The 72,089-nt window shown below is 33.2% G+C and overlaps 2 protein-coding genes across 2 annotated transcripts; both read right to left on the reverse strand.

Annotated features, from left to right (window-relative positions):
• Positions 1-22,668: 22,668 nt before the first annotated feature.
• LOTGIDRAFT_80064 (hypothetical protein) lies at positions 22,669-22,857 on the reverse strand (the record flags this gene model as incomplete). Its single annotated transcript, XM_009048517.1, has 1 exon — positions 22,669-22,857. A coding segment is annotated over one exon (189 nt), but the record flags the coding sequence as incomplete, so codon positions are not given.
• A 6,713-nt stretch (positions 22,858-29,570) lies between these two features.
• Positions 29,571-59,250, reverse strand: LOTGIDRAFT_237933 (hypothetical protein; the record flags this gene model as incomplete). The annotated part of the gene is made up of 21 exons (XM_009048518.1): positions 29,571-29,728; positions 30,118-30,201; positions 30,460-30,507; positions 30,653-30,801; positions 31,336-31,392; positions 31,820-31,907; positions 32,832-32,897; positions 33,485-33,633; positions 34,133-34,173; positions 34,641-34,741; positions 35,177-35,410; positions 35,849-35,977; positions 36,774-36,874; positions 37,466-37,587; positions 37,857-37,945; positions 38,212-38,352; positions 38,914-39,063; positions 40,570-40,668; positions 45,387-45,483; positions 45,759-45,847; positions 59,242-59,250. 21 exons carry the CDS (start codon positions 59,248-59,250, stop codon positions 29,606-29,608), a joined length of 2,166 nt encoding a protein of 721 aa, XP_009046766.1. The 3' UTR covers positions 29,571-29,605.
• Between the last annotated feature and the right edge of the window lie 12,839 nt (positions 59,251-72,089).

Consider the following 72,089-nt stretch of genomic DNA (forward strand, 5'->3'; position numbering starts at 1 on the left):
ACCTGCGTCATTATACACGACACCTGAACACCAATGGTCCTTCCCTACTGATCACAATTTTTATTCTTTGGCCGCTAACTTCTATCTATTAGATTTGCTTACCTGACTATGAATGCCATTGTCCACACGAAAGATATCTATGGTCTCCATATGGTTAAATTATGTCGTAGCAAAACCCTATGCAGAACTGGGGATATCCTTAAAAGAGGTTACGAAAATCATACCCATTTCAATATCACTTGCATACGCCTCCGTCTCATATGCCCACAATTATAAGAATTTTTTGGATTAAAGGCTATGGTTTATAATGATATTTTTGTCTGGTCGTTTCAGGTCAGGGTGCTCGATAGCGGTATTTACTATTGAGTTAATACACCATGGTTGGGATACCATCCCTGTTGAGGTTAGTACCCTGTTATATCCTCGCTTGAAATTGACACCTATGATTTATCAAGAGTGTACGAGTAATATGACATGTTACCTTTGATAGTTATTACAGATATTGTGATAAGTCATGTCCTGAAATGCCCACTGTCTAACCTTCTATTAGGGATTTTTCGCTTAATTGTAAGGAACTAAACAATAGATTCTGATTCTGTAAAGATAGTGTACAGATAGTTTTGAAAAAACTTCAGTAGGCACGCGAGTAAAACATTGTTTTTTTAGGTGTTGTTCTGATATTTCTAAACTTTATAGAAATTATATATATAACATACCGTTTTAATTAAATGAATAATACAATTAATTAAAAGAAATTAACTCTTTTTTTGTTTTTCCAGGGTTCCAAGTACAGTAGCTCGTCTTCAGCTATGGACAACAACGTCAGATATGGTGTGCATCCTAGGGTTTTGGAGGTAGTTCACAAGGAGCAAAATTTGGGTGGGGGTTGGTTTGCGCGTGGATTAGTTGCGGCAGCCTGTGGGCTACCTTGTTAGGGCCCCCTAGGTTGCACTGGCTTAGCTGCCATATCATGTCCACCCAGCCTCTCTTGGAACAAATAGAGGTAAGTCATTATTCATTTTTAATCGCAATAGTTAGAAACTTGTTGACTTCAACCTAATCTCTGATTTATAAAAGGTATACTAGTCTTCTTCATATAGAACCCATGATGGTGTCCGTCAATTATCTACTCATTTTAACAGCAATTGTTTTAAAAGGTTTAATTAAAAGTACTAAGTGTATAGATTGCAGCTAGTTTTGGTGCTGGGTCTCATAATGACTCAATATTTTTAGTTGAAACCTTGTTATTACGTTGACAACATATTTCTCTACGATTGGGCGTTTATTTTTGCTTAAAGTTTTTTAACACCTACCAAAAAGCATAACGAAAGTTTTCGTAAAACTTTTTTTTTTGTTAAAAGCTAGTTTTCAGATAAGTTATGGAGCAATTCTCTAGATTTGGTGCAGTTTTTAAACGTAAAGGGACATTCCGATTTTTTTGTGTATCGAAATGTTTTTGCTAAAATTTGTGAAACCTATACACCAAAATCAAGATGTGCCCTTTGACGTATCTGAAAGTTTAACTAAAAAAATCCTGCTTTTAATTTTTAAACGCCAAAACTATTAAAAACATTACGTAAGGTTTTTAAGTTCGTTAACGATGGGTTCCCTTATTTTCATAAATGAAAATGCTAATATTTATATGAATAAAAAGTAGAGATGTTCTAATGACTTGGAAAAATACCAGTTTATCTCACATGTCCATAATTAATTCATAATTAGATCAATAAAGGTCAGACTTTTTTTTTTGTTTATCCAGACTGTACTTACATGGACATTTATGATTGGTTAAACTCTTATGCAATAAGAACATAATGATATGATTAAGAATACATGATAATTCATTAAATTAAATTAATTAATCAAATAGTTTGCCTCATTTGACAGTAAAAAATAAGGATACCCTTCTTTAGATTGCTTGCTTTTAGATAATAACTGTATGGATTTGAGTACTCACTGTAGAAACATATGTCTCTTACGCAAAGGTTTAAAGTAATAATATCGAGCCATGATACAGCCAAAATCCCCAAATTTTTATGCCTTTCCTCTGTCTCAAATACTGGGTTAAAGTCAACAAGTTTCAGACTAATAGTCAAGAAGTATCAAGATCATATTTGGAAATTGATAAAACAATTCTGTTTTCAGATTTGCTTCAATAAGTTGAAAAGTAAAAAAAATTACTATTCTTCATTATGGTTTACTTAATTGTTTCGTGATCTAACAACATTTATAAAAAGAGTTTAACTGTTTCAACAAAAATATGCTTTTTGGATGAAATAATTATGTATGATATTATTATAATTTTAGGTGTTAACAAATCGAGCTTCATTATAGAGGAATAAAGTGCATATGGTGTGGCATGGAAGCTCATCACGTAAGTTTCATATCATATTATAACCACGCATTTATGGCCTGTTAGTGCATTTCTTGCATAATCTTGACCTTTGGTTCAGATATGATGGTGACTCAGAGTGCAACAGATTTTGCAAGTTAAAGATTCTCTGACAGTTGAAAATCGAACATGTAGGCTAATAATAATTTCTATGAAAAATTGCCTTCATTGCACACTGTCTACCCTCATTAGCACAGTTAACCAACACGAATAGTCCAAGAATACTTTAAACTCGTACTCATAAATCAACACCCAATTTCCTGTCTATTTCTACTCTAAAACTGGTTTTGACAACACTGTAACCCAACCCAGTTGCACAGTAACATCAAGGTGTCTTTACTATTAGTTTGGAGTGGGATATTATGCAAATGCATCAAAAAGCATATTATATAGCATTTTCTTGTAATCCATGTTACTGTTTTTAGTGTTCAAACAATTAGTGATTTTTTTGTCTTTAAACGGTTACTTAATTTTTGATTTTAAACAGTTACTGATTTGTTAGTGTTCAAACAGATACTGATTGTCAAACTGCGATTGTTGGGCGTATATTATAGTCACCCCTTCGGTTCGTCCGTTCACATTTGGCTTGTGTTCACTCTACGGGATAAAATTATTTAGATATTCTTTTGATTTTGTGGATGAATGTTATTATGAAGATTTTTGTGTTGATCTAATGTTTTTTCACCGAAATATCGTGTTCGACTTAGCGTATTCACTTTTTTAACTATATTGTGCAACTCGTGCTCAGTGTACAATTCCATATGGATTGTTTTGATATTTATTTTGTGGGTTAATATCATTATGAAGATAATCCTTTAGCTACATTTAGGGGTAGAGATCAAATTAAATAACGGTCACAATTTTATGGTATACTACTCCTTAGTTTTATTACACACGACGTTTCAACAATCTACATTGTCATCTTCACCTGAAGATGCATTCAAATAATAGGTAATAATCGATTAGACCTTGTTCATGTTTGAAATAGATGATATTTTAATGAACTGTTTTGATGCTTTGCTTTGACTTATAAATATCAAGACAACTTGAAAATTCCTTATTAAGGTACTAAAGATTTTGTTATCATTTCTGACAGCTGTTAGTGGTCTAGCTTTCTAATCAGTTCTGATATTTGAAACAGACTGTATTAGGTTTTGTTGAAACTTGGCTGGTGTAATTTGCTTCTGTATGGGCAATACTGTTTGATGGTTGGTTTTTGTAACAGTAACAAATTGCAAAATTTGTCTTTTTCCATTTTCAGGTTAGAAAGGGTAAATCGTCTGGTAATTTACCTACCCTCAATAGCACTGCCACAATAGGAGTGTTCTGAGGTCATGGCCTGTATGACTCTACAGATCCCCCTAAGTACAGATGAAGAACAGAAGAAGCGGGCGCGCCTAAAGAAGAAGAACAGATGAAGAACAGATGAAGATTACAGATGAAGAGGAAATTCAAGCGATGCCTCCACCCATTTATAGTAAGTTGATCTTGAGTTTAAAATTCTAAGGATAGTTTGTAGCTTAGACACCATTTGCTCAAACAAATAATCATGGGTTCTAATTTGGCACCATTAAGATGTCAATAAAATCGGTGTAAACGAAATGTATCTGAATGGGCTAATGAAGACATGCAGCGCAGTGATGTGGGACAATTTGCATGGCCAATGGCATTATCCTACTCTTTTCTAGTTCCAACTGTAGTACACGTGGCCTCATTTTGTTTCCGTTTTCGAAAACTGGACATTGAAAAATCCCAACGTACATTAAAAAATATAAGTTTCGATAATTTTGCACTTTTGATCGCATTTTCTTTCGAGGAATTGATGATGAAAATAAGACATCTGTAAAATTCAATCTTTTTGTACCAATACATTCATTACTCTTCTTACATCTTTTTGTTTCAAACATACAAACAACAGGCATTTTCAACTATATACAACTATAATACTAGAAATCTAGGTTGTGTGACAGATAAGTGATAGGCTGAAAACTTACATCAAATGCAAGAGGCAAAGGGTGATATGGCTTTTAAATAGCATTTAAAGATATTATGCCAACTATGTCGTCTTTTTATATGGGCTAAAACAAAGAAAATTCCATTTTTCTTCATATACATTAGTTTTTTCCAAAACAACTATCTCTATTATACTATTTCAGTCAATAAACGCTTAAATCTTATATTACTAGGTCTAATTACTAGGTTGATATATAAAATAATTAGCTAAAATAATTGTATGGTTTAAAAAATGCCGCCTCTTTGGTATTCCAAAGACCTTTACTGCTGTGGTGATTTGAAGTGGAATAAGCTGATTATTAAATAGTTGGGATAGGAAATTCCAGAGAACTTTAGAAATATTACAATATAAATATATATCTTCAATGGTTTCTATATCATTACTAAAAAAATTACATAGTCAGCTATTTTCAAAACCTATATTAAAGTTGGTAAAAATGATTCTATGTAAGAATTTAAATTCAAAATCTCTGACTTTAGTATTGTAGACTACAGATTTTATTTTTCTAAATAACAGTTTAAATTCTTCTTCTGTTAAACTTTTACCAAGCATTTGTTCCCAGTATTCTATACCGTGTGGTTTTATAAACCGCTTTTTGATTAGTATATCATATATATTTTTAAATTCCATTGTTATATAAATATATCAAATATGGGATTATTTCCTATTTTCACATGTTTATTATTGCAAGTTATTTGATTAGGTAATTCATCGATATTTTCTATATACAGTACATACCATAAATAAATAAATAAATCTGAATAAAAAGCACTATTTATATATATATATATTATCTGAAAAGTTACATCCTGGAAGTATTAAATCATTGTACTTAGACATGATATATTTGTGTGGAATCAACCAAGTTTTAGATAATAAAATCTTCTTAATCCAAAAGATACATTTGCTTTTTAAAAAATCTTCAGCATTTAACATTTTAAGTCCACCCTTATCAAAGTCTTGTATAATACATTCCCGTTTGATTTCATCAGAACCGTTCCATAAGAATTTAAATGATAATTTGTTTAGGTATTAAGTACGTAATTTGGGAGAAATGTTGCTGAAGCAGAATACGAGATTTTAGACATAATAAAAGGTTTAATAATTTAAATTTTTCCTGACAAATTAAGGTTATGCTTACTCCAATAAGCCATTGTACTTTTCAGTTCAGGTATTTTATCAATATAGTTCATTTGAATCATAATATTACTGTGTATAGAAAATACTATTCCTAGAATCTTAATATATATTTTGATTAAAGCCATTTTTTTATTCATATTGGGATTTATTGCTTCTGTTTTCTTATAATTAATTTTCAAAGCAGACACCAAGTAAAAAAGTTTCAAAACCTCTAGTAAATGAGAAAAATTGCCTCCAGAGCATCAGCATAATTGATAACTTTGATTCTTCACTAAGTTTGATACCGTTGATGTTTACATCATTTCGTATTGCTTGCAACAAAATTTCAATAGCTAAATTAAACATTTTTTTTCAATTTTTCATTGTTCGGAATTTTCTTCATTTCAATGACAATCATAGACTGGAATTATATTTTGGAATCAAGATTTTGAATCATATAAAAGGATGGCAAAATTTGTGTCTGAAATCTTAGTGTTTGGACAATAAGAATTTCAATGCTATTTTCAAGTTGATATTCCAAATTGACATACATGTAATTCAGAAACTGCCACAGTCACTCAGTTGTAATATGGAATCTCTGAAAGGGGATGATTATAAAACTTAGGTATGCCTTGTCTGACTAGCTGCACATGCCACAATAATCATTACAGTAGAGCTCTGAATACATAAAATTGTGGGATTTTGACACGAAACCCTAAAACTAAAAGTTGATTTAAACAATATTTGTAACTGCATAAAATTATATCAAATACTATACATTTACATAACGATTCGGAAACATGGGGAAGCTGATGTACACCCGTTTCCATATAACTCAGGAACAAATTATGCTTTTAGATAAAATTGAAAAGTAACAAATAAAATCCACACACTTGGCAAAGTATAGTATACAATTTAGTAAAATTTATTATGTTTGAGAAAGAGTATGTTTAAGAATGTATATTGCCATCATAAACTCAGTTTGATAGGTTTACAAATTTGGGCAATCTTATCCGTATACAATAGCACAGGGAATCTTGATTTATATTATCCCAATTTATGTTTTGTCTCAAGAAATAAATCAGCTTCCAAATCAAACATTTAAAAGAGTGTCAAAGGTCAATGTAGTGTGACTTGTAAATATACATTTAGTCCAAGAGACTTGAATAGGAAATGGAGCTACGATGGCTCAGTGAGTTACACGCTTACTCTCTTATCCGAAATTTTAGGGTTCAATCCAGACATAGTGGAGATGATCTTTTCGGATTCTTCAACCTGTTTACCCCTGTAAGACATGCTGGTCGGAAACGCTGACACGTAAAAAGCGCCAATTCGTTTTTAAACTGAGGCCTCATGTATAAAGGCCAGTTTACATGACTTGGACTTGGACCCGCGGATTTACTGTCCAGGGTTGACTCCAAAGTCAACTCTGTTCTTGTTTACACGAGGACAGTCTGCTAGGTCGCAATTTCAGTGAAGCCAGGGCAACTAATGACGAATTGGAGTTCGACCCTAGTGAAGACTGGAGTCGGCAACTCCAGTGCGCCCCCGGATTCAACTCGGAGTTTTCGACGTGTGAACAACTGCCTACCCTTGGTGGACCCGGGGATTTTACTCTCGTGTAAATGACTTTTTGTACATTCAATATCTATTGACACCATAACTGCTAAGCTAATGACACTATCTTGGCAAAATTTCCCTTCTAGCACATTGCATGATGGTCTCGTCTTCATTAGTCCAATCAGTAGAATAGAACGAAAGACTCCATTTATTTCATTTTCATTGACATGTTTCTTGCTTTTGGTTCTTTTTAGCCGTCAGCGGGATCTCGATAGCTGTCTTTACTATTGAGTTTGACATACACCACTCACAGATAGATGACCAACAAAGCACGGTCAGTATATAGTTTTAATCAAATTCCCAGTTCATTTAGTGTTCTCTAAGTGTTGATAGATTGAAAATTTGAAATTATGAAAAAAGCTTAGATATTATCAGCAGCTTTAATAACATAATAAAATGAATGTTTAGAATCACAGACGTGTTGCTGAATATTGATAGAACAAATAACTTACAATTACAGGAAATCTAATTTGCTTATAAATTTGGCCAAATTATTTGGATTTCAAAATGTTTACACCACTGACCGTTGTTGTCAATTGCCATGGCTTTAACAATTAAATAAAATTAGATCTCTTTAAATATCATTATCTACTTTACAACTGTTTTTCTTGCAGGGTTCCAAGAAAAAAAATGGCTGGTCTTTAGCTATACAAAAGGACATTCGACTGTGAGGTCAATCATTACATAGGTTATGGTGGAGCACAAATGTCCTAAAGGCGAATCTTGGAACAAAGCTAGGTATTGATAACTGAATTGATTTTATCCTAGCAAACATTGACTTTCGAATTAGAAAGAACATGGTATGCCTTAGTTTATTTGATGTGATTTTTGATGAACAGTTTATGACCAGGCCTGATACATAGCCACTTTGTCAAACGTTATGCTTACGTTTGAAGCATTCTCAAATTTGTGCATAATGTTAAGTTATTTATGATTTTAGGTGTATACAGATAGAGCTTTACCATATGGAAATAAAGTGCTTATGGTGTGGCACAGAAGCTCGCAAGGCAAGTTGACTTTAATACATAAAGCTATTCTGATATCTCACCAATTAGACTCCTTGTTTTTGAAAATTGGTATCCTTGGTCTAGCAGTGGATAAGATTTTTAGAACTTAACGTAACACAGTAAACTGTTTGAACAGTTGAAAAAATTGTATGAATATCTCCCCATTCAAGTAAAAATGAAAAGTTAAGTAATTTGATAGTATTTAATTTGATTTTGGATCTATTATCAGGTTAGAAAGGGTAAATCGTCTGGTAATTTACCTCCCCGCCATAGCACTGCCACAATAGGAGTGTTCTGAGATCATGGCCTATATGACTCTACAGAACTCCTATTCACAGATGAAGAGGAACAGATGAAGGACAGATGAAGAGGAACAGATGAAGGACAGATGAAGAGGAACAGATGAAGGACAGATGAAGAGGAACAGATGAAGGACAGATGAAGAGGAACAGATGAAGTGGCTGCGGCGATTCCTCCACCCATTTTTTGTAAGCTTTCTTTTGAGTTTTTTTCAAAAGGATAGTACCATAAATATTAGACTTTTAGGCATGTGGATTCTCTGAAAGAAACGTCGAGTTTACGAATTCAGTGGCATTCTGGATGCCAAGATGTCAATAATCTATAAAAACGTTTCCAAACATGGATAGATAAACTGATACTTTGACTAAGTGCAATTCTCAACCATGTTCCAGCTCAATAGGGATTTTTACAACAGTGGCAAAATTAGTCTCCTATTCTTTACGATAAAAACTGTTTAGGAATGCACATATACAACACGAGACTTGATAGACTATTTCACTTTTTCAATGTTTGTTTCAAGAAGTATATTAGCAAACAATCAGGCAGTGACAAGAGTAAAATGCTGTGGCATCAAAAGATCAATGTTGCCGGACTCCTAGAAAATTGATAAAGCACAAAAAATTGCTGCTGGCTTAAATTGAAATAAAAATGTTAATTGCTTTTCATGTTCCTTTTTAGCCGTCAGCGGGAACTCGATAGCTGTCTTTACTATTGAGTTTGACATACACCACTCAAAGATAGATGACCATCAAAGTACGGTCAGTATATCTTTCTAATCAAATTCTCTGTTCATTGGGTTATATTTACTTTTAAATGAAAACCTTCAACAATTTCAAAATATTTTTTTCCGATAAGAGTAAAGATGTTTTCAAAACTAAGCGTTTGCAATAGTGACATCATAAAATCCTTTGTCGTTGTGAACCACAGATGAACAAAAATGAAATGAATGGAGTTTTACGTCCTACTTTTCTGCACCATGTCGGCTAATGAAGACGGGCAACGCCATGTAGGGTGCAATGAAGGAAATTTTGCCAGAACAGCGGCATTAGCCTGCTCTTTTTCGATTTCCAACTGTCGAGGGATCTTTAACGTGTACAGCCTGTAGCTCATGGGGCCTCGGTTTATTGCCCCATCCGAACGACTAGACGCTTTTTCCATGTCAGCCCCTCTGAATCACTGACAGAGGAAACCGGGTTGAAAAATTCCGAAGGTATTATCTCGATCTATGCCGGGATTGAACTCTGGACCTTCAGGTTAGCGAGCAAGCGTCTAACTCACTGAGCCACCGCGGTTCCCGAACCACAGATGTGTTTGAACATTGCCATGTTGTCTGATAGTACAAATAACTTATGACTTAAGATTGCAATTACAGAAAATCTAATTTGCTTATAAATTTGTCCAAAATATTTGGATTTAAAAATGTTTGCACAAAATACCGTTGTGATCAATTGCGATGGCTTTGACAATCAGATAATCAGATCCCATTAAATACCATAATTTACTTTATTACTGTTGTTCCATTACATTGCAGGGTTCCAAGAAACACAATAGCTGGTCTTTAGCTATACAATAGAAGGGCATTCGACTGGGAGGTCAATCATTACATAGGTTATGGTGGAGCACAAATGTCCTAGAAGCGAATCTTGGAACAAAGCTAGGTATTGATAACTGAATTATTTCTGAGAAATTTGATATATTGATAGTTCCCTACCAAATATTGCCTTTCGAATTGGAGAGAAAATGGCATGCCTTAGTTTATTGGTGATATTTTTGATGTGATTTTCGATGAACAGTTTTTGACCAAGCCTAATACATAACTACTTTGTCAAACTTTATGCTTATGTTTATAGTATTCTCAGATTTGTGCATATTGTTAAGTTATTTATAATTTCAGGTGTATACAGATAGAGCCTCATCATATTGAAATAAAGTGCTTATGGTGTGGCGCAGAAGCTCACAAGGCAAGTCGACTTTATTACTTAAAAGCTATTCTTATATCTCACCATTTAGAATCCTTGTTTTTGAAAGTCTTGATGATCACCTGGTATCCTTGGTCTAGCAGTGGATAAGGTTTTCAGAACTTAATGTAACTCAGTAAAGTGTTTGAACAGTTGAAAAAATTGTATGAATATCTCTCCATTCAAGTAATAATTGAATTAAATAATCATTTGATAGTATTTTATTTCTGTTTTGTTACAGAATGACAAATTTAATGAATTTGATTTTGGGTCTATTATCAGGTTAGAAAGGGTTAATCGTCTGGTAATTTACCTGCCCGCAATAGCACTGCCACAATAGGAGTGTTCTGAGATCATGGCCTGTATGACTCTACAGAACTCCTATTCACAGATGAAGAGGGACAGATGAAGAGGAACAGATGAAGGACAGATGAAGAGGAACAGATGAAGAACAGATGAAGAGGAACAGATGAAGAACAGATGAAGAGGAACAGATGAAGTGGCTGCGGCGATTCCTCCACCCATTTTTTGTAAGCTTACTTTTGGGTTTTTTTTCAAAAGGATAGTACCATAAATATTAGACTTTTAGGCATGTGGATTCTCTGAAAGAAACGTCGAGTTTACGAATTCAGTGGCATTCTGGATTTCAAAATGTCAATAATCCATAAAACATTTCCAAACATGGATAGATAAACTGATATTTTGACTAAGTGCATTTCTCAACCATGTTCCAGCTCAATAGTGATTTTTACAACAGTGGCAAAATTAGTCTTCTAACCTTTACGATAAAAAAACTCTTTAGGAATGCACATATACAACAAGTAGCACTAAGAGACTTGATAGATTATTTCACTCTTTCAATGTTTGTTTCAAGAAGTATATTAGCAAACAATCAGGCAGTGACAAGAGTAAAGTGCTGTGGTATCAAAAGATCAATGTTGCCTGATTCCTAGAAAATTGATAAAACACAAAAAATTGCTGCTGGCTTTAATTGAAATAAAAATATTAATTGCTTTTCATTTTCCTTTTTAGCCGTCAGCGGGAACTCGACAGCTGTCTTTGCTATTGGGTTTGACATACACTATTCACAGATAGATGACCATCAAAGCACGGTCAGTATATATTTCTAATCAAATTTTCTGTTCATTGGGTTATATTAACTTTTAAATAAAAACCATTAACAATTTCAAAATATTTTTTCCGATGTTAAGAGTAAAGAGGTGTTCAAAACTCAGCGTTTGCAATAGTGATATCATAAAGTCCTTCATCATAGTGAGCCACAGATGTGTCTGAATATTGCCATGTTGTCTGATAGTACAAATAACTTAAATATAAGATTGCAATTACAGAAAATCTAATTTGCTTAAAAATTTGGCCAAAATATTTGGATTTCAAAACGTTTGCACCAAAGACCGTTGTGAGCAATTGCCATGGCTTTGACAATCAGATAATTAAATCCCTTTATATACTATATTTACTTAACTACAGTTTTTCTTGCAGGGTTCCAAGAACCAAAATAGCTGGCCTGTAGCTATACAATAGAAGGGCATTCGACTGGGAGGTCAATCATTACATAGGCTATGGTGGAGCACAAATGTCCATAAAAGCGAATCTTGGAACAAAGCTAGGTATTGATAACTGAATTATTTCTGAGAAATTTGATACATTGATTTTGTCCTTCCAAACATTGGCTTTCAAATTGGACAGAACATGGTATGACTTAGTTTATGACTTTCTGCTTACGTTTGAAGCATTCTCAGATTTGTGCGTATTGTTAAGTTATTTATATTTTCAGGTGTATACAGATAGAGGTTCACCATATGGAAATAAAGTGCTTATGGCGTGGCGCAGAGGCTCGCAAGGCATGTATTACATAAAGCTATTTTGATATCTAACCATTTAGACGTCTTGCATTGAAACTCATGATATGTCACCTGGTATCCTTGGCTTAGCAAACCTGGTATCCTTGGCTAAGCAAACTTATCTCAGTAAACTGTTTGAACAGTTGAAAACGTTGTTTTAATTCTTCTCCCTTCAAGCAAAATTGAAAAGTTGAACATTTTGATAGTATTTTATTTCCGGTTCTTACAATGACAAGTAAAATGAATATTAGTTTGGGTATATTTTCAGGTTAGAAAGGGTAAATCGTCTGGTAATTTACCTACCCGCAATAGCACTGCCACAATAGGACTGTTCTGAGGTCATGGCCTGTATGACTCTACAGAACTCCTATTCACAGATGAAGAACAGATGCAGGACGCCTACAGTACAGATGAAGAACGCATGATGAGGAACAGATGGAACGAAACCAATGAAGAGCCGCAGGTATGTTTCAGAGGAAACGTAGTCATCTAAATATTTTTTATACAATTGGATTAAACTATTGACTATTCATGGCTTTTTTCCAAATAATATCTAGATTTTCTATAATTATTTTAAACGTATCGAGGAAAGTGGCAAAAATTTAACATTCTTAAATTTTTCTTCCATTCGCATATCAGCAATGACAGTATTATAGAAAGCTTTTGTGTTTGGCGAAAGATTTGAGCTGCGGCTCATTAACATGAATTTTCATTTCTAATTTCAGAAGAAGAGCACAGAAGAAGATGGATTTTCGGCATTGATTTTGCGTTTCTGCATTGGTTTGGTGTTTCTGCATTGATTTTGTGTTTGGTATTTCTGCATTGATTTGATGTTTCTGCATTGATTTGATGTTTCTGCATTGATTTGGTGTTTCTGCATTGATTTGGTGTTTCTGCATTGATTTGGTGTTTGTGGTTTCTGCATTGATTTGGTGTTTGTGGTTTCTGCATTAATTTGGTGTTTGTGGTTTCTGCATTGATTTGGTGTTTGTGGTTTCTTCATTGATTTGGTTGTTTGTGGTTTCTGCATTTATTTGGTTGTTTGAATTTCTGTTTTGTTTTTGAGTGATTTTCTGTTATATGGTTTGCTTTTTTTGCTTGGATTTATGATTTTTGGCTTGGAGTTCGGATTTTTGTTTTGGATTTTTGTTTTTTTGTTTTTTTGGTTCAGTGTTGTTATCTGTGAACACCTGTGGAAGTTGAGGTCGAAGTTGTTGTATTGGGTCAAAGTTCAAGATGGTAGTTGAGGTCAAAGTTCAAGTTATTGTATTGGGTCAAAGTTCAAGATGGTAGTTGAGGTCAAAGTTCAAGATGGTAGTTGAGGTCAAAGGTCACATAAATTAAGAATATAAGCTGGTTACACAAATGTACTGGCTTCATTGTGTTTCTGCATTGATTTGGTGTTTTTGCATGGATTTTGTGTTTTTGTATTGATTTGGTTGTTTGAATTTCTGCTTTTTGTTTTTTAGTGATTTTCTGTGATATGGTTTGCTTTTTTTTGCTTGGATTTAGGATTTTTGGCTTGGATTTCGGATTTTTGTATTGAATTTTTGTTTTTGGTTCAGTGTTATCTGTGAACACCTGTGGACATTGAGGTCGAAGTTGTTGTAATGGGGTCAAAGTTCAAGATGGTAGTTGAGGTCAAAGGTCACATAAGCAATTTTAGGATATTTACCTTTTTGCCAGGCTTTCTACTTTATTTTCTAATATCATTATGATTGTCTGTTTGCATTTCGATACGAGTCGGGGATGTAATAATTTGCTTTTTATATCAGATATTGGTATTTTTATTGCGATAAGTTTGAAGAATTTGGAAGACAGAAGATAGTGGTGTATGATGTTGTTTTTGTATGGTCAATAAGGATGAAGAAGATAAGTTTGATTCTTAAAATATCAGGTAGTTCCTCCCAAATGTCTTAACATAAAATACTTGCCTACTTCTGATACCATTAGACTCGATGATTAGCCTGTTTTGTTTTGTTTTTTTTTTGGATAAAATTATAGTTTTGCCTTCAGGAAATCATTAGCCTAAAATTGCTGAAAAGAAAAGAAAGACGACTTTGGTTTACAAGGATAACATCTGAGGTCACAATTAAGGATTCTTTCTACCAGCTGGTTCTTCGCCAAACCTCTTGACATTGATCTTTCCCGGATTATCTTTACCCTTTTACAGCTGGATCGACTGGAATTGCATATGCCGTCATGATAAGAACCAACGCTCTAACCGACTGTGCTATAGAACCTCACAAGCACAAGCTATGAAACAGTTTCTTGGCGACTCTTGATGAATTTCATTTCTTTTTATTTCAGATATTTGTAATATGTATAGAACTGTTTTCACAGTTTTAGGGTAGGCAGGGAGTAATCCCGCAGGGAGATCATCGCCCCTGTCCTGCCGAGATGGGTTGAGATGTTGGATTGGTTATGAAAGGGCATATTACTATTCAAACCTTCTCAATGATTATTGCACATGATATGTATACAAGATTAGATTTGGCTATTATTTGTCAAGGCAAGCTTTTCACACATGTTAAAGACAGCTGGAATAGGAGCTGAATAATGTCGTTGACCTGGCAAAATGTATCATACGGCATAACGGCTTGTACATTATTATGACTTAAATCACTTCACGGTTTGTCTTAGACCCTTAATTGTCACCATTCATGTAATTACATCACTGCATTTTTTTTATGTTTTTTAATCAGTGTACATTTCCAAGCCCCTTGTTTGGAATCATTATGGAATTGTCTATTACCATTTTTTTATGAATTACTAAAAAGGTTAAAACACTATTTATTTTTCAATTATTATTAGAATATCAAAATAATTCATAACTCTCAATTGCCATTATCATTATATGTTAACATTATCATTATATGTTAATATTATTCTATTATTACTATTATTATCATTAATATTATTATTATTATTATTATCATTGATATTAAAATACTTTATTATATTTATCGTGATTAAAATATCAAAATAATTATTAATGTTGTTTTTGTTTTTGTAAATTTTGTGTAAATTATCAAAAGAATTGCGTAATAAAGTTTATACGTGCTACTTTTGTGTTTCGTCATTATTGCAGTTAGAATATGCAAACGCACATGCTATTTCTGTGTGGCAGCCACTTTCCAATATGATCAAAGTCTTGAAGTGGCAAATTGAAATAAGAGACCGAACATATCTCAATCTCATTAATATAGAAATCAAGAAATTTGCGTTTTTCTCAAATGGCAACTTGAATGAATAATTCACAGAAAAATGTGAAACAAAAAACAAAATAATATGAATTTAGATATTGCGAGATGTTATTTCGTGCATTGGAATCTTTTTTATTGTGCTATGTGGAACCAAATATTGGCTACCAACAATGAAAACAGCAACTCCTTCAAATCCCCAGAGTAGGCCAAAATCGACAAATTTTGAGCCAAATTTCTTCTGTTTTTTTCTCGCTTAAATCGATTTGGTGGTCCGAATTTTGAATAAAAGTTGTTTCCTTCCTTTGGCGACGAACTAGAGAACAAATGTTTAAAATAACATGTTAGATATACACTTTATAGGAGAAAGATAATATTTGAGAATCAAATGTTGAAAAGAAATGCTTTACAATGCTGTCTAAATGCCAAACCATATAAAGAAGGATAATAAAATCGAAAGAAAACGACAAACATCGCAGAGTAAGCATATTGGGGCGTGGTAATTAGGTCACAGGAAATTCGGTCACCGGAACTTTGGTCACAGTAAAAAGGTCACACGGTAATTTGGTCACAGTAATAAGGTCACATGGTAATTTGGTCACAGTAATAAGGTCACACGGTAATTTGGTCACAGTAATAAGGTCACATGGTAATTTGGTCACAGTAATAAGGTCACACGGTAATTTGGTCACAGTAATAAGGTCACATGGTAATTTGGTCACAGTAAAAAAGTCACACGGTAATTTGGTCACAGTAAAAAGGTCACACGGTAATTTGGTCACAGTTAAAGGGTCACATGGTAATTTGGTCACAGTAATGCGGTCACACGGTAATTTGGTCACAGTAATAAGGTCACGCGGTATTTGGTCACAGTAATATGGACACACAGTGATCTGGTCAAGGCAAAACTAGTAAAATGAAATGACTGGTAACTGGTGTAGTGATATTTATTTCATAATACATAATATAGTGTTCTGCTTGGCCTCTGCCAGAGATGGGCAGACCTTGTGGGGCCCTGAACGGTCGAACAGTATTTGGTATACCTGTCAATCTGCAGCTATATAGTTATTGCTGATACAACCCGCAACCGGTCTGCCTTTTAAGCTTGCAAGCCATACCACCGTTTAACTTTTGCCGACTCTCGCCATTCAAAATTACAGAATTCTCACTCACTGAATGCAGTCTGTGAAATCATCCAGTATTGACTTCAGCAATGAAGTTGATTTAATATGTATTTTATATATAATCTCCACTACTCATAAATTTCCGTGCCTGTACCAATAACGTGAACGTTTCAAAGCAGATTCTTTTCGATTTTCGGGTGGGGGTAGGGTGAGATGCTTCGCACGTATCTCACCTATCTGAAGGGCGCCCATCTCACCTTACCCGAAAATTGAAAAACGCTCAGGTCATTGGGACAGGCGTGGAAATTTACGAGCAACGGTGCTAATATATACGAGCGGACGCCCACAAGGCTATACGCCCACCAGCAGCAAATCTCATCGCGGCTTTCGCCTTTTAAATAGCATCACTACTTCCATGTAGCTAATATACACATGTAAACTAGGTTTCAATCGAATCAGAAAAAAAAATTTGAATTTAAAATCAATTTCAATAAATTTTGTGCTAAGTCGGGGGCCATAACTCGGAAGAGGTCAACGAAATCGGACATACATCAGTGGGTATTGAAATGCTACCAATATACACAAGCATACCAAGTTTAAGTCAAATCCGATAAGAATTGTAGTTTCTATCTTCTTAAAAAGCCAATTTTAACGCATTTTGCGCAAAGTCTAGGGCAATAACTCGGAACGCGTTCGATTAGTCGGACAGACTTTAGCGGGTATCAAGATGATACCAAGCATACCAAGTTTCAATCAATTCCGATAAAAATTGTAGTCTCTGTACTCTATATAAGTAAATTTTAATGAATTTTACGCAAGGGCAATAACTCCCGAAGCCTTCACGGGAACTGAAAATCGAAAGAAATCGAGATCTCATCAATACAGACATACATATCAAGTTTCATTCAAATCGGATAAAAATTGTAGTCCCCACCGTGTTCACAAGCCAAATTTAACGCGTTTTGAGCGCGTCAAGGGCAATAACTCAGAAACCGTCGGCCGGAAAATGCTGAATATCGAAAGGAACCGAGATCTCATGGATATACATACACATACCAAGTTTCATCAAAATTCGATAAAAACTCTAGCCTCTAACGTGTTCACAAGCAAATTGTGGACGAACCGACGGACGGACGACGGACGGACGACAGGGGCAACGACAATATGTATAGAAATAATAAATGACGCCGAGTGAAGCGAGGCGCGAAAAACTTTTGGGAAAATTCAATTAAATTCGGAGATTTAAAACGAGCCCTAAATTTTCCTCATGGTCAAAATGAACCGACAGAATAGATTGACCTTGATAAGAGGTACGAGTGGTTCCCAGAGGCGGAGCGGGTAATTTTAAAGTAGGGAATCTGTATGGGTTTAGTTTGAGGGTCTCCCCCCGCCCCCTCCTCTGGCTACGCCACTGTGCACAATTGTTGTATGGGGGCTACAGAGCTTATTTATTGTCCGATTCTCTGGGTTTTTTATGTTATTATATGTCATTTGTCCACTTTTATTACAATTTAAAGGAGCAATGTCTAAGAAAACCAGGCCATAAATGGGCTAAAACTAACAATAGGCCTAAATGAATAAGGCAAATTGATCTAAAGACTAGTTCATTAAACAATCGAGACAATGCCACTATAAATTTAGGTCACATAGGCCTAACCGTTTATTATTTCAGTCTCAAACGCCACTTGATCGATATGAGGACCAGAAATACAATTCTGCGGAAATATGAATTCCACATTCAGTGGTAAATTCGAAAACGTAGTCAAGATTGCAGCCTGTGTGATGAAAACGTGCTTTTCAATTTGCGAATATCAAGTCTCAAATGTCTTGTCGGACTGTGTCGGAGTGTCGGAGGATTCATGACACCGCATCTAGACAGAGCAATTAGTCCAAAGAACCCCCATGGGACGAAGAGACGAACATAGTGACTTCTAAGGTCATTGGAGGTCAAGGTCAAAGTCACGAACCTACTTAAGTTGTGACATTGCCCGTCCTCCAACATTTATTGAATCTTGTTATCAACTACAAGCGGTTGATGTGAGTAAGATGACCAACACCACTGAAAATGGGTAATTTTACTGTGACCAAATTACTATGTGACAGTATTACTGTGACTAAATTACCGTGTGACCTTTTTACTGTGACCAAATTTCCGGTGACCGATTTACCTGCGACCTAATTTCCTTACATTCAGAATATTACTTCCAGAATAAAATACGGAGCCCCTAAGGCGCAATTTTCCGTACTTGAATTACTTATTTCGTTTAAACGAAATACATTTTTTTATTTCGTTTAAACGAAATACTATCAAGTATTCAACAAAATACTATCAAGTATTTCGTTGAATCGAAATAGGTTATTCGATTAAACGAAATAATTATTTTATTATTATATATTATGTTATTTCGTTTAAACAAATTAATTATTTCGTTTAAACGAATTAATTATTTCGTTAAAACGAATGTTTTATAAAAGTACGGGAAAATTGCGCCTAATTTACTATAATCTGGTGCCTGTGGTTCCAACTTCCAATTTTTTTCACTTCAGACTTCCGATTTCCGTTTTGTTTTCTGCTTCCTTTCCACTTTCTCTTCAGACTTTTGCGACTTCGTAGATTATGTTTATTTTTTCATCTGGAGAGGAATACTGATCTATATCGCTGGGGATTCAAATATTCAATCAAATGCAAGATTCATCCATCGGACAGTATGTTTATAAATGTAACCGAATAACCCAAAACTATCTCTTTAAATTTGTCGGCAACTCTATTCTAACATTGTTCTAATAACATCCTGTCGATCTCTTTGATGTATTGGACAATATCTATTTTTAGAATCACTGAGTTCTGTTTTCTTGTCACAAGGTAAAATATAGTCAGATCTGTCTGCATCAATGAGAGAGTTAGGACGGGAAAAGGAAAGTGCCGTGTTTTCCTTATTTGGTTTCTTGGTCAACTCTGAAATATTCAGATCATGCTGTCGATTCCATGTAAATTATAAATGTCTAAATAAAGTGTATCTCTATACGTCTGTTACTGTTTCTGTGTGGAGTCAGGTGTCCACCAAAACTGGCTCGCTCACAATTGGTAGTGCGCTGATGGGGTTACGACACCAAAACTGTTGGATAATATACAATTTTTGGATTGTGTTTTGTGAACAATTTGGAACATTTCATAGTAATTAGTTGAGATCTTTTCCATTATTTTAGACATATACAAGTCGTGTTCTGATTTAGTCCTGCTGGCCATGAGTCTATCAAAAATCAGAAATTTTTTAGAAAAACCTTTACCTGTCAGAGTTGAGAATCAAGATTGTGTACCGATATTATTATCAGACAGTAAAGGCAGATATTTACAAAACCAGTTTAAAAGAGACGATTTGATTAATCTAAAAATTTGAATCTGCTAGTGGTAGGAAAACTAAGCAAGGAATTGACTATTTGGAAGAAAAAAAAACCTAATTGCGTTCGAGAATATTCTTCAGTTATTATTTATGTGTGGTTAGGAACTTGTGACATTGCTGACAAAGTAGATAATTTGCTTGAGAAAGTCGTGCTGATCCTGTTGCAATTATTTTGTCCCAATATAGTCGTGCTGTTAATATAGTAAACAATTCATTAATGGTACAAATTGAAACATCAATGTCCTTTTTATACGCCCACATGAATTGGGGGATGTATATTGCCGTCACCGATGTCCGTCCGTCCGTCCACAATTGCTCGTAAGCACTCTTGAAGGCACAATTCTTGACGCATTTTGATGAAACTTGGTGTGAATGTTCCTAATCACCCAAGGATGAACCCTATTGAAAATCAGAAGAATTGAAAAATATTCAGTATGAGTTATTATTCAGTCTCGCGCTGAAGATTGAATATTTGCCTTCTAGAGTTTTTACGAGCTAAAAATTGAACACGTTTTCAAGAACAAGAGCAATAATTCATACTCAATATTATTCAGATTTGCGCTAAAGAGTTCAAAAGGTTGAATATTTCATACTGATGATTGTTACTGTACTGCTAAATATTGTTATTCAAAATCAAAGCTGCCAGCGGGCGTATATTACCTTGCCTGGCAAGCTATCTCTTAATTGATACTGAAGCTCAAATTTCATCAATCGTTCAATCTTTCTACGAGACACACTTGAAAGAATCTACTGATTTTCATAAAAGTTCTTATTTGACACTTCGTGCTGCTAATGGACTTGAAATACCATGCATTGGAATTATTAAAGCTGATCTCCGGATATTAAAGTGATACTACGTCTTAGAATTAACATAAATTTGAAGAATTTTAAACTTGGCGAATAAGAGCATATATTCATCAGTAGATATACCTGGTGTCATACATAACATAACAGGATCCTTATATAATCCGATAAATTCAAAAAACTTTGTAATTATCCACAAATATGCAATCAACTAGTTGCTGTGTAAATTTCAGCATCCTATCTCAAGTGGTTTGGCCGTGGTGAAGCTTCAAAATCTGGATTTTCAAAAAAGGCAAAATTGGCAAATTTCAACAGGTAGCTACCTGTGGTACCAAAATCCATTTTTGGGTCGAATTTTTTGGGTCTCGGAAATCGATGTAACCCGGTTTTTTGGACTGGGTGCTTCTCTAGCTCTCCCCCAATGTGCATAAAAGCTACCTGTGGGAATACCAGTCATCTCGTTGACGTAACAGAGTTAACCAACAAAAATTTGTCGCCGAGTTGACATGTCACCGAGTTAACCGAATACCAAATGGTAGGAACCAGCAAGTTTCTGTCTAAGGACCAGCTTTTTTGACTACATGTAGCCCGTATACTTCAGGAAATAGGAATTCTGAGCATTACAGACAGCACTGTCGCGTACTGAGCGTTTTGCTATATGTAATGTAAAGCTATGTTCTGTTGGGGTTGGGGTGGGCGTCGACTCAGGAATTTTCTTTTTGACATATGCTCTCCTGCATTCCGTAAGTCATTTGGAATGGAAGATTTAAAGAGTTGCAGTCTTTAGTAAATGCTATTTCACTCATTTATATATTGCTGGTTGGTTAGTTTGATTATAATACTTAGGTACATTTTTTTGTTAATTTTGAATTTATTCTAGGGTTTGGGGTTCGTGGACATGGTACAACCAATCCCTATGGTAGTTGAGCCTCTGATGATGAAGTCTTTTCCCTAATGCTATAATATCCATATATTTGATGTTAAACAATCGCTGTAACATAATGTTAATATCATTCATACTTGCAAGTATTATAGTGAACGTCATGCATGAAATTGTATACCATTCATATTTTGCTTAACATAAAATGGGGTGCAATTTGGGGTACAAATCAATTTTCTAGGATTGCAAATGACCCCCCCTCCTTCACTGTCGCCGCAACTGGTAATCTTTAACCACCGAATCCAGCTTCATTAGCCCACATGGTGCAGAAAATAGGATGTAAAACTCCATTTCATTTGCAACCACGGGTTGTTAAGACAAAAAAAGATCTGAGGGGGCACTGGACAATTGCTATTTATTTTCCAGTGGGAATGGCTGGAGCCGCAATACTGGTAAATCTTCAACCTATGCCATGATAGAACAACGGAACCTTTATGTTAGCGAGCTGCCTCTGGCGTCTGACTAGCAATTCTGGCAAGGATGCTTGTTCTATTAAAAAAAATGAGCAATATTCTTATACTGTACCCCTAGAAAATGACAATTTTTCTGGGTTTTTTTTCTAATTTATTGCACCTTAATAGTAGGCCATAAAACAGGATCTTCTGTCGGTTTATATTTCGTGTGGAAAGGTAATATAAAGTTTAAAACCCAGTAATGCCCGAACACAGAATGAAGCCTTTCTTGAAATGTTCTCGTATCTCGGATATTAATTCCATGATCAAACTCGAAACTTGTCTTACTGTAGAATATAAGTTTAATATGAGTCACAAAATGGGTACCACTCAAAACAGTAAAGAGCAAAAGTCCCCACATTAAAAACATGAGAAATGCCACAAAATAAAACTGGTATCCTAATACAGCTCTTATCAGCGACACAGGAGGTACGATGTCTTCATAGTTTATTAATGGAGAAATGTCGTAGTAAAAATACGGAATCATATGAATGGTGGAATACACGGTTCCTGCAAATGTCCAGAATAGAAACACCATGAAATGTCTTTGATTATGAATGCCAACACACGCCCTGGCAAAAAAACAATGGTGATCCCGTTTTAACACACATTTATTGCACAAAGAACAGTGATGACAACGCGGAGGTCGAAGACGTTGACAAGTCAGACAAGGCACCCACGACCAATACGGATATTCTGAACGACTTACACATCCGTCAACTTCCGAAAATGAAGATGCGACGTACACTTTGAATCCGGTATTATTACTTTGGCCATTTTCTTGTAATGGTAAGGAACAGTTGGAACTTACGTCCGATTCGTGACTTTCGGTTGGTTTGGTACCATGTAAGTTAGGTTGGTAGCTGCTGTCCACAAAATGAATACACAACCAGTTGACCATCACTTCCAGAAACATAAAACATCCAAAAATCGTATTTATTTGAAGTAACGCCGGGCTGAATTTATAAATAGATGGCAAGGCATCAAAAATACCCCAATATGCAACGCCGAATATCACAATTAGATACCAAATGGGAGCCCATCGATTTAATATTGCCGGAGTTAACCTAAATCCCTGGCTCTTCTTAATGGAGTAATGCTTCTGTAACTTCTCTTTTAAACTAATGTTATTTCTATTCCTGAGGTCCATTTTCACTGTCCCGCACTTACGGGACACGTATCCTCTTGAAGATAATAAACTCCAGGTTAATCGTCCATTAGGTCTTCACAATTCAATACTCGTGTTTTAATAGACTACTCATTATAGTATTATTAACTGTATGAAATCTGAAAGGCAATCTTGTTAAAACATGTTGTTGTTGGTTACCAGGTAAACAATAAGAGAAAAAGCTCGCTCGTGTATTATCGGATTACCCAGTCATTGTGAATATGTTTAATTTACTGGTGATTTATTAATTGTATTTTAATATACTGCGAAATTGTTGAAAAGGGGTGCATGATAATCTCTCTTTTGTTGGGTTGATAAAGAGTTTCATTAACAAGCGCACTTGCCACTTAAAAATATGACATCGACATAATATGGTTGGTTTGCGTTTTTTTAGAATCAGTAGATGGAGCCGCAGAATTGTTTATGGGAAGGAAAACTCTATGATAAGTTATTTACACATTTTGCCCCTCTAGAAAAATGGTTTGAACCCCCAATATTGTATCCCCACCTTATATTTGACAAATTTAAAAAATGATTTTCAATTCAATTTTTCGTAAATGTTTTTGGGAGGTTTGCGACCCCAACAGAGTTGCCGCATTTTGAATTCAATCTCAATAGCTGTTCCCCATTGAGTCAGTCTGTCCCCTATTTGTAACACCAGTCTCGACAGATCGGCGCCGTCCCTGAAAGGGGCGAACTGGGAAAGAGACGAAGCGGGAATAGGGGTAAAATCGAAAGTGGCAGAACGGGACAGATGCGAAAGAAAAAAATTAAGCCAAATTTAATGATTTGAATATTTATAGCAAACCATGTATGTCACAAAAATTTAAATGAATTTCAAATGTCATCACTTATGCAGACTTTGAATGTCAAATGCCATCATGTATGCAGATTTTGAATTTCAAATGTCATCACTTATGCAGACTATGAATTTCAAATGCCATCACTTATGCAGACTTTTAATTTCAAATATCATCACGTATGCAGACTTTGAATTTCAAATACCATCACTTATGCAGATTTTGAATTTCAAATATCATCACTTATGCAGACTTTGAATGTCAAATGTCATCACGTATGCAGATTTTGAATTTCAAATGTCATCACTTATGCAGACTTTGAATTTCAAATGCCATCACTTATGCAGACTTTGAATTTCAAATATCATCACATATGCAGACTTTGAATTTCAAATGCCATCACTTATGCAGACTTTGAATGTCAAATGTCATCACTTATGCAGACTTTGAATTTCAAATGTCATCACTTATGCAGATTTTGAATTTCAAATGTCATCACGTATGCAGATTTTGAATTGCAAATATCATCACTTATACAGACTATGAATTTCAAATGCCATCACTTATGCAGACTTTTAATTTCAAATATCATCACGTATGCAGAGTTTGAATTTCAAATGCCATCACTTATGCAGACTATGAATTTCAAATATCATCACTTATGCAGACTTTGAATGTCAAATGTCATCACGTATGCAGATTTTGAATTTCAAATGTCATCACTTATGCAGACTATGAATTTCAAATGCCATCACTTATGCAGACTTTGAATTTCAAATGCCATCACGTATGCAGACTTTGAATTTCAAATATCATCACTTATGCAGACTTTGAATTTCAAATGCCATCACTTATGCGGACTTTGAATGTCAAATGTCATCACGTATGCAGACTATGAATTTCAAATATCATCACTTATGCAGATTTTGAATGTCAAATGTCATCACGTATGCAGACTTTGAATTTCAAATATCATCACTTATCCAGATTTTGAATTTTAAATGTCATCACGTATGCAGATTTTGAATTTTAAATGTCATCATTTATGCAGACTATGAATTTCAAATGCCATCAATTATGCAGACTTTGAATTTCAAATATCATCACTTATGCAGACTTTGAATTTCAAATGCCATCACTTATGCAGACTATGAATTTCAAATATCATCACTTATGCAGACTTTGAATGTCAAATGTCATCACGTATGCAGATTTTGAATTTCAAATGTCATCACGTATGCAGACTTTGAATTTCAAATGTCATCACTTATGCAGATTTTGAATGTCAAATGTCATCACGTATGCAGATTTTGAATTTCAAATGTCATCACTTATGCAGACTATGAATTTCAAATGTCATCACGTATGCAGATTTTGAATTTCAAATGTCATCACTTATGCAGACTATGAATTTCAAATGCCATCACTTATGCAGACTTTGAATTTCAAATGCCATCACTTATGCAGACTTTGAATGTCAAATGTCATCACTTATGCAGATTTTGAATTTCAAATGTCATCACGTATGCAGACTTTGAATTTCAAATGTCATCACTTATGCAGATTTTGAATGTCAAATGTCATCACTTATGCAGACTTTGAATGTCAAATGTCATCACGCATGCAGATTTTGAATTTCAAATGTCATCACTTATGCAGATTTTGAATTTCAAATGTCATCACTTATGCAGACTTTGAATGTCAAATGTCATCACTTATGCAGACTTTGAATTTCAAATATCATCACGTATGCAGACTTTGAATTTCAAATATCATCACTTATGCAGATTTTGAATGTCAAATGTCATCACTTATGCAGACTTTGAATTTCAAATATCATTACTTATGCAGATTTTGAATGTCAAATGTCATCACGTATGCAGACTTTGAATTTCAAATATCATCACTTATGCATATTTTGAATGTCAAATGTCATCACGTATGCAGACTTTGAATGTCAAATGCCATCACGTATGCAGATTTTGAATTTCAAATGTCATCACTTATGCAGACTATGAATTTCAAATGCCATCACTTATGCAGACTTTGAGTGTCAAATATCATCACGTATGCAGACTTTGAATTCCAAATGCCATCACTTATGCAGACTTTGAATGTCAAATATCACTAATGCAGACTTTGAATTTCAAATGTCATCACGTATGCAGATTTTGAATTTCAAATGTCATCACTTATGCAGACTATGAATTTCAAATGCCATCACTTATGCAGACTTTGAATGTCAAATATCATCACTTATGCAGACTTTGAATGTCAAATGTCATCACTTATGCAGATTTTGAATTTCAAATGTCATCACGTATGCAGACTTTGAATTTCAAATGTCATCACTTATGCAGATTTTGAATGTCAAATGTCATCACTTATGCAGACTTTGAATTTCAAATGCCATCACTTATGCAGACTATGAATTTCAAATATCATCACTTATGCAGCCTTTGAATGTCAAATGTCATCACGTATGCAGATTTTGAATTTCAAATGTCATCATTTATGCAGACTATGAATTTCAAATGCCATCAATTATGCAGACTTTGAATTTCAAATACCATCACGTATGCAGACTTTGAATTTCAAATGCCATCACTTATGCAGACTATGAATTTCAAATATCATCACTTATGAAGACTTTGAATGTCAAATGTCATCACGTATGCAGATTTTGAATTTCAAATGTCATCACGTATGCAGACTTTGAATTTCAAATGTCATCACTTATGCAGGTTTTGAATGTCAAATGTCATCACGTATGCAGATTTTGAATTTCAAATGTCATCACTTATGCAGACTATGAATTTCAAATGTCATCACGTATGCAGATTTTGAATTTCAAATGTCATCACTTATGCAGACTATGAATTTCAAATGCCATCACGTATGCAGACTTTGAATTTCAAATGCCATCACTTATGCAGACTTTGAATGTCAAATGTCATCACTTATGCAGATTTTGAATTTCAAATGTCATCACGTATGCAGACTTTGAATTTCAAATGTCATCACTTATGCAGATTTTGAATGTCAAATGTCATCACTTATGCAGACTTTGAATTTCAAATGCCATCACTTATGCAGACTTTGAATGTCAAATGTCATCACGTATGCAGACTTTGAATTTCAAATGTCATCACGTATGCAGACTTTGAATTTCAAATGTCATCACTTATGCAGATTTTGAATGTCAAATGTCATCACGTATGCAGACTTTGAATTTCAAATGTCATCACTTATGCAGATTTTGAATTTCAAATGTCATCACTTATGCAGACTTTGAATGTCAAATATCATCGCTTATGCAGACTTTGAATGTCAAATGTCATCACTTATGCAGATTTTGAATTTCAAATGTCATCACGTATGCAGACTTTGAATTTCAAATGTCATCACTTATGCAGATTTTGAATGTCAAATGTCATCACATATGCAGATTTTGAATGTCAAATGTCATCACTTATGCAGACTCTGAATGTCAAATGTCATCACTTACGCAGACTTTGAATGTCAAAGAATTTTAATTCTAAAATTCATTACAATTTATTACAATATACACAGATATTCAAAATAACAGTAGCACATCATGCAAAATACAGAGCAAATAAATCAAGGTGGATAAATCGATTTGCCATGCAAATCAAAATCAAAAGCAATGCAAATTTATATATTGAAAAGGTCCCTTATCCATAACAATGATGTAATAAATATATATACAAAATTTTATGAATAAATGAATGATGCTAATAATAATACATAACCTTTAAGGGATAGAGTCATTTAAATTTCTCCTAAATCTGTTAGAGTCATTGGAATTTTAGTAAAGATTAAGCCTAGGGTCATTTCCACTTATGCTTTTTAAAATTGCAGATGACCTTTAAAAAGACAGATTCGCCATCTATTTGACTGATTGCTCCTTAGTCAGTGTGAATTATCTGTTATATTTTTCGTATATTTCTATTACTTCTAAAGACTATTTACATACATTCAAGACCCAAAACAACCACCGAAAATGGCTGTTCTTTTAATGTAAATAACATGAAGCTGAAATTTGGGCAAATGTTTTGATAACCATATCCCTTGAAGTAAGCTATAATCAACTAGTCTATGACATCAACTAATAAAATATATAATATACAATAATGACTATGTTTCAAAAAATTATTTTATAGCAAATAGAGGTACTTGCCACAGTGTAACATACACATCCCCAGTGCCATTTTATGAGTTAAAAAATGCGCATTATACACGCAAATATACGGTATGACTTGTGCAAGTTTAAGTTGTGTCATAGCATTTCATACAGAAATTGGGTTATGGAAAATCATTATTAGACAAAAATCAGATTTGTCTGCTTTGTTCTTTGTGTTTATGATGTGGTTTTTCAAAAAAGCTTTTGAGAATTAGTTACCTCTTTTTACCCAGATCTTTTTTCAAAATGAAATTAAGGTAGGGAAGTTTACAATTGAATAAATGTACAAAAATTGAAGCATGCATTTTTTGAAGACGGCATAAAATTGTTATCTTTATTCATTTCAAAAAAGTTATTACATAAAAGAGTACATAGAAATGAATTTCAAATGTCATCACTTATGCAGACTGTGTCATTCTTCAAATTTTAATTCTAAATACTTAACAATGATTGTACTTGGAGTAATATTCCATACAATTTAATACAATACACACAGTAACACAAAAATAACAATAGCACATCATACAAAATACACATAAGAAACTACTTACGTATGGAAATAACACAACACACAACGTAGTTCATAGTCATTTTGAATCTCTTCCTAGACCTAATAAGTCCAATTTTCTCAAAAATTATAATATTTCAACAAAGTTTTCAAATCACATTTAAAGCCATGTCTAAAGCTTTAATATTGATTTGAAGGCTTTACTGCAATATTGTAACCTTTATCGAAATTCGACTTATTAAAGTGATACTATTTCTAAGAATGAACATAAAATTTAAGATCTCGAAATGGGCAATATGAGAATATATACATTAGTTAACTTACCTGTGTCATAAAGTTATAACAGAATTCCTGTAAAGTCTAGAAGATTGGAAAATCCAAAAAACTAAGTAATTATTGAAAAATGCTTAATCTTGATATTAAGCGTTTTTCAATAGTTAAGTATGGATACTTGCTAAGTTTTTTTGATTTATCGGATTATATAAGGATCCTGTTATGTTATTTATGACACCAGGTATATCTACTGGCTCTTAATCGCCAAGTTTAAAATTCTTAAATTCTAAGACGTAGCATTCCTTTAAGTAGCGGTAGAGATTTAAAATGGTTGTGAACTACGTTCGTGTGTGTTATTACCATATAAGAAACATACGTTGTTTCGTATGACAAAATACATTGCAAATAAATTAATGTGGATTTAAAATATTTGTGGTCATTCGTGGTACAATAAGTTTATTGTTTTTGAGATTTCAAATAATCTTGATATTTCTTATCTTGAGCATCATATAGTTTGGTGAGTTTCTTTAGAGCTGATTTACTAAGTGGTTCTCCTGCTTTGTCATGAGTTGGCATTCCCTGATAATAAAAAATATGGTAAAAGTAAATAATTAGACAATCTGATTTTATTTTTTTTATATAGCCACTTTAGTTAGGGTCTAACGACAGCCCTCAGGAACTTAAATTAACCTTTCGACCTAACTCCATGACGTCTGCTTTAAACAATCAAATTTCTACCCTCTCCAGTGCTAGTATTTTGTGACACGTCTTTATTAGGTTAAGTCGAACGGGCTGTCTTTAGACCCTTACTGGAGTGACTATATCAAAAATTACACAAGGTTGTTTCTATGGGTTGTACACTCGCCATTCAAGATCTGACAGAAGACAAGTTTTTTGTCATTGCAGATACAGCCTTGTAGCCTGATTTGAAATTATGAGAATGACAGAACAAAAAAATGTGCACATACCTTTTCATCAAAAGCAGAATATTTATCAATTTCATGTAGAAATAATTGTGATGGTGGAATAGATTTCTGTTTGTCTTTCTCAGCCTTGAACAAAAGACAAGTTGAATAAAACAACGTTAAACAGGGCTCAGAGAATACTTTCCAAAAAAAGTAGATGTTGATACAATTAAAAACAATGGAGAAGGGAATAAAAAGGTAAAATTTTAATGTGACGTAACTGAATTCGTACAGTGATGCTAGTAGTTCGAACGAACCAATTAGGCACAACCCAACAGATGTTTGAAAAATTTCTAAAAAAAAAACAAAAAGTTTATGTTCAATAATAGTAGAATAGTATAATACCTGTGCAGCAGCCTTCTTTTCTTTCTCTAATCTTTTTAATTCTTCTGCCTAAATCAAATGCAATAAGTTGGATTTTGATTGATTATAAGAGCTTAAAATCGAGTTATTTAACTGTACAGGCACACGAACGATTTTTGACAATGACCAGTCATGTTAAGAGTTTCACCGATTGGCTGCAGTCCTAGATATTTACCTTTAAAATTTCCTCTCGTTCTTTACGTAAGGTTTCTTTATCGACTAATTTAATCACAGGTTGTCTCCCTTCTTTATCTTCTAATCTGACACCCAACTCTGGCAACACTACATCTCGTACATCATCACATAGTTTTAATATTTCATTAACTGAAAAACATAGATCCATATAAGATAATTCAATTTTTATCTACATAGTACATATTGATCTGGCAACACTACATTTATTATATCATTGCATTGTTTAAATATCTCCAAACTGAAATACATGAATCTAAATCCCCCATAAAATTGTATAACTTTTATCTTTCATTCACTCATATAAATTATCATACATAATACATATTGATCTGGCAACACTACATCTATAATATAAATGGAAATTCTTTAACTGAAATACATGTTTCAGCCTAGAAATATTGATCTGGCAACACTACATATTACATAATTGCATTGTGTTAAAATTTCTTAAATTGAAATACATGCTTTAACATAGCACATAGAGCAATATAGCATGACCTCTTCAAGAATTTAGGTACACCTTGTGTTCCAGTACATCAAGTGACATATCACAGAAATTCCAAGCTACACAATGGGAATGCAATACATTAGAAAAAAGACTGGATACAATATCTACATCATCCCAAAAAAGTGATAGGAAATATCCTTGGTCTTTATACATACCTGTCATTGAACCTTTATCTTTAATTCCATCACTACAAGCTTTTAACATGTCTTTTCCTGAAAATGGATTTTCAAAAATTAAAACTTCTCTCAATTTGACAAAAACCTAGTAGGTACTGAAGTCAACAAATCTATCATTGGAAAGAAAGAAGCGAAAATAGAACAGTCCTTGTTAAAAGAGGATAACTAGATCCTTTTGCCAGTTGACTGGATGAAAAGAGATTTTGATTCAACATTATAATCATAAAGGTCATGGTTTGCCATTTTGGAGGGTTGATTTGGGTCTTGAATATATGTAAATAAGTACTAGAAAATTTCAGTTTCTATATATGGCAGAGTCACACATGGACTTGAAAGCTCAAATTTTGATAGTGAGCTATAAACACTATCACTGATTAGCTTAGCTAAAAAAAATCGCCTCTGAAAATAAGGTACAACTGGTCATACAGATGGTGAACACTCCCTTTAACACCAATGTTCTAACCTTGTGAGACAGCAGATCTAGCCGACTGTCTGACTTTCTCTCTAAAATCTCCCATAGCTGTTAAATATGGCATGACCATCTCCTCAATCTAGAATCAAAGCATATGATATAATTTAATGAGTAGTAAAAATTAGTCAATCAAAATCAAGAATTTCAAAATTTGGAGTAAAGGTAGTATAGTAGTAGACTCCTATAGAGAAGTACCATCAGGTGTTTCCAAAAGTGTAAGCATGGTCTGCTTTGAGCACGAAACCCGCCACTACTACAATAGTAGGCTCTTTATACAAAAAATTTCACAAATCCTGAATTCACAGTCATAAGTTGTCCGGAGAAGTAATGAATGCATTTCAAATCAGATGTTTTTGAGATGGTCTACTAAGCTAGTAAATTAACAATGAACAAATAACTTTTATCCTAATATTTTTAGTCCACATTGTAATCTAAATAGTTTTCTACTAAAGACCCATCCCAAAGATGTTAAATTTTTAACCAATCAAAGCATGTCATGTGAAACCCGCTTCTTGATAAAATAAGGAATGTTGGGAAAGGGAAACCCAAAGAGACTGTCATATTGCTCTACATGAAGTTTTGATATCCCACAATTCCTTATTTTATCAAGAAATGAATTTTACATGACACACTGTCATTGGTTAAAAATACTAGCTTAGAGACGGACCTTTGGATTGAACTTGTTAGATTACCATGGAGATTTAACATATCAGAAAACATAAAAGATACAAAATTGTAAAATAATTTCAATTAGACTGCAACTTACAGAGATTTTAGTCTATTTAAATGTTCAAGTATCGTTGGCTGCATGTTATTGCCATTGTTCAAAAGAAACATTACGCGTGCTGGTTTGTCATGTGACTTTTATCTCATATGACAACAATGAAAAACAGATAATGAAACAATGTTTTGCTGACAAAATCCTGTTATTTGCATTAAACTAAACAATTAACAGTCAAAATTTAAATTTCAAATAGCAAATTCAAAAAAGCTGTTAACTTACATTTGTTGTCAGATCAGAGCCTTGTGGAAATCCTACAGATTCATCATCTTCTATTGTACCAAATACCTACATGTATAAATAGTGTTGAGTTAATAAATCGTCCAATGCAATATATACCACTTCAATCATTGATAATCCTTTTCTAAAAACTTGGCAGAGAAGTTGCTTGAAGATCTACCCAATTTCTAATTTGAAGATGAATTTCTATGCGAAGGGATGGACTGTTTTGCATTCTGTAAGAGTGTTTTTTTAGTTACATCAAACAATGGTGGTCGTGGATTCAATTCAAGGGCAACAGCGTCCTTAGTCCTGTTGGAACCATTTTTCTTCTTATATTTTCAGATTTTGAAGAATATGGACTTTCATTTCATATATTGAAATTATATTATATTATTCAAACTAACTGTACAAACAATACTCTCACTAGAGGTTAAGCATGCATGCCTGTGCCTGTGCTTTCGTAACATTACATAACTGCATGTTACAACCTCAAATTCCTAGTCATGTAGAAGGGTCGGAGAAAATTTTTTAAAGTAGGAAGCAGGAGAATCTAACTAAAGAAATTTTGAAAGTGAAAGTAGAATAAATTTTTTATTTGTTATGTTGTCATACTCCCCTTTAAATATACCCCTGCTTAGAGCATTTCCACTCACCTTTAATATTTCAGTAATGTAGGAAGCAATATAGAATATTACTCGTCTATTTGGTCTGGACTTGTCATTATCTTTTTTATTAAGATAAACATGGGTTACAGATATCAGATCTTTTATCAATTTTAAAGCAGTCTTAGTGTCTACTGAATCTGAAAAAAAAAATGTTTTCATTTTCTTGAATAATAGTGAAATGGGCAGAAGTTTAAAGATGGGTATCCTTATTCTTTTAGTGTCAAATTAAGCAAACTATTTAAATAATTGGTGTTTCTAATAAATTATCATGTATTCTTAATCATATCATTATGTTCTTATTGCATATAATTACGAGTTTTAACCAATCATAAATCATAAATGCCCATGTATGTACAGTCTGGATAAACAAAAAGATACTTTTTGACCTTTCTTGATTGGGTACTCATTGGGATTATGCTGGTAATTCTCTTATAATTTAGCTAATTATGAATTAATTATGGACATATATTATGAGACAAGCTGGTATTTTTCCAAGTCATTAGAACACCTCTACTTTCTATTCATATAAGTATTAGTATTTTCATTTTCAGAAATGAAAATGAGGGAACCCATCTTTAAATTACACTTACAGAAAGCAACTTGTTTCAAAAGAATAAATTTTACAGCACAACTTACCACAAAGAGCTTCATGAACTGCAGCTTTTGTTTCTAAATACCTACAAATAAACAAGAGCACCTTATTATAAACAAAACCATTCTTGGTATCTGAACTTTTTAAAACTCTTGCCCAAAAATGAGGCTTGTAAATCTATACTTAATTCTAACTTGACATAATAAGTAGTTCATGAGAAGTATACTGTATATAATTTAGGCTCTGAACAAAAATTCCATCTATGAAAGGAGGTTTTCTATACTATTTATTCGTGCTAAATAACATCTAAGGGCCTTTGAAATAATGAGATCTTAAAAATTTGGTAAAGTGGAATTGCCAAACCATAAACGTCTAACTGAAAAATTAAAATTGTGTAGATCAACGCTAACAGTGACAAAACACATAAAAAGTTGGAAAACTTATTTACAATCCCCTTAAATCAAAAACTCAGGATACATTACTAGCTCAGTTGATTAATACACAATGATTGATCAAAAGGTTGTCTTACGATAAAGAAAAATTTGCCCTTACTTTTTGTTCAATTCTACTTCATCTTGAGTCCATTTGTCAAATCCCTCAACACCTACACTTGGTGTATTTCTTAAAACATCTTTCACATTGAAGAAAAATTCCTAAATAGAAAAAAACCAAAATCAATTCACTCACACAACTGTAGTCTGAAGCTTAATATACAAAAAAGGAGTTACCTGCCCTCAAGTGTGTCGGTATTGATACCGTCATAGGTTTGCAAGCTTTTATTTCTTTCTGGTAACAAAATTATTCATTTGGAACACAAAAAGTACACCAAATTTCTTCAGATCTTTCAAAAATTGGTCAATGGCTTGTATTAGCCCGAGTTGAATTGTCAAAAAGTCAGATTTTCTTGCAAAATTCAAAAATGGGAAAGTTTGATGCTGTGCTCTTCAAGTCAAATAAAAGGTCCTAGAAAGCATTGGCCAGGGTATCGATTGTTTTTTTGGAGGAGTAGCCTATTGTAAGCTTGGAGCCAATTCTTTTGGGGAGAAGCTTATTGGAAGCTTTGTGGATTCTAAATATAATTTCCTTACATTAACAGTTTTCTCATATTGGACTGCCATCTCCATAGTTGGTTTACCATAATCTAATGTGTCCTTCCAGGAATGTAATAAATAGAGGAATCGTATTTGTCTGGAAGTGTAGGTCTGAAGAGCATCTTGGATGGTAATGAAGTTCTTCAAAGATTTGGACATCTTACATCCTTCTATAGTCAAGTGACCGGTGTGAAGAAAATATCGCACCCAATTATCATTATCATAATAGGCCTGAAATATTAAAGGTCACACATTATGAAACAAACTAAAATGACCAACTCAAATCAACAAAATTTAAGTATCATTTGATAAAATTGCTAAGGATTTCATATCTCTTTGCACCAGCCATGTCGTTCACAGGGGCTCGGCCCCAGCAAAAATTCAGTTTTTTCAGTTCAGCAGAGATTGACTAATTTGCAATGTCTTTGTACATGTAAAAATCATCAGAAATGAGTTCTCTGAGCTCTTCATTTTTCAAATTTTCATGGAGGGGGACACATAGACTACCAGATTATAGAACTCCTAGTGCTTCGAGTCAACAGGCCCTACCTGCAACAGCTGAGCACAAAATCTGAGCCCCTGCATCAATTCACTCCTGGGGGTTGCTTTGCACATTCATTTGCAAATCAAATTTTACTGATTATCATATCAAAAATTAAATTATCATACCTCTGATTGTGCTATTTCATTATCATGATGTGGAAATTTTAAATCACATCCACCACTATGTATATCCATTGATTGTCCTAATATACAACTGGCCATTACAGAACATTCTAAATGCCATCCTGGTCGACCCTGTTTATAATAAATATACAATATAAAGAAGCTCGATACAAAGTTTTAAAGGAATTGTAAAAAAAAGGTTTTCTAAATCTTGCAAAAGTTTTCAGTCAGATGTATGTGATTCTTGGAATTCCAATAAAACTAAATGTTTTATAACGTCACCATCACCAATGCTTTTAGATATTAACAGTTTTTGCAATAGTGATGTCATAACATTCTTAGTTTGAGTAAAATTGCAAGAAAAGACCGACTGACTGAAAATTGATGCTACCAGATCTACATAAAAAGTTTGCACAACCTCTCTACAATCCATTAACACCATTTCTCAGCTTCCTTTTGCATGATGTTTAAATATTGCCACAACAGCAGATTTGAATTGCCAAGTCCTCCTGCCAACCAACTGTGAGATCTTTAGTAACTCTTGTTAATAAAAAATTAGGTACCAACGATCCAAACTGCATAGAAACCTGATATCCAATCACATATTGGTGGAACATTGGCAGTTGCTAATGAACTTTTCATATGAGGAAGTAAATCAATCATAAGTGAGTAAGTATTTCATAATGAAAAGTGGTATCAGGTGTCTAGAAGAGTAAGAATACCCTGCCAGCACATATATACAAAATAAATGGCAGGTTGACTTAGCCAATCAAAGAGTAGTGTCAGGTGCTCTAAAAGAATGAACATGTCGTTTATTATCACAGTCTCTCAGTCTTGCGAATTCATATCAATTAAAGGAATCAATCCTAGCATCTCAGTGTCAGAATCACTGTGTTATTTGCAGTAACAATTACATCTTTAGACCTACCTTTCCCCAAGGTGAATCCCAAGCTGGTTCTCCAGGTTTTGATGCCTTCCATAAAGCAAAATCACTAGCATTCTTTTTTTCACCTTCACTAGCTAATTCACCTGAATTTGAAAGAATGCTCTTGCAAATTAAAACTTGAGCTTCAACCAAACATACAACATACAAAGAGTCTCTATTGTAATCTAACGAGATTTATTCCAAGGTCATGTATGGGTGATGTTTCAAGCTATTTATAGCAGACAATCACGAACCACTCTCCCGCCAATCAAAATCACCTTTACAAGTGAGTATCGACAGTCTCATAATCTCATTGGCTTATCGCTCTACTTTGGGTATCGCTATCCCACAATTCATAGTAAATATTTAGACACAGATTCTCCATGATGCTCTGTGATTGGTTGAAATGAACATCGACAGTACATGAAATATGGTATAAATCTTTTTAAATTAAAATGGAGAAAGTGGCGGAGCCAGGTTTACGTCCGAAGGGGGGCGAAATATCTGAGATTGCCCAAAATTGCGGCTGTCTCCTCTGTCTGGTTAGATTTGGATGTTAGAATAACATGTCCATTCACACACAAAACCCAACTGTGATTAGATCTACTGCAGCATCCCCAATTCTCCCTACAAAAAATACTATCCAATGCAATCTGCTGTCAGGGTATGTGACAAATGATAGATCAAGTTCTTACCTTCTCCTTCAGCCAACGCTTTATCATCACCATAAGCTTCTGGTACTAATTTGGCATAATGGTGTCCATCCTTTTGATCAAATTTACTGGTTTCAAAATATACTGAGCCATTTGATTCATATCTTAAATTGAAATCATTCAAATTCAATAAAGAAAAGGCGTTCTCCAATCAATAAAGTTATGGGCAATGGACCTAAAGTTATTTGGATGAGACAATTATATTATTTAAAGGGGCATTCCATTATTTTTGGTGTCGAAAATTTTTGTTGCTCAAATTATGATAACTATACACCAAAATCAAAAGAAATGTGTCCCTTAACATATCTGAAAGTTTTAACTAAACAATCCAGTCATTAATTTTTTTATTTATTCTTCAAAAAAAAAAACTTACGCATATCCATTTTTGATGATTTTCTCAACATATTCAACATTTTCTGGTATATATTCACTTACTCTAGTTAAAACATCAGGTGGTAGAACCTGCAATAAAAACAATATTTTGGTCATGTCTAATTTCCAGTAAATCATTTCATTATAAGTTAGTATGAAACCAATAATCTGGCATCATTTTATTACGCAATGGACATCAACTCATTAATTGCTTCGAAAGTAAAAGTTTCAGTTTATTTTTAATATAACCACTTCAGTTAGGGTCTAACGACAGCCTTCGTGAGCCTTTGTGAAATTAACCTTTTGACCTAACTCGATGGCGTGAACTTTCCTGACAAGCCCTAACTTATACTTACATTAAGAGCTTTCATATCTTTATGATACAGTTCTTCAAATTGTCTAGGTAATTGTTGAAATATGGAATTATCTTTCACTTCTGAGCCTTTTAACGTATCTAACCATTTTCCCAGAATGTCTTTACCATCTTCAAAAAGTCGCTAAAATAAAGGATCATATGAAAAAAGAACTGCATGGAAAGTTAAATATAGTAGATAGCTTTCATCCAAATGTGGATCAAGTAGTGACTTTTTATAAATTTGCTCCAAAAAGAGCTCTAATGTTGGGGAAAATTTTGCAAAATCATTAGTAGATCAATGACAGATAAATAAGGCAAGTATTACGGATAGATACTTCTAGAATATTTATTACTTTCAATGTGATTATATTCTTGATGATGGTGTAAGAACCACAATGAAATATTGAAAGTAATAAATCTTCTAGAAATATCTATCCATAATACTTCTCTTGTTTTTGTGCTTCCATTATGATATTGAAGGATTAATGACAAGAAAGATGTTTTGTGACTTAAAAAAGTTTGAGGTTCAGTCAATTAGAAATACAATGACAGAACACTGAAATGAAATACAAAGCGGGTTATATTGAGACAGACGGATGAAGAAATGGATTTTGGTTGTCAAAACAGACCAACATCTTGGTCCCACAGATACTCCAGTCAAAATTGGCATCAATATTAAAATGACACAGCACACTAATTTTACCTCCTTTGCAATTTCCACGTCATTTTTGTTGGTACCAGATGCCAATTTCTGCTCTAAATTTTTAATGGCTGCAGTAATGCTGATGTTCATTCTATCCATCATGGCTTTTTTGTCTGGGTCTTCCTCTGTTTCTAATTTCTTCAAAAATATCTGAAAAGGGATTACTAATTAGTAATAATTAGACAAGGAAGGCAGGAAGAAAGTTCTGAAAGTTTACAAGCAGACGTATTCCCCAGAGTGGTCTCCCTTTGTACACAGACTATAAAGAAGAGTAAAGTAATTAATAACTGGAGACTGATTAATTGAGCTGGTCATGATGCGCCAGTTTTCATCAAACAAGAGTTCTATCTGTCAATGGTTGTTCATGTGTAGAAAGCAAACAAACATTTTACTATTCTGGACTGGTACTGATCAAACAACGCAATTGATTTCTTCTGCTTTTAAACATAAAACAAAGAGTTAAAGGGCCAGTATGCAAAATTTTTAGTATCAAAAACATTGTTAATTATACCTGAATATATTTCTAAAGTATGCTATTTACATGTATCTACTTGAATTTGTTTTAAAAGGTTTAATTAAAAACAGAGAGTACTAATTTTTAATTAAGCAATTTGATTTAGTTTTGCTGTACAGTAGTTTTGTAACAGCTTCCAAAAAGCATAATGAAAAACTTTCGTTCCAAAAAAATGCCTCTTTAAAGGGATTCAAAATTACTTTTCTATAATTTTTTGTAAGCTACTTATGTCGACTGTACCATTGCACCATTCTATCTTGACGTGAATTTGCAATTAAACACAGAAAGGCAGATGGCATACAGGATTGCAAGTTTCCAATGATTCATTTTACCCCTTAGCTTAATTTGGCCACTTTGAATAAATAAGACTTTTCAGTATGTAATTGCAAACAGAAAGGCTCTGAAAGCATCTTTTTTCAATAATTTGGAGCCTAATTTTGGCTTCTCATATCACTTTTCTGTATGTAAATCTGAAGTAAGGTTCATGTAAAATTTAATGATCAAACTAATTGAATGTCAGATGCTCATTCTTTTCAACCAAAAGACAATGGTTTAAGTGTTAAGAACTGATAAGATATGAAATGAATGGAGTTTTACATCCTAATTTTCGTGTTCAAACTGAAGACTTTCAATATGTTGGCCTAGGTTTAAAAACACTGAAAGAATTAGTATTCAATATTCCAGCACAGACTTCCAATTCAATTCTGGCCACAGCCAACAATAGACAATCTATTAACAGTTAATTTATAGCCGAGTGTGTGGGAATTGCAATGCTGTGACATAATGGCAGCCTCAGCCATGAAAAACGGCATAAATTGCATGTAATTGTGGTTATAAAATTGCCACTAGGGGGATTGAATTATACGTCAAAAATTAAACATAGTCTCTTGGGTGTATGTAAGGTGCAAAAAATACTTTGTGTTGATGACTCAAAATGGCTGAACATGTCAATTAATACCTTTCTAGAGAATTGAGATTGAGTAAAATAGTTTTCTATTAAATGAACAAGATTCGAATTTCTGCTGTACGAAAAATGACCCGCTTCGTTCATTTTGGTTTCTAAACACAATCTTCATCAAAAGACCGAACTCTCTAGAGAAATAAGGAAGGAAAAGATGCATTGGTAACTTAAGGAACCTCACCTTCATTGCTTCCTGAGTATCGCTTAAAATCACTTCTGGTGTACGAGCTTCAAGTTTATATTGTTCTAGAAGGTAACGCTGTCTAGCTCTTACAATGATCTGAAAAAATAAAACAGATAATAAATAATAAACTCTTTATTTTACATGGGTCAGAATTAGTCCCAATACACAAGGACATGGTTCTGTCTAACATTCAGCCCATGGGGAAAATATAATGAATGAATGAATGAGAGAGAAAAAAAAATGCACAATACCTCGATGGACAACCTGTGTATTAAATGGACACACTATGTTGCTGTGATCAAGTACATGACCACAAAAGAACTTACAGTGGATGATCTTTTAGTAAATTCAAAAATTTTTGACAGTGGTCCACCCATTAAGTCAGCCTGTCAATGATGCAGGTAAGAGGGGCTGACATGGAAAAGGCGAGTAGCTATTTGGATGGGACAATAAACCGTGTCCCCGTGTGCTACAGACGGTGCAAGTTGAAGATCTCTTGAAAGATGGAAGCGAAAAGAGCAGTCCAATGCTGCTGTCCTGACGAAATATCCTTCATTAGACCCTGCATGGTGAAAAGAAGTAGGACGTAAAACTCCATTCAAATCATTTTCATTTATATATTTTCATATTCTCAGAGATTATAGATTTTAATTTCATATATTTAAATTATATCATATTATTCAAACTAACTGTACAAACAATACTCTCATTAGAGGTTAAGCCTACCTGTGCCAGTGCTTTCCTAACCTTTCTAAGCATCAATGATACAACCTAATATTCCAAAGAGGTCAACAAAAGTAGGATAAATATCTCATTCAAATAATTAAAATGCATTATTAAATTTTAGAAAATGAAACCATCATTGGTAGAGTAATTTCAATCTGAATTGATTACAATGTACTATGAAGTCACCAGATCTAATGTAAACCAACTAAATCCATGATCATTAGGTCTCAATTTCCTGAAGCTATGGCTATTTTCAAAAGAAGAAAACTAAAGTTGGGAAAGATTAAAGTGAAGGGTAAAAGAATGGTGTTCACTATAATTTCATCTCCATTATTTCTTGGTGTTGTGCGAAACTAGATAACCCATAATTAACGTAATTTACAGTTCATATTAAAGAAACTAGTAATGGCTTGATAAAAGTGGACTGCCGACTTTTTACGACTATTTTGTGGACCACAAAGCCTCGCTGCTACAATGACTAGCTCACAAATCTTCCACAGCCATAAGACAACACTTGATGTTCCCTAAGGCACAATATTTTCCTGCCAAATTAGTCACAAGGCTTCATCAATTTAAGGGTGAGTCAACGCAGTGATCCCTACATGCATTGCTTAATGCCAAGCAGACGGCCTAGTGTCGAGGTATTTTAATAGTCCAGACTACTAGTAACTAACACTTGTAAAGGATTGTGAGTGACATGCGGAACCAATTAGTTATTTTGTTGCAGAAATTTTTTTTTTTTACCAGTTCAAAGAAACCGAGAGAATAAACATAAATAAAAAGGCTACTTCTAAAGTTGAACAATCTTTCCCGGCTTTTTGATCATTTTATCACTTAGAACATCAAAAAATTGGGTCGCTTTTTTTGTGGGGGTTCTGATGATGGTATATCATAAGCCATTGTTTGAAAGTCTGAAGTGAATTTTATAAATGAATATAGATATAAATGTACTTGCAGTTAACATTCAGGCGCCAGAATGCAGAGACTGTGGGTACAAATGGGGGCAGACTGATTTTGTGGGGGGACAACTGTTGGAGTTGAGATTCAAAATCTGGTAGTTCTGTAGAGCGCATAGGCTCAAGACATCCGTAGAGTCTTCAATAGAGTTCTCTTCCAAGAAAATTTGGAAAAATAGAAGAGATTTGGTACATGCTGACACATATTTTGGGGTAAATAAAACTCATAATTATAAATGTTGCTAGAAATGAAATTGGGGGAACAACTGGAGGTACAAACTATTTTTGCTCCCCCCAAACACTGGTAAAGCCACTGAGTTTAAGGCATAAGGTTCCAAAAAGGCTTTATACTAAGGCCTCTGATATCCTATCTTATCCTGTGATTCCGGTAATTCCAGAATGTAATTTGCTAGATAATGATCTCACCAATGCAAATGCCATTAAGTTTGAATTGTATTTGCAATAGTGATGTCTGGTCTTGCCTGGTCAACAAGTGGATATATTCATCAGTTAGACTAACCAGGTGCCATGAATAAAGAAAATAATTTTTTTAAAAGGCGATATGCCGATGAACTAAGTAATTTTTGAAACACACTTCTGAGCATGTTTCAATATACTTAGTTTAATGAATTATTACTTAGTTATGGATTTATTGGATTATAGAGAGATTATGTTATATAGTTATGACATCAGATAAGTCCACTGATGAACAAAGACTCATTTTGGCCAAATTTAAAATTTTCAATTTTTTGGTCATCCAAAGTAGTAGTATATCCTTAAAGGAACCAATGCATCAAGTGCTGAATCCAAATTGAACTTTGAAGATGTACATAGATTCCATTAGATATACAAAAAGGTGAAATATTTAAATATTTATATGATAAAATACATTAACACGGTCACACTTCTATGGTGCTGAAAACAGATTTTCATGCTTTGATTTTCTGTACACCTACATGTTTTTATATATTAAATTACTGTAAGCTAATTAAAGACCAAGGTTTGCCATCTTTGGGGGTTAATTTGGGTTTTAAATATATCATGTAACTCATGTAATTCGTTCAAAAACACCTCAAAATTACTTTCTATTTCTGTATAATTATGACTTTTCTATATATGGCACAATGACAGAGTCCTCATTTTGACTTTCAAATCATATAATTCTAGACACTCATGGATTCAACGGTGAGCTGTAAACACTATTAGCTTAGAAAAAAAAATTTCCCGTTTCTGACTATTATTAGTCAAACGAATGGTGAACATGGTCCTTTTAACTGATGTCAATGAAAAGGCCTTTCTACACTAGTTGAAGATCATGGGCAATCAAGTGGGGGTACAGAGGGGGCACCCCAATTGAACCCCAAATTTATTTAAAAAAATGAAAAAAAAATTGATTTTTATATGTTTTTGCCTCAAAATATGTGTCAGAATTCTCCAAATCCATTCAACTTTTCAAAAATTTTCAAAATGCCAGAACCCTCTACCAAAACGTTCCACGAGAGACTGGCGATTATGATGCATCCACAGGGTTACCGCGTTTTGAATTCTGCCCTCAACAGTTGTCCCCCAGTCTCTATTCGTACCCCCTGCAGTCTGGGGAGGCTGGCACAGAGACTCATAAATATAAGAAGAGTATGTGAAATTACATGAAAATGTTTGCTAGCTATAAGCAGATTGGGACTGTGTTTGACATATTTTATCATAATTGTGTTTAACCCATTAGGAATATGCGCATTATTAGATATTTGAGTTGTTTTATGTAATGTAAGTTTTACACCAATATTTTTATATTACTCATATTCTTGTGGTTGTGCAAAATAAATGACATTTCACTCATCAAAGTGTTCTGATATGTTGACGGATGAGGTGATTTGGGTACACAAATGTAATGAGTTATTCCTACATTTTTTGTATTTGTTTGTTTTAAATTCAATGTGCTATGCTATCGTTATTTTTATAGTCTCAATCTTTCAAATAACGCCATTACAGAAAAAAAATTGACAATACTCATAACAATTAAGATAAGTCTAATAACATTCAGTCGACAGATTAAGTAGTAAATTTTAAGCCATTGGCTACCAGATAACAAATATTTCCATAATATATTTTTTTTAAATGGGTATGACTAAGCAAATGTAATAAGCGTCGGCCATTTTAAGGCTATTAATTACAAGAAAACGACAGTCTATGTCAATCAAAGTTAGGTTACTCTATCAAATTTATCAATCTCTGAATCTATATGTTCCACCATTATTGAAAAGGTGATGTGAAAGCCAGGAAGAAATGACTGCAAGATTTTGTCGATTGGTCATAATCAATAGACTTTTGGTCAATTTTCATGCAGACGACGATTGCCACTTTCACCCTTCTCTTCTTAGCTTACTGAAGTATGACTCACAAAAGTTTGAAGAGAAAATGAGTATCTTTGAAGACATTTCTGAAAGATCATTACTACTGAGGTTAGAAATGCCGACATTTTGTAAAGGAATCGGCAGCCGAGAGTTACATGTTTAATGAAAATGATGATGATTATTTGATAACTGAAATGAACAAGAATTGTGGTGTTGATAACAAGCTTTTTCATTAGTTGGAATTAACTTTGTCACTTGCGGACATTGCAACACAAAAATGCAAAGGAAAAATATTTTCACAAGAAAAAAAAATCCTTGAAAGTTGAAGACGGCATTCGGTGTATTGATCTTTTTGAAAATAAATTAGCTGTCCACGCAATGAAAATTTAATTTAATTTTGTTGAAATTCAATCAAGGCAAACTTGAAAATTACACGACTTCTGAAGTGTCAATGAAAGAAAGGCTTCCACCATATCAAAAAAAGATTTCTGACATTGATTTTTGTATCCAATCATCCAATATTAATTAAACTAGTGATTCTAAATGCAGAAGGTGAAAAAATATATCTATGAGGTACATGCTACATGTTGAATGATACAAGGTAATCAATCTTGTTGTTCTTAACTGCTCTTCTGACTTATGTGCAATGGTTAAAGCCTGGTTAGGTCAAAAGGTTATTTTGACAATGTTTAAGATGCCCGGTAATTAAAATATGGAACAAAAGTTTGGTCCTCAAAAATCATGAGGACTCTCCAAAAGGGTTATTAAAAGATAAGCCTACCTTATCATCAATATCAGTGATATTCATACAATAAAATACATCATAACCAAAATAATTACTGATTACTCTTCTCAATATATCAAATGATATGTAGGATCTGAAATACATAGTATATATGTCAGTTCTCATTCAAATTTACAATCTACTGACATTGATAGAATTGGATAGTTCATGATTTCGAGCAACACAACTAAATGTATACCAGGTAACAAATACTTACCTAGCATGACCCATATGAGATACATCATACACAGTTGGTTTACAAACTATACCAGGTAACATTAATAAATACTTACCTAGCATGACCCATATGAGATACATAATACACAGTTGGTCTACACACTATACCAGGTAACATTAGTAAATACTTACCTAGCATGACCCATATGAGATACATCATACACAGTTGGTCCACAACTATACCAGGTAACCAATTTACCATCTTGAGGAACAAATACTTCCTGAAATGAAAAAATTTGGCATAAAAGAAAGATTGATTTGATGTTCGTATTATCATCAATATTCTAAAGAATATGACAGATCAATATATTGTACAAATTTGCATTAAGTAGAATGATACATGTTTGGAATACCAGCTTCATATTTAAAATTGGCTCAAAAGATATGCAACGCCACACAGTGTGTAATGAAAAGAATTCTTTCTGGATAGTGCCATTAGGTTACTCTCTCAATTTACTGTTGAGAAATCTTACGTATCTGTACAACCTGTTGAATACCAGGTCTTGGTTAATTGTCCAATATAAATGATTCGACGCATTTCAAATTTCGACTTCTTTAACCAGCATCACAGACTGGGGGAGTCAGAGAGGTATCATATGGACTCTCATTAACTCCTTTTACATTACAAAATTAATCTGTTTACAGATCAGAGGAGGTGGTCTTGGAACGGTTCTCAGAACCCTTACTGCACATGCCTCATAAGCGGCCAACTTTTCCCCTGTAATTTTTTCATTATTCACTGCAATTGTTGATTACATCCAGATGTCTTTAATTCCATCAGATTGACTACAAGGATTAATTTAAATTCTTCAAGAAGAGTTCCACAGATAACTGTGCCAAGAACGCTTTTCACACTACCACTAAAAAATTGCTCTCAGACCACTTAAATTTACTGTAATGTAAATGGGCACATTTTATCGCAACCTGATCAGGACCGAGAATGGAACACTTTAGAGCGAACTGGTGTAAAAAGGTCATTAGTAACAAAAATTCGATGAAATGTATATCGATTTGTTTTCCACTTTTATCTGTTCATATATCATTATGACCAACAAATTCAAATACCAGACAAAAAATAACTCAACCACCAAAATATAATCTAAATCACTTTTATATCAAAGTTCAAGCCAAAAGCTCTTTAGAATTGTTATTTGAAGAATTTGGTTCATGTGGATTAAAAAGTAAAAAAACACCTAAAACCATTAAAACAATATTAGCCAACTCTTCAATTCTAGAAATAAAAAAAATTCTGTTGACAGATTCATCAAAAATCTAAAATAAGGCGACCGAAAGTAAACTTTGTATCCTGTCTTGTAAATATAGTTTATAGATTGACGGCTTTAAGTGGTGAAGAATGACAGCTGTCAAAACTTGTCCATCATCCAAAGAAAAACATGGAAGTTGTTTCCATCAACAAGAACTGTAAATATTGTATCATTGTTAAATTCGTAACAAAGAATCAAGATTTCGGAACAACAATTGAAATGATATTAAACAAAGCTTTTGATTTGGTGGAAAAGATGGCCTAGCAGACTACGACAAATATGTCTGAAAAACTTCATCTCAAATCATTTTCATTTCTTTTTTCACTTTTGAGTCTGCCTCAGTTTAGTATTTGAGTCAGAAAATGACATTTATAGATTCTGAAAAAATACATTAGATTTATAATGTTTTTTGATTTTGCTCAGATCAGTGGTTTTCAACCTGTTTTTGTATGTGTCCAGAAAACAATGGCTCCAGATATAAAACTAGATCTTATATGAATGATTGATTGGGAAAAATTTAAACATACTCATATGAGATGTTGTAATGTATATATAGGGTGTTTCGAAATTAGAGCCCCCTCACCCATGACCTAAACTAAAATAAATATGGACAATAACTAAAGTGATTCTGCACAGGTATTTATTTCAGTTTCTCTATGGGTATCTAATATTTTCTGTGGCTTTCATTTGCCTGTACCACAGCCTGCATTCTTGAAACATTTGGTGTATCGTAGTATTTCATATCCTGTGACACATCAAATGTCCCCAAAGAAAAGTGCAAATGTCCTCATGGTCAAAACCTAATGTTTACAAAGAGATGGTGCTAATAAGATGGTTTGGACGCAGTGACGATAATCTGGTCAAGTTTTCTAGAACTACAGGAAACACAGATGTAGTCTGGGAAATGCAAAAGGTGCGCATAAAAACCTGATACTTATACAACAATTGAAAACCTCTCTAGAATCACCTTAATTATTTAATTGTAATACTGAAATTGAAATCATTAAATTTCACAAAAAAATGTGTTCTAATTTGATTTCTGTCCATAGTCACTATAGCAATTAGTGTCAAATAAGCATTACTTAATTAAGATAACAAAATTAACTGCCATTTTATTTTAAGTCCACTCTTTCTTTATGGAAAACATATCATGATCAATTCTTTATTCATAACTAGGATATGATTTAAATTGACAAATAAGAGAACAAAAGAATAAGCATAAGGTCGTCAAAGTGATCATCAGTGCATTCAGGCATAGTAATTTAAACAGGTGTTACTGACTGAGCCAATTTACAAACGCAGATACATGTGCAGCTACTTCCTGTAAACAGGTTGTTCCATGACATCAAAGACATTTGTCAACAATTCATGTCAAGCGTGCACTAGCATTTCAAAACCATCTTAATTATGAATCATTGTGTCATGGTAATAAATGTGTTTCACATGGAAGGCGATGCATCACTTACATGCTTTATAAAATATTCAACTTCAAACAAATGTGAATAGTATTATGTGATGAGATATTTTTCGCGTCTGCCATTTTTTTTTTTTTTTTTTTACCAGGTCAAATGATTTAATGTTAGATACCACCCACAGCACTATTCAAAAAGAAATTCTATCAAATAGAATTAATAATAAAGTAGTGACATTTAACAATGGAGTATACAAACTTAAGAAATCACATTGCTTAAATGAAATGAAATGAATGGAGTTTTACGTCCTACTTTTCTGTATCATGTGGGTTAATGAAGACGGGCAACGCCATGCAGGGTACAATGAGGGTAATTTTGCCAGGACAGCGGCATTAGCCTGATCTTTTCAATTTCCAAATATCGAGAGATCTTTAACTATTCCGCACCATTCAAGACAGAAATATATGACAAAGCAAAGTGTCTGAAGAAACAGTTAGCAGTCTCTGCCAGGTCACCAGTTAAGATAGCATCACAGGGTATCTTGTATTCTAATAGGGTTAATCCAACATTTAATATTCATTTGTGAAGCATTTTGATATCACAAAAATCTTTTTAAAAGAGAAGAAATTTATATAAAAAGTAAAGTGATAAAAATCAAATATAAACAAAGATTAAAATAGCAGTGATAAGGAATTTCTTAATCAAAGCATACACATTTGAACTAATTTGAAATAATATTCATAAGAAGAGAATGTCAACCAAATCTTATCTAACTAATTGGATTAAGAAACCTGGCACAGGGGGTTCACAAGGTTCTTCAAATTGACATAAAGTTTGCAGATCATACTGATAAAATAAGTTAATAATTAAATCAAACAGGGATTAGTGGTTTTGTTGACCTTTCCATTCTTATCATTACATAATATAATATTGTGTCACATCGTGAACTTTGTCACTCTGCTCTTGACAATGTCAAACTATTCAAGCCAAGCAATTGTATACATTAATGTATTAAACCAAAAGTGGGGAGAGGCTGAAGACATTTCACTAATTATCACATACTAAGAACGATATGAAATGATAAAAGATTTTCCATCACAGTATTCCTTAAAAGTTCATGACTATGGTGAAAATTTCCTTGCAAGATTTTAAACAATATAGGCAATATTTTTTCAAAATGTTGCCTGAAATCTCCAAACAACTGTTGTTATAATAATTTTTCATCAAATATTTTCAAAAGTTTAGTAAATTCATAGTTTAAATTTCATACAATTTGTCAAAAATTTCTGTGCCAAACTGAACTCCTGTGACATTGATAGCATCAATTTTCACCATTCCAATTTTCAATCTGACTTCTATAGTTCCTGCAATCCCACAAAAATAAGTTTCTGATGACATCACTAATCGCAAAGGGCCTTAAGCATTTTTTGAGATCAGTAATGTCATCAAACACTTATTTTTGTAGAATTGCAGCGACCACAGACGTCTGCTTGAAAAATGAAAATGATGCAAATTGATGCTATCAGTGTCACTGATACACATACAAATTTTATAAAACATGTTCTACATAGCAATGCATTGACATGAGTGCCGAAATCTACTAATTTCATTTGTTCATAACAGGCGTTACTACCAGGAATGCCTGGCACAATAATATTGGCACTGGAATCAAGGGGAAGCAACCTTACAAGACCTCAACAAGAAGAGTCAATAGTAGTCTGACACACAGTTGGCATGGTAATAAGAGACAGAAGCTAGATGGACTGTGATTGGCTAGCAGTCATGCTACAATTACATCTCCACTGACTTGGGAGTAGAGAGTTCTATTATTAACTATAGAGCACATGTTTCAAGTCTTCTTTTCATTCATTTACTATAGTTTCTTCTTAGTGACAAGGGACTTCATTCATACAAAATAAAAAGGGGTTTCAGGTTTGCTTTAGAGTGTGTCTTACGGACCCCCTTGTCCTTTGCGATTTCACAAATGGATATATTACCTCTCTTGCTGATTCTCTTATCAGCGATTATTTTAGAATGTTTGGATGTAGTATGCTGTAATACAACTTGGGAACATCTTTCTTGTGAGTACTTAATCTACTGAATATTGTACATTTTATAACATTTTATAACATTTTATAACATTTTTATAACATTTTATAACATTTTTACCTCACGTGACATTTTTTGATTTTTCAGAATCTCGACGGCACATTTGTCAAATTTTTTGATACCAACTCCAAAACAAATTAACACAATATTTCAATATAACTTGGACGCATTACAACAGAACGTAACGACATATAGTAAATATTTTGATTAAATGAGTGAAGAAAGTGTTGAACCTGAATTACTTATTTACATTTCAAAGTTGAATTCTGGTTCAGTTCTCGTGAAGCAACAAAAACAATCATTTAGTTGAGTGAAAGTTATTGTAGTAGACACTTCACGTATATTCCAATGAATTTAATTTTATCCACTGCATTGACAACATATGCCATGCTATGCTATGCTATGCTATGCAATGTGTATCAGCTACAAAAGATGAAAGTGAAAGCTTGTCAGTCTTTCATTTTCTGACGATAATTGACAAAGAATGAAAGATTGACAAAAAGAGAATGAATGATCTTCACTGAATCATATTGTTTCAAAACTATGAAATCTCTGATTTGAATTAGACTCCTTCGATGATGAATGAATGAATGAATGAATGAATGAATTTCATCTGAGATATTCAATTATTTACTATAATGGCCATTTTGAGTTAAAGAAAAAATTTGTATCTTGCTTACAAAGAAATGTAATATATGAGAAATTGACTGCTGGAATAAGTGACTGATGAATGAATGAATGAATGAATGAATGAATAAGCAGATCAATGAAGAAATGTAAGAATGAATGAAATTTTTTTACTGGTATTGACCTTTAGACTGTAGGATAAAATTGTATAATATTTCAAAAATATGATATCTTTTAATGAATGAATGAATTAGATAAGGAATGAATAAATGGAAAAATGAATGAAAGATCAAATGAGTAAAGGAATGAAAGCATAAGCCAAAATCTAAGAACATATATGATTAATTCCCCATTTGATCCAAAGAAAGAAAAAGTAAAGAAAAGAATGTTATGATGAAAAGTGACTATATAGTACAGTGTAATCAAACAATTTTAACATCAATTCAGTCCCAGATCATTGATTAAAACATCTTAATCAACTGACAGTTTACTATAGATTCATCTTCTGCTACATCTAGTATTTCACTGGATGGACTGTGTAGCACTATGATTTTATTAATTGTCATGTAGCTCGTGTGCCGTACTATCTTATTGTTTCCGTATCAACGGCCATTGTGAAAAGACAGAACAATGCTATAATGCACATGACTGATCACACGACTGTACAATCTCCTTGGCACAAAAACTCGCGGAAATGGCTAATAACAAGCTACATTAAATGTATTTTATGAAGGCGAAAAAATTGTCTTCCGTCCTTCCTGACTCAACGACTTCTTTTCCATCGTCGTCGATAGCGTAATGTACATGACATTTGATAAACACAAATCAAAAAGTCATTAAGGTGGAAAAACTGTTTATTAAGTTTGATAAAAGAATCTTATAAAATATTCATTCTCGATAAGAGTCGACAAATCAAATCCAACCAATAAAGGTCAGGTTGATAACAAAATCAGGCAGAAGAATGCCAGTGCTTAATGCCAGACTTCTAAATTTCATTGGTGCCAGCTATTTTCTAAAGATCACTTCAATTAATGAGACATCCTCTTAGATTAAACTCACAATTCCGAAAGGCAAAAGTTCTCCTTTTTGGATACAAAATTCATTTTTTAAAAATGGAGTCATTTTAAGTTGATTATATTTTCAGGGAGCTGTCATTAAGACACAGGGACCAGCGATTAACTTGATCACAGTTGTTTTCCTTTCATTATCAAATGGACCAAACATCTTCTTTTCGCATTATAACTGAGAGAAACAAATGATTTCATGACAATTTCCCTGGCTAGGGGTTTTGAAACCCAGGGCTACATCTCGTAAAAAACATTTTCTTAACATCAGCCTACTGGCAAGTTACATAACACAATAGTAACAATGCATTAACACGGCCATATTGGTCTTAAGCAGATTTGTTGTTTGTCCAAATCCTGAAATTTTTAAGCCGTTAAAAATGTTTCATTCAATTGGGTTTTCCTGAGATTTGCACATCATATTGAAAAGAATGCTTCTAGAAAATCCTTTTAGCCCATTAACATCCCTGGATAATGAGAACGGTATGACGTTAAAGGGATCAGTTTAAATCAAGTACAACCGTTTCTTTGCTTTGCTTGACGATGTGTCAATGTCACGGCACTGCGTGTCAGCCAATTAACCTACACAGTTTCTGTCATTATTTTAAACAGGCGACGATGCAAATGGTTACTTGAGAACGACATATTTTCCTTGCATTAATTACCCAATGTCATTGAACAGTAATCCATGCATCCATTCTGCTTGTCACATTTTTACACTTCTTTCCTCCACACTACGTCCGTCTGCTTAGATTTTAGGTGACAGACAGGAGGAAATTATTTCCATTTGTCAGCCTTCATTTGAATTATTCTCTCCCTAATGAGTTAATTGAAATTTTCCCTCGCAATATTTCTTTTAAATACTTGAAGGAATCCTCAGTAAAATATTTCAAAATTTCACGTCAACTTTTGATAGTGTCAGTGTCTTCAAATATGTGTGCATATTTCAGAGAGTCCACATAATGATATCATAATCTTGGATATTTATGCTTTTACTCTTTTGTATTTATATTTTGTACTGGTATTAAAATTACAAGTCAAGATTCAAAGTTATTTAATGATATTATTTAAAAATACTGAATACATAGCAAGAGATCTATATACCGGTACCTTAGATAAAAAAAAAAGGCGCTATACAATTTTAACTGTCATAGAAGAAATTGCTCTACAAAATTTTTAACTGCTTTTGCATAATGCAAAAAACTACTATGCAAATAATAAAACCTAATTTGTATCTTGTGGCATCCCTATCAAACTTAACATTTCAATCGATTAGTTTTGTGAAATACAAAATTCTTTGATTTAAATAACCTATCGAATACAAACCACCTTCTCGAGATCTGTGACATTAGTAAAATGTGGCTTAATACTTCTTAAAAGCCTTTTGTGTTGATTTGATTGGTAAAACATGAACTAGAAAAGTGGAGCTATAAGACTAGATTAAAGTTCTAGTAAAGACTTCGTGTATTGATGTTTACCAATCCATTATTAATAATTTTATCCTTTATAGATGTCTATTATATAGATAGAAGTCATCCCTCTCTGATCTTATTTTTTTACTTTATTTAAAGGGATTGTGACGAGATTTTCTCAATTTTTTATGCGTTTCAAGGACACTAATAGCATAAATTTTCACCCTTTCAATTTTCCATCAGACGTCTGTGGTTCCTTCTATTCCACTAAAACTAAGTGTTTGATGACGTCACTAATCGCAAAGGGTTCTGATGAAGCGCATATTTTTTGGCATTAGTAACGTTATTAAACGCTTAGTTTTAGTGGATTTGCAACACAGACATCTGATTGAAATTGGAATGGTGCAAATTGGTGCTATCAATGTCCCCGATACAAAATTTACAAAAACCTTAACAATCCCTTTAATGTTATTTTCAAACTGAATTTTACTCAGAAAATTTTGTTAAATCTTAAAAATCCATTGTGATTATGTTTTCCAAGAGATGAAATATATGGTATAGAAGTAAATAGGTTGTATTCATTTTTGAAACTTCAAAATTCTTTCTGCTAAAAAATGAACGAAAATGGTAAGCTGAATTTATCTGGGAAAAGATTTTAAATCTAATAGATGAAATGGATTTAAGTGTAAAAATTCAGTTATTTTTTTAAAAGATTAGAATTTCTTTCTGGCTGCTAAAAAAAATGAACCAAAATGGTTCTTTATTAGGAAATCTTTCTCAAGTTTTTAGTTAATACCTGATAAATACCTTGTTAAAAAGTTCTCAAAAGAGTAATTATAACGTGACGTATTTTGAAAGTGCATCAAAACTAAGCATTTATATCAAAGTCCAGAGCAATCAAACTCATCCACATAAAACCCACAATCAAATTTAAAGGGACAGATGCTGCATTTTGAGGGTTGATTTTAGTATTAAATATATGTAATAGTCTTCAGAAGTACTAGAAATGTATGAAAAATCACATAATTCCTTTAAAATTACTTCAAACTAGGAATTTTACCCATTATTTCGATATATGTCTTTTTTATATATAACACAGAGTAACTTAAATTGACATTCAAATACAGATAATTCTGGACACATGGATTTGAAGGCTCAAATTTCAACGGTGAGCTGTAAACACTATTACTGATTGGCTTAGCTTAAAAATTCCCGTTTCTGAGACTAAAGTATGATCCACCTGTTCCTTTAACAAAATCTGTTGCAACCCATTAATATATTGCAATAATCATTTTTTTCAAACTCAATTATAGTAAATAAAACATAGAGGATTTCCAAGAGTAAAAATGGTAAAAGATTAGGCCTAAGAGTTTACATTTGGAAAGCGAAAACGACAGGATATCAGTTAAAGAATAGAATGGTTACAGAATCACTGAATACAATATTGATTGAAATATATGTCAAGCCATATTAACCATTAAATTCAGCTCTGATCCTAGAAGCCTGCGTCTGCTAATATCTTAATCGTTTCTTGTCATTAAATGTCTCCTGTCCTGTAACGGTCAACTCATTGCTGACCAGCTCGTGGAATGGATGCCTCATTACTTGATGACCACTCAGGAATGATTCCAGTCACTTGAGTGGACAGATCTGATCTTTATGAGTGGTCAATTCCCGAGGACTACTGGACACTACTGGTTGTAAATGTCAAATGTATTGGTCAATGGTCAGCATTAAAGTTGGTAATAAATGTCCACTACATAAACTGACCATAACAATAATCTATTCTGTGATCAATGTTAGAAATGTTGATGTCTGCTGGTCATAAAATTGGGTTAATAAAACTGGTCTGGTCATCTCTGCTGGGAGAATTGATGCAAATAATCCAATGTGTTTCTCTGGTAGGCTTGAAAGATTGACAGTCGTCTGTTTCAAAATTTCAAAATCTGGAAAAATCAATTTACCCATATATAATGCCCGCACTCCTTCCTTACCCCATCAAAATCGGGAAAAATCCATTTACCCATATATAATGCACACCCCTTGTTTACCCCATCAAAATCTGGAAAAATCCATTTACCCATATATAATATAAACCCCTTGTTGACGAAAATTTGAGGTTGGAGATGGCATAGCGCAGACACCAAAATCGTGATATTTTATAATGGCCAGAAATTTTAATGTCTCTCTTTTCTAAGGGTAAGGATTGTGACTAAAATGATGTCCTTTCAAAAATACAACCTATATAAAATTCTATGCAGAAGATAACCCAGCAGACGGACAATTTAGTGAGAATGATAATAAATGTGACAACAGCTCTTTAAAGAAAAGAGAAAATCCCCTTGAGACTAGCTAGTACTGTTCTACAGTATAATTCAGATAGTACTAAATCATACAATATAAATATTAATAATTTTCCTGTAGTCACAGTTTCTGACACCTCCATCTTAACACTTTGTTCATCTTAAATTCACTTTTGGGTGTGGAATAGTTGACACATTTTATGCCTCAACACAATCTTTTGGGACCTAATTAGCCAAGACTACAACATACTAAAAGACTCCAGAGTTTTATGGCTCCCAAGTCATTTCCAATCAAAGGTCAGGATTTAAATCTTGTGGTCGAAAGCTGTAGTTGAGCAAATACTTCTGCACATCTTGGCGGATCCAAAATATACTTACAAGCAGTTTAGGTAGTTAAAAATAAAATAACATAATATGAGTCGTCTTATCAATTTCTTTTTGTACCTAAAGAAAAATGCGAACTGCTTGTGCTTATGATTAAGAGACCTGGATGTACACATATTAGAGCTACAAAAATTTTGACTTTTGGTCTGTGGATTATACTTTCTTCATAATTTTGTTTTGAATTTGTTTTTTCTTGACAAAACTCACTACAACAATAGGACCATAAGTTCTTTATATTATAAATTATAATCAAATTTGTGAGTGTATCTAACTTTAATCTAATTTTAATCAAAATCTCATTGCCTGGAGGATTAAACCCACCCATCACAGTAAGTCAAAGTTTTGCAGACAACAATGGAAACATCTGCCAGAAGCTTCAAGAATTCCCACAGAGATCATTAACTTTTCTCTGTCCATTCTGGCTGTAATCACCAAGTAATGGTCACTGGTCAGTACATACTGCAAACCACTGGTCAATATTCGATTCATACCTAGTGGACAGTGTCCAGACAGATTAAAACTCAGATGACCATAAACATTTCAACAATAATAACAGACTTTACACTTATGGACCCAACCACTCAAATCAAAAGGCCATTATGAACTGTTAAAATTTGACTTGAGCAATCTTATCTTGAATTCTATGACAATTAAAGCCCTCTTTAAGAGCTATTTAAAAGGCCATAAAATTGTCACACATTAAAAAAAATTCAAACTGTTTAATGATTTGTTTTTTCTGGTGGCCATCAAAATGTGTTAAGTTCAAGTTTCACTGCATTCAATTGTTTATATTTTGGTTGTCAAGGACATTAGAGACGGTAAGTGTAATGTGCCCTCTAACACTGAAGAGCTCCGACTTCAACATCTAACCAAAATTCTGGCAATAAACATTTTGATGTATGTCTGACTGATCTGCATTTGATTGGGCAAACAAAGGCAATGGTGTCATGCAGTGATTAATGAGGTAAATTTTGCCAGGAAAGTAGCTGAAGAATATGAAATGGAGTTGGTGTAAAAATGATCTGCAAAGCCTTGCAACATCATACTGTATGCCTAGCGCGAAATTAATAGCAGTAACCAGTCCTAAATGTAATGTAGTTTAGTTTTAGGAAGCAAACAGTGGGGTCAGATAGGATTTTCCACCAACCTTTTAGATGTACACACTGAAAGTTTCACCTGCTTTACAAGGATTAACTTGAATTTGCCAGCAGACAATAAGCTGGCCATTGTGGAGTCCAGTTTCTTTTATTTCATTTTCTATCAAAAATAAATCATATAGTCTGTCAGCCATTGTTGATCTGAACAATGGACATTAAGAAATTGGTCATGAATTTTATAAAAGTAAATAGAACAGGACTCATATACTTAATGCAGTGCTTATCCCTTTGGCTTTGCTTTTGGCATGTTTCATTTAATTTTAGACTAGGGTTTGAGAAATTATTGTAATTTCTTAAAAAAAATTATCAAAACTGTAGTTAAATATTCCCTCTAGACTGTTATCACTATATATGAAAAATTTGCTTCAATGCCCACTAAGTGTTTTGTATCTATTTCGATACATATAAGTTGGCTAGAACATTTCATTTCCTTAAAAGGTATAAAATAATATGTAAATATTATAAAAGAAAATCTGAATAATAACAAAAAATTCTCACTGTTAAAACAGTACTCAATATATCAATTGTAGAGTGATATAGAAATACCACTGTTAAAATAGTACTCAATATATCAATTATAGAGAGATATAGAAATACCACTGTTAAAATAGTGCTCAATACATCAATTGTAGAGTGATATAGAAATACCACTGTTAAAATAGTGCTCAATACAACAATTTTATAACAGAAAAATATCTTGCCATAGTTTGAAAATTTGGATCAAACTACAAAATGTTTTCTTCTAATGTCCAGTATTAGACTTGAATCTATGTTTGATAGAAAGTTTGTTATTTGACCACTCTCTAGTGACCACTGGTCTATATAATTTCCCATACATGATCTCTAGTGGGAGGCTTGTTTGGTCAATAAAGTAATTTCATGTTATAATATACTTCCCTATTTATATCTTCAGTATATATTTATATATCACTATTACTAGGGATTAATAGGACCATATAGCAGGAGTATTCTATTTCTTCAGTCATTGCTTCAAAGCATGAAATTTGATATACCACCAATTTAAATATCTATGACATTTGCATTTTTTGGCTGGTTAAAGCCCAACCTATTGCATCACCTGATACCTCTCTGTATTGAGATTCTCTTCAGAAAGTCTCTTGGGTTAGTTCATATTCTTTACAGGCAGGAAAAAATATTTAATCGACTGGCCATTGCTTTCCAATGGCAACAGGCAGACAAAGAGGCTCCATTGCTGGAGATTCGATGCTTTGGGTTCGAATCTGCCTAGAGTCTGAAACCATTAAATGCCATTGTGAGTATTTTGAAGAATCTGTTTAATTTCAATCTTACAATTGATTTTGAAGACATGATAAAAATCTGCCATATTATGACAAACGATCCAATGATTTTTTGGTTTGTTGAAATAACCAGCAAGAGCGATGTTTTTGACCTTCAGAATCAGATGCAAGCAAGCACTAAGACTAGCTATAAATCCAAAATTGATGTATTCCATACCTTCAATGACCTTCAATTAAGAAGAGTCAAGGGGTTATGGTCCAAGACAACAGACAAGTGGACAGCAGGTCACCAGAAGACAAGATCAATGTGTAGTTTAGATACAAAACTCATTTGTCTGATAACATTGTCATAAAACTCTTCAAAATCTCATCCATTTCTGTTCTGTGGACATTTTTAATAATTTGATATTGGGAACTTTATCTTGGTTTCCATTACCAAGATGATTCAAAGGTATGCCGCATGAGTTAAAATATTTCCATGGGATTGCCAATGTTACCATGAAATCGATTCTAGATTTCTCTATAAAAAGCAAACTTCAGGCTTAAATTTACTGATTCCAAACACCAAATTATTCTTGTATACATGTATCACTGTACATATGAAATGTGGCTATTTGGATTACCTGAGCCATTGGTCCCCTGGATAATATCAAAGTATTGACTGCTTTCACATGTTAATGAGTAAATATCAAAACAGAACCTGAAACATGTTGTAACTAGTTCTACTATATTTCTATATTGCTTTACAATCAATGCATAGAGCATTTTTTCAACTGTGAAAATATTGTATTTTACATCTACATTATTATATACAAGCAAATAGTATATACAGTTATACAGGTAAAAAATATCATAGCCTAATTCAAATCTAATATGGATGAGATATCAAAGGCATCAATGCTTCTACTAGAACTCGCTTTCAGTAGAAATTAAAAAAAACATTAACTAATATTGAACCATCTATTGTTAAAAATTTGAACATAACACAAATCAAACAGACAATGAGTTTTGAAGCTAATTGAAAATAGTAGAGAGATGTCCTGATTAGCTGTGAAGAGAAACTAAAGTTGTTAAACAATTATTTGAAACCCAACTTTTTTTTTTATCTCATATGAAATCTATTTGAGAACAAATAATTGTATTGAAGTCTTGAACACCTGATGTCACTGGCTTAAAACCTTTGGATTCGCAAAAAATTTGTCCAATATTCAAGTCACTTTCACTGAGAAATATGAGTTTTATTACAATGCACAAAAGAATGTAAAAAGCTGTTGCCTTCTTGTAATCCCAATATGCTACCATTAGAAAATTAGATTTTTCATAATTTTTTGTTGAAAGCAGAAGACAGAATCAATGTTTTTTTTCCAGTTTCTCTGTTGGCAAAGATCATAACACCTGCTGACAATTACTGTGCTTTTGGTCTCCCTGTTTCTAATTAGGAAATTAGATGTAATTTTCCTTCATGTTTGTCATTAAAAAGATTATAAAACCAAAGACCCCTACCATTTCCAGCCTCCAGCAAACTTCAGCTTAATGGTAATAAGACTAAAACAAAATAAATATAGCATTCACAAAGGGGTTTCTGTAATCAGCTATAACCTTTGAAATATTGCTAAACTGCCTGGGGCTAACAAATCAAACTTACACTTAATCTGGAAATGGTTGTTGAAAATACAGAATAAGAAATTTTGCCAAATGCAATTTGCTAAATGAAAATACCACCATATTTGCTTAACCAAAAGTATTACCTATGACAAAAATGCCCAAAAGAGCCAGCCTTCAATTCCCTAAGCGTTGGAAACTGGATTGAACATGAGCATTTTCCAGATTTCCAAGCTACTTGGAAAGCATCAATATAACTCAGCCACTGTCCTTGAGAAAAAGGAAAGGAAAGCTGATTAATTTCAAAATCACTAGAAAAAATTCTGGTAACTAAGACGTTTTCAGAATTTTTACAACGCAAAGTTAGTTGTGATGTAATACTCTAAAATCATTATCAGATTACATTCTTAAAACAGTGCAGAAACAGCACTGCTTGCTGGGAACTGTGTAAGAGTCAGTAATACAAAGAGCAAACCCATGATGACACAACTTGTAATGCACACACACACGAACATGCATCGCAGGTCATAAACAAAAGATTACAAGCATTGCTCTATCTAATTTCAGGAGATGTTTTCAATGAAACAGTCTCAAAGCCTTGAATAATAGTTAAAACACAGTGATTCCTTTTATGGTTCTCTTCAAATATTTGCTCAGTTGCACCGTGATAAGAATGGCCTTTCAGATGGTCTCCAAACCCTTTTCCTTCTTTCATCTTTTCACCCAAAGTCTTCCATTGATCCACTCTTCCTTTTATAGAAAAATTGTCTCATTGTGTTGGTTGAAAGACAAGATCAGATTTTCATATCAAAAGTTTGACAAGTTCTCTTGCCTGACAGACGACCTAACCTACAACCAAGACTATGCCAACAAGACCACTATTCGATCACATCTTTCTCAGAAGTTTTTGTTAGCAGACGCAATTTGATAAGCAGTCATTGGTTTACGCTTACAAGAATCAAATTTGAATTGAAGCTTACAATTTCTTCTAAAAACAGCCATTTCCTACTCATCGTTATGCACTTTCCAATGATTTATTGATTTCTTCTCCTACATCTTTGCCGATTCTTTTTTTTTATTTTCAACTGATGTTGTCAATTTGTAAGCAGACAGCTGTAGAAAAATACCAAACGACTTAGTTTAACAGGCTTGATTTCACTTGTCATTGCCATAGAAAACAAGTGTTAAGGATTCAGACTACCACTTCTGCAACTTGAGTCTGATTTTCCTCACAGTCAATCACAGTGGGGGATTATCACCCAAAACACATGTAGACAATTACCCCCTAATCAGATTAGTGGCCCTATAAATTTCGGTAAGGAGGGAGTCATGTGGAGCTTTTCACTGATAATTGAACATTGACATACTCCTTTAAACACGCCCTTTAACCTTGAAACACTTGGGAATACTTGTCTTTTTAACAAGCAGACACCTCATATCCTTATATCAGAGAAACCATGCTTCTCTTGTCCAAAAGAATCTAGTTTACGGTGACTTTTTTGGGCTCTAATTGCTTGTGAAAAGAATTGTTTGTTACATTTAAGTATAAGTTATGAAAGTAAAAGAGATCATGTTCTTTTGACATTAAAACTACAGGGTAGCCATTTTGAACTAGTTAAAGTATCGTCTGTATCTTGGTAAAGAGCCACTTAACATGTATCATCTGATACCTATAAAACATTTCTGTCACTTCAAACTGTGTGATTTGACCTTCCCTTAAGGAGATTACAGCTCACTGATGATTCTTTTCATGACTGGAGTCTTATGACAATACTTACTTTTAGACCTACATATTACAGAGCAAATACCTCCACTTTTGTTCATCTCTGAAGTCTTTATGCTTACTCTTTTCGGAACACCTGATGGTACTTCTCTTTGGAGGAGTCCACTACTATACAACTTTTACTTTTCAATTTGGCATTCTTTGGACGAGATTTTGATTAACAGAATTATCTTGCTGGTACGGAGTTTTATTCTATATATACGAAAATTTGCCTCATTAAATGAAGTCAAACCTGAAGAGAGATTTTGACTTTTTATCATTATCCAATATATTAAATAATTATATACATTATGGAGCATCAAAGATTAGTTCTCATGTGGGACTTCCAAAAGGAAAGGAAATTGTCAAAACAAGTCATAAAGTGGCATCAATAGACAGAAGTCTTTGGAATATGTGTGACAGAATTCAAAGTCTAAAAAATATGCTCAATAAGTCAACAAATTTGACAGATGGCTTCCAAATTAGGCAACCACATGGTGCAGAAAAGTAGGACGTGAAACTCATTTTTCCAAATTAGGCAAGACACACCTTTTTTCAATCAAATGTTTTTGAATATTAGTGCCTTTCAGACATCAGTCAAAGATATAAACCGAAGGTGCTCTCCAAGGATTCTATTTTATGCCTGATACAGTGACTAGTTTTCATTAAAGTTTCTAATGATATATATATATATAGAAGAGAAAGGACACCAATGAACTCTCTATTGACATAACGCATTTAATAACAGGGTCCCTGGAGACAAAGAGAAAGAAATTTTTCCACAACATTAGATGTAACTTGGCACTGTTATTTCTGTCCTTCTAATCGATTTCATATTTTTTTTTACCCAAGAATATCTTTTCTTCCTAATATTTAATTAATTCATTTTCAACCAAATTTTTTCATCCAGAAAAAAAACGGCATATGTTTCTGACAGAGCTTGCAATTTTAATTGGAATATCTTCAAACATGATCATTTTTATCTTCTTTTTTGTACTAAGTAAAAACTGATATCTTAATGATAACATCTTGTGGCTTCAAGATTATTTTGCTAATGATAGAAAGTTTTTAGATGTATATGCAATGCAAACAACACCAAGCACCCTTCAAAACATAATTGCTTCCCATATTTTCTTTCAAACTGTTTTTCTGATTATAGCAATGCAAACGAGAGCAAAAATTTAAGAAATAGTCTATCTATAATAGTTAATAATTACTTATGTAAGACAAATTGGTACAAGGAAGAAATATGGAGTAGGAGTCTGTAAGAAATGTAGAACTTATTAAAGGAGCACCATCACTATCAGTTCGACCAATCATACCTTAGTTTCAGAAACATGAATTCTTTTAGCTTCCATAATAAGTAATAGTGTTCACAGCTCATCGACGAAATTTCAGCCTTCAAATCCATGTGTATCCATAATTATTCTCGTTTGAAAGTTAAAAATTCGACTTGACTTTTAATGAGACTATGCAATATATAGAAAACACATATATAAGAATATACAGTGAAATTTCTAGATTGAAGTATATTTGAAGGGATTATGTTTTTTGTACTTCTTAAGACCATTGAAGCACAATAAAAACCCCAAAAAAAACCAGAAAATGCCGACTGTTCCCCTTTAAGACAAATGAAGGTAAATTAAGATGAGAGTAAACACGTGATTTCCATTATTCCACTCGAGTCTATAGTTTATTACAAGTAGGAAATCCCACAATGTTTAAACTATACACTTTAGTCTAGAGTTTCCATCTCTTAACGACAAGAAATCAATGGAAACAGGGTGAATAGGGTCATGACGCAACTTTATTGTTTAATCTATCAAATGTTGATCTCTGATACTCTGAAAGTAATGTCATTTCTCTTTCTAATCTTCTAGTCTGAATCTTCTCCGTAGATGATTGAAGTAAGATAAGCAAGTAGCAGTAGGCCTACCAGAATTACACCTATACCGGTAGTCAGTGGCTCAACTGCTTGAACCAAGCCCACAGACTCCCACCTATAACAGTGCCCCACCCCTAAAAGAAACATGAAGGAGAGCATGCTTTTCAAAAAGAATTTCCCGGGGGAGGGGCCCTACATAGGTCTAACAGTAGCCACTCATTTAGTTGAGCCAAACATCAAAGTATAATATACAGTTATTCTTGTATATTATGATTCATCATGATACACTCATTGCTGTATTTGACTGTGTCATGATATAACTATTGTTTATTGTATTCTATTTGCCTATTGCTGTATTAATCTACAGGTGTATTTAACATAGTTAACATAGTTAACATAGTTGACATAGTTATAATTTCAGTTACTGATTACTGATGTATTGAAAGTGCATGGAAATTCTTCTTGTATCGACAGCTTGTACATATCTATAAGCAGCTGTATATATTACTATTAGAATGGACTCCTTTGTATTACATGTATTGAAAGCTGCTTGCAAAAAAAAAAACATTGTAAGATAATACTATATATCATTATTTCTTCTTAATGCTTTTTGAGAATGACAGACAAAAGTCAACTATAATGATTTATAATAAAGTTTGTTTTGCCAGTTTCAAATAACTCATTATATTTTGAATAGAAAGCAACTCGATCTCTTTTAGAGAGCATTTTCAAATAAAATACAAAATTACAAGATGAAATGTACGATTTTGTGAAGGTTTAACAATGGTACCATTTAATTATCCATTGATATGAAAATGAGAATTACCTTACTCATTGTAATAAATATCAATTTACTTTAGGTTTTTCTATGGAATGATGAAAAAAATTCTAAGAATAGAGTAGAAACAAAAGATTTCTAGTTTGAATGTAAGACACCTTTTAAAAATTTCAACATAAATCTCTCAAGATTTTTTTTTTCCATTGTCATTTTGATCCCTTATATCATTAAAGTTCAGTTGTCATACATCAGAGGATTAAAGCAGCATAACTTGCATCAAATTATTTCCCTTCATTTCACATTTCTTCAATATTTCATTCTTAATCAATATTACTGGGAACTTTTTGCTGAGACAGTTGTCCATACAATAGGATGATATTAGAAAATTAAAAAAATACGAGGGGAAAAAAATACGAGGGGAAAAAAAAACATGGCAAATAAAATGCGATAATGACCATCTCAATATTAAATGTGTAGTCATGGGGGTCTTATTTAATGATCTAAGTTCAACGGTTACAAAAGGTCATCAAATTTAGCTTGGTTGGCTAGCAGACGACACATTTTAAAACCTAAAAGATGAACAAAAATCAATGATTGTTTATTCTGCCATGATGCATCTCTTAAAGTATTCTTTAATTATGGCTGCTGAAAGTGACTATTTGGGTGAACTGTTTTTAATTACTAAATGATAGTCAAGAAAACCTTCGTGGCCAATTTAAACCCAAAGGGAGTTGTCCACGTGTAACCGATTTCTTTCTGATCTGAAAATTCTAATACACTTGAGGAGACCTAAATTTCACAGCGTTTTTGGAATAATGTTAGCTGACAAATGCATCCATCTTTGAATACTTCAGACCAAAAACAATATTTTCACCATGAAAAAAACATGGAGGCCATTTTTCTCAAATAGCAATCTGATATGCTCTTCACACTCTTTTGATTTTCTCCAGGGAAATGGAAGCTTGATTTTAATTAGGTGAAAATGGAGTGAAACCTGCCAAGAAAATAAATGAAGCAAACTTTGATCAAATACTAGCAGACACAAACAGGTCGCAATGTTTGTCAATCAGGTCAAATATGGGCATGTCTGACAATCGAAATGAACGCAACCGCACATTTTTAGACAGAATAATTTCAAGGAATTAGAAAATTAATGATAGAATGAAATTGTAACCCTATCTTCCATTTTGAAAACTGATCATTTCAAGAAAATCCAATTACAAGTATAAGGCTTCCATAATAATTTTCACTTCTGCTTTAGGGCATGAATCATATTTTATTTTTAGATGTTGTTTTTTTTTATTCTATATATATCTGCAGTCGAGGGAATAATAATAAGATGCTTCCAGATCAAGTCATCTGGTTAAGTCAAAAGATATATTTTCTTTTCAAAATATAAAAACGACATTTCATGTTTTTAATGACCACAGAAAATTTTTGGCAAATTTCTCCCATTGCCTCAATTGGCATACGTATCTAAAAAACGTCATCAGCATGCAATCAAAAGATACATCCACAAAGTTATATTCAGCGCGAGGAATGTGACGGCACAAACCGAGCTTGACGGCACATCACTTTCTATAAAGGTGTCAATCACAAGGGAGAAGATTTCCCACCTAGAGGCTATCATTCTTTTAATAGTCAGCCAGCTTGGAATTCCATCTCCTAAACATCTATTATATTTCTATTATTTATATCATCCCTTTGGGCCTGCAAATCAAATATCACTTTCAAGCATGTAGCGCCAATTTTTCAAGAATTTTATATCTTTGATCGTTATCTGCAGTTTTACTTGGTGGTCCAATATGAGTTGTTAAATGTTTATGAGATATGTTTAAGAATAGCGAATAATTGTTGCCGAAATAAATCATATTATTGTGCGAGACCACCATTGTGATATAATGTTTATTCAACATGTGAATTCTGACTTTTTTATTAAATTTGACAGAGTTCTGGTTCTTACTAACATAATTGTTTTTGTTGTCATTTTTATGAGTTTATCACAACTCTTTGTGCAGATGCGATAAATTTCAAGATAAAAAATTCAAATATTTTCCTCATGGATAGCTTATCTAAACACTTTTTGAGATGGCCGATTGGACTAAGCTCCAAGCCCTCAATGGGTTAAACCAAGTTTCCTCTGATCCATGATGCAGGTTTGATCTTCTGCCATGGCAGATGCGACATCATGAGTTTAATGTCCCTTGTTTAGCAAAGAGATTTAAGATCAATTTTGTTTTAGATGATCAGGGCTTGTTTCAAATCATACAGATTTCTATTACTTGGGATCACAAGGAAAACGTTCCTTAAGCATTCAAAAATGAAGTCATGATAACTATTAATCGCAAAATTGTAGAAGATACGAATGCACCACTGTAGTTACAAATTGTGACAGATAAGTCAATACATCAAAAAACAAATAAAATGAAATAAGAGAAAAATTGTTAAATATTTCAATATATTTGTATATGCACTGGTGCATGCCATTGTTTTAGTTCATAAAATATGTATCTGCTACAGTTGATGCTTTTCTACCTCACAAAAGAAGAGCTGAAAGATCAAACATGTTCAGAAATTCTTTATTCCCTTTCTTATAAATCTATCTTTTGTTCCAGTTGGAATTTTATTTAAGAACTGCATGTATCTTTACATTTTTTCTTATTTTGGTTGTTAATTAGTTTGGAAATATGGAATTTTTAAAAACAAATAAGTAAGAAACCTTAATGTTAAATTTGCATTTTTGTAACACGTTTGTTTGCGAGGACTTATTTCTTTAATTTTTTCATATATGCACTATTAAGAATGCACTGTTTTCTATTCCAATGCACACCTTGTAGCACATAGGGACCTCCATAATGACAGAAGAAAATGGTAACAAAAGACTTCTGGAAATATTTGCTATACTTGAACACTGGAACTTTTAGCCAATGGCTGAGGTTAATTTTTGCCTAAACAATGGCAGTCAATGAATAAGATCTTAGGATTGCTCGATAAAAAATTTGATAACAATGCAATATCAGTTATCGGTGCAAAAACTGTTTGCAAATCTATTTTGGTAAAAAATGTGGGAATCCAAAGAGTTGAACGTTCCCGAATCGCTTTTTTCAGTCTCCCAATTCAATAAATTAAATCAAGAATGAGTCAAGTTGAATCGGTGACATAAAAGCAAGTTCACTTGTCGTCTGTTCCAATATGAATAGAACAGGTTAATAAAGTGTGGCATCAAATGTTTAATAAGAATTCAAAGATAAAAGCCGAGTTATTGATATGTCCAATAAATAAAGGCTTATTTGATGTGGATTAATAAAACTAGTCTATACAATTTACAGCAATGTCATTAAAATTGTAACTTTGGGCCAAATGCAAATAAATATGTAGTGAAAACGCTCATAAATTCAGGGCTTAATTACTTATGAATCTGACCATTTTATTTCCAAGTAGTTGGTCAACAAAGGCCATCTTACATTATAGACAAAATAATGAAAAAAATATTGCTTTCATTTATTCATCAATAACATCAAAGAAATGGTCATGTTATTCAAATTTGTTCAGCTGAAATGATGACATTCTGGCCATGATGGTTTTCCATATATTAGTTTTTGTAGTGGACAAGGTAACCATGTCTGGTCTGTTCATGTATTTGGTCAAGAAACTGGACATTGGTCAGAGAATAAAAGGATGAAGATGTAAATAGATTTATTGACCAGTGGCTACTGTGGTCAGAGATTCCTAAGATGTTAGGAAATTGATTAAGCTGTGATGGTGAAAGGCTACCTTCCTTTCATGGTAAATAATGACGAAAGCTGAATCCAGACTAGGATTCTGTGTACTTAGCTTCAATCGCGATTCGTGTCAAGTTGCATAATGTAATTGTTTTGACCATGAGATGGAGGAAGTTAGAAGAAATTCTCATTTCAACTATCTTGTACTTAACATGCAAGCTGAAATGATGGATGAGTGAAAAACGACAATTTATCAATTTTCTATGTCTTGTGTTATTAGGTTTATTGTTCTATATCACAATAGGGTGGGTGCTAAAACTTGAATTTCAAATCTCTATTAGCATAGTCAGGACAGAGTATGCTTATCTCACAGAATCCTGAGGAAAAATAAACCACTTCCTTAGATATAAACATATTAAACAATAATTTATATTGTATGGATTTTCGTAATTCCATGACAATGAGATAGAGCCTTATGTCAAAAACATCATTAATTTTAATCGTTAACCAGAGCCTGTTGTCAAAAACATCATATTAATTTAAAATGTTAATCAGAGCCTGTTATCAAAATCATATTAATTTTAATCGTTAACCAGAGCCTGTTGTCAAAAACATCATATTAATTTAAAATGTTAATCAGAGCCTGTTATCAAAATCATATTAATTTAAAATGTTAATCAGAGCCTGTTATCAAAATCATATTAATTTTAAATGTTAATCAGAGCCTGTTATCAAAATCATATTAATTTTAAATGTTAATCAGAGCCTGTTGTCAAAATCATATTAATTTGTTAACCAGAGCCTGTTGCTAAAAACATCATATTAATTTTAAATGTTAATCAGAGCCTGTTATCAAAATCATATTAATTTGTTAACCAGAGCCTGTTGTTAGAAACATCATATCAATTATAATCATTAATCCTGTTGTCAAAAACATCATTTTAATTTTAAATGTTAATCAGAGCCTGTTATCAAAAACATCATATTAATTTTGTTAACCATAGCCTGTTGTCAAAATCATCATATTAATTTTGTTAACCATAGCCTGTTATCAAAAACATCATATTAATTTTGTTAACCATAGCCTGTTGTCAAAATCATCATAATTATAATCATTAACCAGAGTCTGTTGTCAAAAACATCATATTAATTTTGATCATTAACAAGAGCCTGTTGTCAAAAACATTATGATTTTAATCATTAACCAGAGCCAGAATTCTCATAGGTCTATACTATTGCAGTGACAACATCATAAGTTATAAACTTTCTGACAAAAAGTCCCAGGTGTCCCTTTTCAGTACATTTTTCCTGGTTTACTAATCCAGAACTGCCAGAATCCCTTGAGGATTTTAAATCATGACATCCTCAGTTCTGGAGCTTGACAGCTGACACCAGGTTAGGCCCTACAAGCACTGGCTAAGGAAGAAAGAGATGTTCTTGTCATAGTAACTGAGACTTTGTCAGAATAAACTAAACCACCCAGCCGTCTGTTTACTTGCTATTTTGCTATTTGTATTACTATAAGATTTTTTACTTATATGATATATAGCATTTGGTTTGTCAACATGGTAGCCTATTTTGAGAGTACTCATATCTGTTTGTTTATTCAGTAATTTTATTATATCATACCATTTCAGATCCAAGACTAACACATTAGTGTTTATGATAAAGACAATATGGAATTGTTATTAGTAATGTACTCAATAACACCATATTGGTACTATATATTATCTACTGCTATCTAATTGTCTAGTAATTAATTAACCCTTTCATCTTCAAACATAGTTATCACAATATATAATAGTACTGATACATGTATCTTGTAAATCTCTTATCTAAAATTAATTGAGCTGCAACTTCTTTAAAGATTACCACATTAACCATTGGTCCTTCAAGTGCAACTCCAATGGTCATTCTTTTTCAACATTGAACTCATTTTACAAAATTCAGAAGATGCATTAAGCAACATCATCTTTGTCAAAAATGGAATTTTCAGTCAGGTTATTCAGAATCTTCTGATACACAAGAAGAAAATGAAATGAATGGAGTTTTACATCCTACTTTTCTGCACCATGGGCATTAATGATGACGGGCAACGCCATTTAGTGTGCAATGAGGGAAATTTTGCCAGGACAGCGGCTTTAGCCTTCTCTTTTTTTATTTCCATTGTTGAGGGATCTTTAATGTGCACAGCCTGTAGCACATGAGGCCTTGGTAATATACAAGAAGAGCAGACACAATTCTGGTTCTGCATCTGGTATGACCCCTACCTAGAAATAATATTATTCTCTTCATAAAGATTGTATACTAAATAAAGATAATATCTACTAGATGTGTATATATTTTGTTTGGAAACTGACATTTTAGGTGCCATTTTGACCATCTGGAGACCTGGTGTTGAAAGATGTTGAAAGGTGCTAAAAAGAGATAATGTTGGTGATAATGGTACAGAAGTTACCCGTGGAGAACTAACTGTAAACAAAACTTAGGGAACTTCTTCGCAAGCTATCCAAATCAGAAAGCCATTTAAGAAAATGGTACACTGTTCAAAGTTTTCTGACAAAAAAATGCAAAATGTCAGTGCAACTGCAGAAGTACAGCCAAACAGAAGTTCAGCCAAAAACAACCTTTATGATGAAGAGTTCGCTTATAAGTTCATATGAATGTGATAACACAACAAGTCCACCATACAAAAAGAATTAACGATCTCCTTAATCAAGCAAGTCTTGTAATTATTACACTTATTTAATGACCCTTAATGAAAGGTCATTTCTAACAGGATCCAAACAAACAAATTAAATGACCCAATTTAATGGTCAATACATTTACAAATTATAGGATCTAGATAGAGATCAGAATGGCTTTGATCACTGATAGACAACACTCCATTGAAACCAGCTAGAAAAATGGTGAACTAGATTTTAATGGAAAGACAAATACACCCAATGAACTTGGATCCAGTCGACTAAATCTTATTGTAGTTTGATGGTCTCTGATGTGTTGGCAGATATTTCTGGAAGATTTTTCACATGAATGTCTACATTCTAAGATGGTAGCCTTAAATGCTTATGAAATCAAATGTTTCAAAAATTTAAATGAGATTCTTAATGGTTTCAATGGCAAAAATTTAACATAAGTCTTCCTACTAGAATTTGAGTGCTCCTAATTCGATAGTGTTTTTTGTAAAATGGCTGCCATAAAATAGTCAAATCTCCCTTAGCCACTTTTCAAGTGAGGGTTTCAGAATACCAACTTTAATGTCATTCATGTAAGATGAAATCAATGTACCTCATTTAAATGTCATATTTTGTGATTACAAATTAACACTTGAAGCTTCCAGTTATCCTTTGATCTTTGGTATGCTTCTTGATGGTCAATAGGAGGGCAGAGGTGAACAATCAGTTGAATTTTGATGTTTCTGATGAATCAGCAGTCATCTTAATACCTCTGCTGCCACTAGTAAGATTGAGAGTGACATGTAGTCATGTTGGATTAATTCCTTTTATTGGTATCTGCACATCTTGGACTAAAAACATTGCGGAACTATAAAGCAACTATGACATTTTATTACTTCTCTATTTATCACTGTTCTCGCATTCATGGCCTGTCACTGGCCAATAGTTGAAGCAATATTCTCTTAATGTAACCTCGGCAAAAATCAATACCAAACTTTTTATTGTTTTCAATTTGTAAATGAAAATTGTGTATCATTCTGCCTCAGT

Source organism: Lottia gigantea (assembly GCF_000327385.1).
Source record: "Lottia gigantea unplaced genomic scaffold LOTGIsca_123, whole genome shotgun sequence".
Classification (NCBI taxonomy): Eukaryota; Metazoa; Mollusca; class Gastropoda; family Lottiidae; genus Lottia; species Lottia gigantea.